General features: G+C 43.0%; 2 non-coding genes across 2 annotated transcripts; both read right to left on the reverse strand.

Moving 5' to 3' along the window:
- Window positions 1-29,295: 29,295 nt before the first annotated feature.
- Window positions 29,296-29,370, reverse strand: Trnas-uga (transfer RNA serine (anticodon UGA)). The gene has a single exon. It is a non-coding gene; the product is annotated as a tRNA-Ser (tRNA).
- Window positions 29,371-30,499: 1,129 nt separating this feature from the next.
- On the reverse strand, window positions 30,500-30,573 carry Trnar-gcg (transfer RNA arginine (anticodon GCG)). Its single transcript has one exon. It is a non-coding gene; the product is annotated as a tRNA-Arg (tRNA).
- Between the last annotated feature and the right edge of the window lie 41,516 nt (window positions 30,574-72,089).

Below are 72,089 nucleotides of genomic sequence, written 5' to 3' on the forward strand. Positions count from 1 at the left end.
ACTTTGGGTTACAACAGTGTTATGTGAAGAGCGTTATCCTGTTGGAAAACACCGCCGGCCTGTGTGACCGAGCGGTTCTAGGCGCTTCAGTCTGGAAGCACACGACAGCTACGGTCGCAGGTTTGACTTCTGCCTCGGGCATGGATGTGTGTGATGTCCTTAGGTTAGTTAGGTTTAAGTATTTCTAAGTTCTAGGGGACTACTCAGAGCCATTTGAACCATTTTTTTTTTCGGAAAACACCCTCTGGAATGCTGCTCATGAATGGCAGCTCAGCAAGTCTAATAACCAGGTTGATGTACAAATTTGCAGTAAGAGTGCGTGGGATAACCACGAGAGAGCTCTTGCTGTCATTCGAAATCGCACCACAGACCATAACTCCATCTGTAGATGCAATGTGTCTAGCACTCAGACAGGTGTTTGCAGGCCCTCAACTGGGTCCTCCTGACCAACACACGGCCATCACTGGTGCCGAGACAAGACACAACTTCATTAGAGAACACATCAAGCCTTCACCCTGATCTTCAATGAGCTCTCGATTGACACTACTGAAGTCGCAAAAGGCGATGGTTTGGGGTCAGTGGAATGCACGCTACAGAGCGACTGTCTCGGAACAGTCCTGGAAGTAACCGATTTGTGACAGTTAGTTGCGTCACTACGGTGCTAGCTGCTGCTCAAATTGCTGCTGCAGGTGCAGAACGATGCTCCAGAGCCATACACCGAACACGATGGTTTTCCCTCTCAATAATTCCAAGTGATCGTCGGGAGCCCGGTCTTCATGCGACAGAACATTCTCGCGACCACCGCTCCTGCAATCACGTATAGTGTTGCGTAAGAACGATACTAAGGATTTAGATACCTATTAGGATGGCAGAATTGTTTCTTGCATACGAAAAACAAGGATAGATGCCAACGCAAATGAGAGTACTGTTTCATCGCACAACTGGCAGCCGCGAGAAGAAATCTAACACTGTTTAACATGGTTCACCACTTTTGCTGATCAGTACTCACAGTCTAATATTCAGCTTCGTGTTTATGGAGGCCAGTGCTTGTCGTCGTGCATTATTATGAAAGCACACACACCTGTGCTTGAATGTGACCAATTTTAATGAACTTAAAGCGCCTGGAAGTGTTTCATGAGTGTTTTTCTAGGAAATGAATTTTGAGCATCTTTTGCATAGTCTGAAGGTTTCAGGGCTTAATTATCACTACCCGTGGGAGTAGTTCCTGCTTTTTCAACACACACACACACACACACACACACACACACACACACACACACACACACACCTACCTTTCAACTGTTTGTGTACAGACAGACATATCGAGTTGGTGATAAATGTATTAAACATGGCTTGCTTATAGATCACAATACAATACTATTACTCCCACTGCACATGAAGATATAACTCATGAAGTGGTCTGTGAAGGCTCTAGACATAAATGATACATGCTTCCACTATATCCGATCGATAAATCCGTCATAAACATACGAAAAGTTGGAAGCTAATATTCTGAGAGCCCTCAGTAACGCTTCTAATGAAAGATAAAAATTTTGTGCGAACCCTGAACATTTTGTGGAAAGATGTTTGATGTGCGTTTGTAATAGTACTGCAAGAAACTTCTTTGGCGTGACAAGGGTAGGTAAGGAGATTCTAACTGAACCTCACTAATAAATCACTATTTGAAATGTCTTGTCTGAAGAAGTTTTAGAAGAGCCCTAAACCATGCTGCGAAAAAAATGACAGAAATAATAATTTTTTATTATTTTGAGAAAAACTGTGATATAATGGACGTTATCTGGCTGCATATATTTGATCAGTGACTTCAAATTGTACAAAATTAGTCATACTGACGAAAAATATTCGTATGTAGTGCAGCGAACAGACACAAGTTGTAAGGAGGAAACAGTTGACAGAAGTGAACTTACGTCGCTACTGAAATGTAGACGCCTTTGATACAGAAATAATTTTCTACGAAATTGAATGGAAACAGAGCTATATAGGAAGATTTTGTTCAAATCCTAATCTTGCGTCTTAGATTCCTCTCAATTCAGAGCTTATTTTTAATATAATCTTTCGTTTAAGCCATTTAAGTCTCGGTAATGGAGTTTTTTGGTAGAAGTAAGTAGCCGCGGGAGGCTGTTCTACGACAACAAATGTAGCTGTTGTTTACAACAAAGACCTTAGACTCTTACACCGTCTGATAGTCTAACGAATGGCAGAACTACAGTTGTGGTATCTGTGGATATCAGCTACCAGTAGTCGATTGTTCCTCCGATTATTTCTAGTACCGAGCTTCCAGGCTGCATTACTTAGAAGAAGAATCATTTCCTTGTAATAACACTGAGTTTAACAGCGAGGCGAACTGTTGCAAACCACTCAATACTCTATCCGAACCCGTTTACATTGAAGGTGCAGCCAACCTGAGGTTTAGAAATATAAATGTTTATGTATATATTTGTCATGGCCAACACAGAAAACAGTAGTTTCATACCGTTCTCGAAGTAATGCATTTAAAACTACATTTGGAGGTATAATTAAATTATTTTACTTGTTGTAGAATATCCACTGCGTTTTCTAGAGTTGAGGCACATAACTGGAGGAACTATTTCTTCCTTTATTCTGGACGTGTTAATTAAATTGAGGGAAATATTGGGTTTTAGGCTGGATGTGTGCCGTGTAACTAAAGATACACGTACTAAATACACTCCTGGAAATTGAAATAAGAACACCGTGAATTCATTGTCCCAGGAAGGGGAAACTTTATTGACACATTCCTGGGGTCAGATACATCACATGATCACACTAACAGAACCACAGGCACATAGACACAGGCAATAGAGCATGCACAATGTCGGCACTAGTACAGTGTATATCCACCTTTCGCAGCAATGCAGGCTGCTATTCTCCCATGGAGACGATCGTAGAGATGCTGGATGTAGTCCTGTGGAACGGCTTGCCATGCCATTTCCACCTGGCGCCTCAGTTGGACCAGCATTCGTGCTGGACGTGCAGACCGCGTGAGACGACGCTTCATCCAGTCCCAAACATGCTCAATGGGGGACAGATCCGGAGATCTTGCTGGCCAGGGTAGTTGACTTACACCTTCTAGAGCACGTTGGTTGGCACGGGATACATGCGGACGTGCATTGTCCTGTTGGAACAGCAAGTTCCCTTGCCGGTCTAGGAATGGTAGAACGATGGGTTCGATGACGGTTTGGATGTACCGTGCACTATTCAGTGTCCCCTCGACGATCACCAGTGGTGTACGGCCAGTGTAGGAGATCGCTCCCCACACCATGATGCCGGGTGTTGGCCCTGTGTGCCTCGGTCGTATGCAGTCCTGATTGTGGCGCTCACCTGCACGGCGCCAAACACGCATACGACCATCATTGGCACCAAGGCAGAAGCGACTCTCATCGCTGAAGACGACACGTCTCCATTCGTCCCTCCATTCACGCCTGTCGCGACACCACTGGATGCGGGCTGCACGATGTTGGAGCGTGAGCGGAAGACGGCCTAACGGTGTGCGGGACCGTAGCCCAGCTTCATGGAGACGGTTGCGAATGGTCCTCGCCGATACCCCAGGAGCAACAGTGTCCCTAATTTGCTGGGAAGTGGCGGTGCGGTCCCCTACGGCACTGCGTAGGATCCTACGGTCTTGGCGTGCATCCGTGCGTCGCTGCGGTCCGGTCCCAAGTCGACGGGCACGTGTACCTTCCGCCGACCACTGGCGACAACATCTATGTACTGTGGAGACCTCACGCTCCACGTATTGAGCAATTCGGCGGTACGTCCACCCGGCCTCCCGCATGCGCACTATACGCCCTCGCTCAAAGTCCGTCAACTGCACATACGGTTCACGTCCACGCTGTCGCGGCATGCTACCAGTGATAAAGACTGCGATGGAGCTCCGTATGCCACGGCAAACTGGCTGACACTGACGGCGGCGGTGCACAAATGCTGCGCAGCTAGCGCCATTCGACGGCCAACACCGCGGTTTCTGGTGTGTCCGCTGTGCCGTGCGTGTGATCATTGCTTGTACAGCCCTCTCGCAGTGTCCGGAGCAAGTATGGTGGGTCTGACACACCGGTGTCAATGTGTTCTTTTTTCCATTTCCAGGAGTGTATTTGTACTATTTCTTCCTTTATTCTGGACGTGTTAATTAAATTGAGGGAAATATTGGGTTTTAGGCTGGATGTGTGCCGTGTAACTAAAGATACACGTACTAAATATTTGTAATGAAAATTCTGTAAAATCATGAGAGGTTAAAACTGCGGCTCGAATCCAGGCACCTGTCTTTCGCAGGCGATGGGGAAGAGCAGTTCTCGCAAAAGACAGTGTTTATAGTAAGAGTCTAGCAGACAGTTTTCGCATGTCTTGGTTGTTAACATACAGTTATGCTTTCTTTTGTTCCCAACATACACACGGTTTCCTAAATGATCTTCAAATTTTGTAATCCCCTCCTCAAATTTCCTTACTACTCTTTATCTTTCGGATATTTAGAAACAAACAATTAAACCACAGAATACTTTTTGAATATGTCTTCTGCCATTTAAACTGTAAAAATTCATAATGTATTGATTACAAGACCTCTACCAGAGCCATTATCAAAATTTCTTCTGATCTGTTTTCATATGAATAGTGAAAGTGCGCAACTGTTTATACCTCACAGATTGTAATACCCCGTCACCGAAGCAAGAACTCTTGGTAAGGTAACTGCGTAATCTGGCAAAAACATGTACATTAATGACAAAGAACAAGCATTTTCACCATCACAAGTGAAATGTAAAAAATAATAGAATGTAAAATCAAATAAACGAGTAATACCCCGTAATGCGAAACTTCAGCGTTACAAGACAGCTGTCTTGCCTGAAGCATCAGAAATTAATTCTTTTGTAGCCATTCAAAAATTGATAAAATTGCATATGAAGAGCATAAAATTGTAAGAAAACTTTGTAGTCCCACTAACGTAAATGACATATGGAGAACCTATGCCAGGCACTTTACTGTAAATAGCAGAGTTATCAAGTAGATGTAGATGAAGATAAATTACGTACGTATGCACAGCACCAGACAGGTTCACTGACGCAGTACGTAGAAAACGCTTGAAGTTCTATGGTCACATCGACAGAGCGGACTCCACTAGATTAAAAAAAACCTAAGTAATAAAATAAATTCGAAAATGGTAAAAATTACTTGGAAAGGAAAAGTTAAGCAGGACTTACGAGAAATGAGTGCCTCATACGATACCATTAGACAATGCAAAGTCTTCTGAATCATAGTTGCAAATTACACATTCACGGAGAAAGCTAAAAAAAATGTCGAAAACAGTGTACAGAAGAACGCAAGAAGTAACACAGCGAATTCATGAAGGGATTTTGGGAAAAGAAGATGAGAATGAAGATGTGAGCCCAAGCTAAACGCGTTCTTTAACGAAAGAAAAAGTGAAAGAAAAAGCAAACTTTGTTCCACCGACTTCGGAAACAATTTTTATACCCCTCCCCAAAAAACAAGTTTTGTTTTTCTGGTCCTTATGTTCTACATTGATGATAGAAACCATTATCACCAATTCCTATCGCGAATTTGAAAACCACCAGTTGATACTGCGGTCATGTGACGCCACAAGGAAAGTATTTATGTGGAGCACAGAAGAATGGGAAATGATTCTAGCGGTGATACGAGCCGCATATGGGTAAATCCAATGACACCAGTGACTTTAATAAAGGACAGATGCTAATGGCCCGGAGCCTGGGAATGAATATCTCGAAACGGCGAAGCTGTCGTATTATGGAAGTTGGTTGGAGAACGGTGGATCTACGAGTAAGTGACAAGGTGTTAGACGTTCACTCCACACCACAGAACTTGGGGGTCGGAGGTTTGACCTCTCCATACAGCAGGATAGGTGGCGATCTGTAAAAAATGTGACGTTAAAGTACAATGCTGATACATGCACAAATGTTTCGGAGCACATAGTTGGTGTTTCACAGTAGGCGACCCAATGCGTTCTCATGTTGAGGCCATGACACCGTCAATTACGATTTCCGTGGGGACCATCGAGACTGAACCGTGTATCAACTTAAGCGTCTCGCCTGATCGGATGAATCACATTTTTCGTTGCACCAGGTGCATGGTCGTGTCCAGATGAGCCATAATGCAAAACGAACGGCAGCCCGAAACATGTTCTGTGCCACGGAAGCATGCCGATGGGGGTTTTATTGTACTGTGGGGGACATTCACCAGTTTCTCAGTGGCAGTAATAGTATAATTGCAGCTGTGGAGTGCGCGAACATTGTTGTGGACCACCTCTGTCCCTTCATGCTTGATGTCTTCCGCGATAGCCATTGCATCTTGCTGCCAGATAACTGTCCCTGTCAACAGGCCAGAATAGTGCTGAGTACTTTGAAGAGCAAATTAGTGTATCACGCTGACCTTCACCACGCAATTCATCAGATCTATACCCTATGAAACACATCTGGGACTCTATCGGCGGCAGCTCCGACCTCACGAACCAGCGGCATGTAATTACAGGAGTTGCGTGACCTTTGTGAAGACACTGGGTACCAAATACCTCCGGAAACATACCAAGTACTTGTCGTATCTATACCAGGCAGACTAACTGCTTTTTCGCGTTCCAGTAGTGGACCCGCAAGCTATTGAGTTGGTTACAATGCTTTGGCTCATTAGTGTATGAGCAAATGGCGCACAGCGTTTAATGCACCATACTTAATATTAACTTCAGAACAATCAGCACTTTAATGACAGTTAAATGCAGTGCTGTGTGCGTTAACTTACTGATTTCTTTGCGCAAAATATGGATGAATGAAAAGGAGAAAAGACTGATTAGAGCGTTCCTTATCTTTGTAATTTACGGCTATGAGGCACATGTATCATTGAGCCGAGACCAAAACTATGTCGTTCCATTTCTCGATAAGCTGTAATGTGTCGCACATTTACTGACAATAAAAACAAATATTTCCGGTGTAATGTGACCACAACGACATGATATCGAATCTGCAGCATGATCTTGAGTTAGCAAAAAGAGAGGGGACGGTAACACAATTAATGGATTACTACAATAGGATGAGATGAGGTTTATCGCATAGTGAATAAATGTTCCCTACAACGAATGTATTTATAATTAAGCACCAGATGATGTACAGTATATATTATGACAAACAAAAACATGGAAGTTAGAACTTATGTGATTAATTGCGACGATGTATACATATAGCTGAATAGCCGAGCACATATGACTTGCGGTATATGCTGGTCTTGGTTTTCTAGATGAAGGTATGCCCTTACCTTCCGCTGATATGAGAATAGGTTACTAAGAAGTTGTCGTAATTCTACAGTTTAATGTGGAGTATTGGTACTTTCCACACAAACTGGAAGAGCTGAATGTCTAGTACTAGTATAGCCGAGCGCAAATGGCTTGCAGTATTTGCTGGGCTTGGTTCTCTTGATGAAGGTATGCCCTTTCCTTCTGCGGAAATGAGAATTTTCTTAAGTAAGAAGTTATGGTAGTTCTACAGTTTAACGTGGAACATCGGTACTTTCCACATGTCGTGGAACAGCTGAAAGTGTAGTGCTACACCAAATCCATTTCTGATCACAACAACTCTCAATTTCCTAAATAAACCCTTTCTCGTGTATTCACCAACCTATATTCGGAAGCAACAAAAAATGAACCAGTTTCTCTAATGTTCGAGTAGACATACATGCTGCAAACCGTTCGTAAAATGAATTATTGTAGAAAAAATGGTATCGGTAAGACGAAAGACGTAAAGCTGTAAAATCCACTAATGTACTGCACTCGTATTACCAGGAATATGCAGTAGTCTTGCAGTTTCTGGCGAGATTAACCCGATATTCCAGTCGCGCATTCCAGACGACTTGGCATTGAACCATTAATAAAAAAAGTTTGCTACAAGAGTCGGGAGTCGGCTTAAGCTTCACAAATCGCAGTAAAAGTGCAATTGATCATGTAGCATGTCACCTAGTACTTAGTGACTGTTGAAAGGCATGATGTCAGGAAGAATTCCACTCACAACTGTAAGCGGAATTCTTCCTGAAATTTTACCATGTTATTTAATATTTCATCTTGACTTGAGGATCAGTCGGCGGAACACAGGGTTTTTACTGCAAATCATAATGAAACTGAAGGTAAACTTACCTAGTTTTCCTTACAAATATTCAGCATGTGTATATGTGTATAAATATATGTGTATCGTTAGTTTTATGGCATATATCCAGCCTAAAAGCCAATACTTCTCACATTTTAACTAACGAGTCATGAGTAATGGAAGCAATTGCCTCTTCAGTTATGTGCCTCAACTCTGGCAAATCATAAAGTAGTCGCGGAACCTATTTATGCAGCCCCATAGGAAAAAAGCAACTCCGACAGATTAAGTAGTAGCGGAATGTAGACACGATCTTTTATAAAACGTCAACGGAAAAAAGCATGCCGTGAGGTCAGCTGAACGTGGAGGCCAGCGGAAAGGAGCTCCGTCGCATTGACCTTACGACCAATGCAATGGTCAAGGACTTCCGACGTTCAATCACTCTTGTACAAAGAGATACCAGTGGAGAGGGGCTCCAGCTTGTTGCCATATAGTTTTCAGGTTCACCATTCAGGTTAGGGAAAGAGTAATTCATGCAACAAATCCATATGAGCCACGCATTTTAAGGCAGCTTCAAACGAAACAAAATGGTCCTTACACTTGACGTCGCTACACAGCACAACTGAAGTTCAAAACTTGCTTTCCGAGCAGACGTCTTACGACTACTAACGTAAGATGCTATTTCGCAGTCAACATACTCTTCAGACACTTTTGCTCGTTCCATGATTTTCGCTTTACACATGCATCTGGATGTTTCGAAACAACTTTGCCATTAGCGAATCTTTTTGCCACGCGGGGGATCATAATTCCAACTTTAAAAGAAACGCATATTGATCTGAAATTACAGATTCACTCCTGGCAAACTGCTGAGGACAAAACGCTTTAGGCTCAGGAGTCGCCATTTTGCATATGTGGCGCGGCGAGCAGGAAAACAACAAAGCAATACTAAACCCGCCGATAAGTTGTCACTCGATGAGTTGACTTATGGGAAGTGGTTGATTCGATACAATTTGAATCCATTCGACCAGCAGAGACAGCTTTCCCTTGCCGGCAACCAAACCTAACATCGCTAGAAGAAAGCGTTATCGAATTAGTGTGTCGTCTGTTTGCTGTAACAGACGTGACAGAGTTAGCGACTGCATCAGCGTAATACATATTACTTGTGTTAGGCATAACAAGGGTTGAAGTAGTCTAACTTATTGACATATCGTACTTACTGAGATATCCATGCTACAAATTACGTACTGTAGTAGCTATGTATAATCCGTATGAAATGTATTTAGGCATATGTGATACATGGAATAGAAGGTTATTAATTATTTTTTACTTACATCCTTTATATATATGCAATATACGATATGAAAATCAAACAAAACAAAAAAGAAACGAACTATGTGATGTATGTGAACAGTCATTAAAAGTTCAGACACTGCCCTAAGACAATCAGCTCTATTTCAACTGGGTTCTGACGATTCACTTGAGTCACCTGTTCCAACAATAAAGTTGATCTCGTCAATGGAAACTTCCGTTACACTGTTGTTCGACTATCACGTCTTCTCCAATTGTTCCACCTTACGACAGTACACTACCTAGTCCTCTCAAGTGACTGACATAAGAGAATATCCACAATTTTGCGGAGATTTTCCGCAAAGATGTCTCCAGTAACACTGTTACCTGAATACTCATTCTACTTCCGCAGCAATCGTATCACTCTTTGACCTTCGCTTGTGGCTAATGTGTCGACAGTATAGCACTTTTCGGCAGGTTTATGTAGCCGAATTAACGAGCAAAGAGCCTCCTTCCTATGATCTCGTCGTACTCTTTTTTTTCCTTTTTTTAGCCACTCGAACATTTCCGCCTTTGAATCGTAATATGTGGGAGGTTTGTCCAGCTGCCTGCTGTACGAGGTGCATTCAAGTTCTAAGGCCTCCGATTTTTTTTCTAATTAACTATTCATCCGAAATCGATGAAACTGGCGTTACTTCTCGACGTAATCTCCCTGCAGACCTACACATTTTTCACAACGCTGACGCGATGATTCCATGGCAGTGGCGAAGGCTTCTTTAGGAGTCTGTTTTGACCACTGGAAAATCGCTGAGACAATAGCAGCACAGCTGGTGAATGTGCGGCCACAGAGAGTGTCTTTCATTGTTAGAAAAAATCAAAAGTCACTAGGAGCCAGGTCAGGTGAGTAGGGAGCATGAGGAATCACTTCAAAGTTGTTATCACGAAGAAACTGTTGCCTAACGTTAGGTCGATGTGCGGGTGCGTTGTCTTGGTGAAACAGCACACGCGCAGCCCTCCCCGGACGTTTTTGTTGCAGTACAGGAAGGAATTTGTTCTTCAAAACATTTTCGTAGGATGCACCTGTTACCGTAGTGCCCTTTGGAACGCAATGGGTAAGGATTACGCCCTCGCTGTCCCAGAACATGGAGACCATCATTTTTTCAGCACTGGCGGTTACCCGAAATTTGTTTGGTGGCAGTGAATCTGTGTGCTTCCATTGAGCTGACTGGCGCTTTGTTTCTGGATTGAAAAATGGCATCCACGTCTCATCCATTGTCACAACCGACGAAAAGAAAGTCCCATTCATGCTGTCGTTGCGCGTCAACATTGCTTGGCTACATGCCACACGGGCAGCCATGTGGTCGTCTGTCAGCATTCGTGGCACCCACCTGGATGACACTTTTCGCATTTTCAGGTCGTCATGCAGGATTGTGTGCACAGAACCCACAGAAATACCAACTCTGGAGGCGATCTGTTCAACAGTCATTCGGCAATCCCCCAAAACAATTCTCTCCACTTTCTCGATCATGTCATCAGACCGGCTTGTGCGAGCCCGAGGTTGTTTCGGTTTGTTGTCACACGATGTTCTGCCTTCATTAAACTGTCGCACCCACGAACACTCTTTCGTCACATCCATAGCTCCATCACCACATGTCTCCTTGAACTGTCCATGAATTTCCATTGGTTTCACACCACGCTAATTCAGAAAACGAATGATTGCACGCTGTTCAAGTAAGCAAAACATCGCCATTTTAAGTATTTAAAACAGTTCTCATTCTCGCCGCTGGCGGTAAAATTCCATCTGCTGTACGGTGCGGCCATCTCTGGGATGTATTGACAATCAACGCGGCCTCATTTTAAAACAATGCGCATGTTTCTATCTCTTTCTAGTCCGGAGAAAAAAAATCGGAGGCCTTAGAACTTGAATGCACCTCGTAATAGGGCGCATTGACTATACAATAAGATTTAGTAATACCATTTCTTGAAACCAATTTTCGAAGTTATTTAAGTTATGACCTCAGAATCGTTCTTTGAATCGACAAATGCTAATACAGCGTTGTCACAAGTTTTCCTAGGTGAAATTCCCTGGTATTTCCCTGATTTCCAGACAAGTTTTAGCATTTTTCCCTGACAAATTTTGAGATCTCAAAGGTAAGTAAAGTCTTAAGTTGACAAAAAATATAAGAACTTCTGCATTTCTAAAACGTATGTGCAAAAATCTTAAGTACTAACATCAACATCTTTTGTAATGAGCGGTTTTTGGATGGAGAAAGCAAGCCAAATGGTATGTATGTTTCATTAAGACTACTGACGTTATTTTATTTCAATAAAGCGAAACACATCTCGTGACAAAAATACGCATTTTGTTGGAGTCGCAATTCACTGCTTTCAGAAATAACTTCAGAAAAAGTAGGCCTCTTGAAAGAAATGTATAATGTGGGGAAGAGTTGTGTAAACCAACACTATAGGTGACCGCCAATAAATTGTTGGTTCTGCTACGTTCATTATTGTCGGTTATTCAGATGGTTCAAATGACTCTCAGCACTATGGGACTTAACACCTGAGGTCATCAGTCCCTTAGAACTTAGAACTATTTAAACCTAACTAACCTAAGGACATCACACACATCCATGCCCGAGGCAGGATTCGAACCTGCGACCGTAGCAGTCACGCGGTTCCGGACAGAAGCGCCTAGAACCGATCGTCCACGGCGGCCAGCTGTCGGTTGCTACAGGTATTTTGTGATTTTTCTTTCAAGAAATACACGATTACATAGGGTACAAACTGCTAGCGACTGCCACAATTTTCTTCTTCTTATCGTCCATACTTTCTAAAATACGAACTCCTTTCGAAGGGCCAAAATGTACTAGAATGATAAAATGTCTATAAAACACCGCACGCAAGTGGTTGTAGCAGCACTGACTGCAACTAAGAGGAGGGGTGCCAAGGGGAGAAGCTTAAACACGATACAAAACTCAACAAACCGAAGGCAACACAGAATGACAACAATAGCGGTATTGCGCAGTACCTGTGTTACACCCGAAACAAATGAATATCGGATCAAAGTAGTACACCTGTTTCGACTCCGGTCGATTCCTCTACAACACCCAAAGCGCCAATGTAAGCTTAGTTTATTCTATTCGTACTCTCACATCCTCTTACCGAAACTATTTGAGTTGCTCTTTATTGTTACCTTGAACCAACACTGTACAACGCTTACAGTTGATAGTATTCAAATTTATAACCGGGATGTTCTTTTATGGACACACTGAATTTTTTGCAGATGTATTATTCATATGGAAATGGAAGAGTGGTTACCACAGACATCAAAACCCTTCTCGTACTTTCTGAAGGTTGTTAACATCTGAAGGTTGTTAACATTTAATGTTCTTGTCGTATCTGTGAATTACCTCGATTATGAATGATTAAGACGTCGTGGCCTGCGTCTCCGTCGTGGCCTGCGTCTCTTGTAAAGAGTAAATTTGTGGCTTGTCAATGAGAGTATCTCACTTGAGATTTTGCTGCAAAAGTGAAACAAATGTTCAAATATGTCTAAATTTCTAAGGGACCAAATTGCTTTGGTCATCGGTCCCGAGACTTACACACTACTTAAACTAACTTTAACTTTTGCTAAGAACAACACACACACCAATGCCCGAGGGAGGACTCGAACCTCCGGCGGGAGGGACAGCGCAAAGTGAAACACTGACACCTTTGAACGTGTAATATTTCGTTCTTGTTGTGAAATCAGTCTTATCAAAAATTCTGTTAATGGACAAACTCTTGCTATCGCAAGGACAGAGGGGGGGAAAATTTGTACACAATTGGTGTAAGTACGAGATGATCAGCTACAGTCGCTGCCATTCCATCTCATCTTCATCGATGTGCAAGTCTCCGAAGTGGCGTCAAATAGAAAGACTTGCACCAGGTGACCAAACAATCCCAGAGAGGGTCTTCTAGCCAATAATGCCATGCAATCATTTTATTTCACAGCAGTTTTTTTTATTTTTTTTCATTTTAGATACAAATGCACAGCGTGGGGCAAATAAAAGTGGCTCGGATGACAGCACACGATTGGACGTAAATGTACGCATACAACCACACCCCGTAACGCACAAACCACGAGTACGCCCACGCAGAGATCTACCCCGGTTCAGAGCGTAGTGCGGGCGTGTCAGTGCGCGTGGAGCAGTCAAACGGGACGATGATAATACAGAGGAGTAGCAGGTGTTCGCTGTGGAAAGTTATGTGACAATAAAGTTGTGAAAATGGTGCTGTCAGTTGTTTGCTGAGTAGTTTAATGGTGAGAACCTGCCAGCAAAGAGTTCCATACAACGCTTATACCGCAGTTGGCGTCACACATGCTCTGTTTAGAACAGGTCGAAAAACATTCCAAAACGTGTCCGTAACCAGAAAATATGGCTGCAGAGTTCAGCGTCCTACCAAATGCTTCAGAGTCCTACCAAGTCAACCCGATGCCTCTTGTAAGAGATCAACATATCACGTCGACCAAGCGGGCGAATACTCCACCTGGACCTGCACTTGCATCCCTACCGAGACTGTATTGTTCACACATTAAAACCAGCACATTCTCCACGGTTCCTTATAAATTACACGTTGTCTTGTTGGAAGTTTAGAAATCAGATCTGAAGCTGGAGAGATCAGTAGAGATCGAATAAGGCTCCCTAACCGTTCTTTCAACCAACCTGTCGTCTTTAAAGTTGTGTCCCCAGCGCAGAAGACAGATCGTCGGTCGTGGGATCTTCTTCAGCGGAGGCTGCTATGCCGTCATCTCGAACTTAAAGCTGTGTTTGTGCTTTTTTTGTGTGGTACCACTTGTCCAGGTTAGTCTCTGTATCTACAGAGGGCAAGATCTGTAGTACTGACAATGATGGTAGACGACATCCGTCATTAATGTATCCAGTTCGATTATATTTCAAAATATCACTTTTTACACTGTGTTCTACAGCACTCAACATAGCTCTCTTAATAGTACGGTGACTATTTTGACAACTTCCGATATATATATAGTCCGACATGTCCGTCCGAAACAGAAATACACGTCCGGCTCTGATGTACACCCGAAACAAAGATTAGCGCTGCCGAAGTGCTTTGTCTCCCAGGAGCGCCAAAGTGACCCAAAGGTGTCCGAGCACTTCAGGTGCAGTATAGTTACTCTTATGTTTCTCATAACTAGTGAAATGTAATAAACAAAAACGGTTGACATTTAGGGTAACCATGAGAGGTGGTCACACTGAAAACTGGGTTAAATACAATGAAAAGTATATAAATGACTAATACGAGAAGTTAGGTGTTTTGGCTCCTAACACCCGAATGTGTCGAACAAACAGAAATTCAGTACAATTGGCGGACTCTTCCACGAAAATAGTACATACTGTAAAATCTGCTTTTTTACTATATGCTACTTCACGTATATCAAGCTGCATCAAGGCGAGCTTAGAGCAATCTAAAATACTGGCGGCCGATTTTCTGAGTGGCGATTCACTGAGATAACAATAAATGACTTGACATGGCTCTGTTCTTTACGTCTGATAAAGCGTGGGCTCACCTGAGTGGTTATATGGACTCTCAGAATTACAGGTTCTGGGCAGCAGAGAATCACGGAACACCACTGCATGTTCAGAAGATTGGGGTTTGGTGAGCAGTGTCTGCACTCTGCGTTATTGATACTGATTTCGGCGCGTTACACTGCCAACATTTTGAAACCATTTGTGCCAGCATTAACGGAGGGGGAAAACGCCTACAGTTAGTTTCAACAGGATGGAGCCGCTCGATACTTGGAGCATATTTACACAATCTTTATACCTGACGGAGCTCTAAGCAGAGGTCAGTCTGGCCACCCAGATCTTCTGATTTGCCAGAGTGCGATTAATTTGTGTGGGGAGCCTCAAGTCTAAACTGTATTGCAAAAACCCTCATAGTCTTCAAGAGCTGCAGCAGAACATTTCGGATGAGACTGCAGCAATTCCAGTGGTCGAGCTTCGATCCGTCTTCAGCAGCTTGCTGACCAGGGTGCCTAGAGATGAACGGTGGTCACTTTCAACGTATGCTACAGGCAGGTTAGTAATGTATTTCCTTTCCTCTGCTGTATTTTGTGTTACCCTGAAAGTCTGTTCACTGGGGCACTTTTATTCGCCGCACCCTGTAGTTTCAAATATTAACGTCGTCTGCAAATTCTGTGACGTAGTGTTTGCCAATATGGTGCCCAGACGTTCTAGCAGGATGTTTCAGAAGCCTATTCCACCAACGCCCTCAGGTAGTCTACAGTCTTGCTTTGAGAACTATGTAGGACAGAAAAACGAAAATCGTGTCGCGAAATACACTGCCAGGAGAAAAATTAGTACTACCTTTTAGAGGTTTCCAATTCTCTCAAGATTTGTTGTTGCAACAATGTATATGGAGTACATGAGATCATTACATTTACAAATCAATACCACAAGCTGTCCTGAAGTGTCACATATCGAGCCATGCTGAAACACCAATATTAGTACGTGAAGTAGCCTCCACAGACGTCAACGTATGCACTGACTCTGGCTTCGAGTCCATTGCACAAATGGTGAATGCTGTCCTGGGATACGTTATGCCACGCCTGCTTGACCTGTTCACATAGTTCTGTAAGAGTTGATGGCTGACAAGTCGCACGTGTCACTTCTGCTCCCATCATATTCCACACGTGCTCGACTGGAGACAAATTTAAACATCGTGCTGTCCAAGGAAGTTGCTGCACATCTAGAAAAGCATGTTGAGTTTCACGAGCAGTGTGTGGGCGAGTATTATCCTGTTGGAAAAACACATGCTGTGGCGTGAGTAGAATACAGGCTAGAGGTGTTCTTACCTTTAGTTCCATTGCTAATAACATGTGGCTACAGTTCGTGTTGACATGTTTGGACTCAGCAGCCCTCTTATCTGTGCTGTGATAGCTGTACGATCTGGCACTGTTGCCCTTCTATACGAAGATTCTGGCTGGCGTCAGTGCTGTGTTGATGTCCAGAACCTCGTCTACGGATGTGGGAATGTTCACGTAACCATTGATACCAGCATTGTTACAAAACTGATGCAGCAAGTCCAACTTATCTGCAGTTCTCCATCCTGTCACTCGGAAGGCCATAATGTGATCCCCTTTAAATTCGCTCAATTGGCTGTAGGAAGCACGAGTGGGTTCTGAGCACTATGGGACTTAACATATGACGTCATCAGTCCCCTAGAACTTAGAACTACTTAAGCCTAAGTAACCTAAGGACATCACACACATCCATGCCCGGGGCAGGATTCGAACCTGGGACCGTAGCAGTCACGCGGTTCCGGACTGAAGCGCCTAGAGCCGCTCGGCCACGGTGGGCGGCTGCACGACTGGGTCTCTGTGGCATGGTTGCCTACTTGCTTCACACGTCTGCACCACACTGAACGTTCTGATCGTGAGCATGTCCTATTAAAGGATAGACACAGAAGGCGCTCTGGTAAATATCCAACTACACTATCCACTGGCGGACGGCGGTGAAACCATTATCTGTGAATCTACTATCCCCAGGTGTCATATGCCATCATCGGATCAAAACAGTAGTCGTCTGTTCAGATTTACTAATTTTTTTCCAGCAGCGTATGTAACAATTCAATGAATACTGAAATACCGAGAGGCTTTTATTCAAAAAACAATTTATAATTAAGTAGTACCAATAGTTAAAACATTACTGTTATCAATCAAAAATATTCCAATAGTCATCGAAAATGTAAGTAGTACGTCAGATCTGTTGCTGATATCATGGTGTGCTGTCGAAATAGTCTACGAGTTCTACATTATACTCAGCTCAAAGACCTTGAGCACATAAAGAGGTGTAATAATGTTTCCATTAACTAAGCTAAAGTAACAGTTTCGTTTTAAGTCACAATTAGTTTCTCCCTGCTTAACATTAATCATAAACAACTATAAAAGTTACAGTAACTCAATACGTTGTGTGTCAGTCATAAAGATCTACGCCGAAATGGCTTATATAATATGCGAAAATTTAAATCCTGACAAATACGTTATCTCTGAACAAATACCGTTTTTGTGATTTTCATAACTCATATATCAGTGTGTTAAGTGTTGCACAACACATGAATTCCTCTAAAGCAGTGTTCGGCAACTGGTGTGCCGTGGCACACTGGTGTGCCATCACAAAGTGAAGGGTATGATATCAACATTTACATATTATTGAGACATAATGCGAAGTTTTATATTTTCAAACAAATTAAATGCAATTTATTTCCTTCTATTTCTGATTTGTTGAAGTTTGTAGCCGCTTCTTAAAATTTAGTGCTCTCATCGTCTGCCACCAAAGCACCAACATATTAAGTGTAAAGTGTGGAAGGTAGGAGACGAGGTACTGCCAGAAGTGATGCTGTGAGGACGGGCCGTGAGTCATGCTTGGGTGGCTCAGATGGTGCAGTCTGCGTTCGGCAGGGCAGCAGTGCGCACCACGCTCGGCCGTCCACGCCGCTACGCGCGCGGAGTGTTTTGTTTACTTCCTCGTCACCGCGCTTCTCAGTCGAACAAGCCCTAATGGCCAACTCTTACAGGAAGAACACTCTTAAGTTCAACTTCTCAAATGAATGTGCACGACCCACAGCACTGGCCGTCGAACGCTTCCTACGCGAAGACGTGAAGATACCCCGTGACGAACTCATCGGCATACACCTATCGATCATTAGCAGCGTTGTTTATGTTAAGATGACTTCCGACGCTGCCTGCAACGAGATTATTCAAAGGACGCGACATGGACTAAAATTTCAGCACTTCGACGGAAACGTCGGGCCTGTGGATGTCGACCATGCCGGACTTGGCCTTCGCACGATCCGTGTATTCGAAGTGCCTTTCGAGGCGAATGAAGATGAAGTCATCGCGGCGCTAAGCCCGTTCGGAGAAGTCCAGAGTCACGTAGCTGAGACATGGGCACAGTTTACGACGTATCCGGTGCTTAATGGTGTGAGACAAGTCCGAATCGATCTCAAACGGCACGTCCCGTCGTACATTTCTATCGGCGGCTGCCGTGCGGTGGTCATTTAGGACGGACAACCTCGAACATGTTCCGGTTGTGGCAAAGAAGGCCATGTCCATAATGAAGGTCTGCAACGCCGCATTACACAACTAAGGCACGGCGATACGAACACCGACAGAACCACAACCACCCTTCCAGTCACCTATGCGGTGACACTGCACGTCCAGCCCCTCACAAGACGCCGTTCATGAGCGTCTCTCTGGACCGATACACCAGGAGGCGTCCAGCACCTTGACACCGGCGATGCCGCCCGTGAACATAACCAACAGCCGGACACGCCCATGCTAGAAGATCACAAGGATACCAATGAGAGCGTTATGGAAAATGAAGACCGCATCACAGCACCCGTGGCTTTTGTACCGGAACGACGTGAATCTCTTCCTTCCTCAGACATCGAAACTCATGCCGGAGGCAAAAGTGGCCCAAACGACGAAAAAAATGCCGCAAGACATCAGAATCGACCATTGAGCCCCCTACGCAGGATGAAGAGATGGCACATCACTCTGACGGAGTACACGATAACTCTTTCTCCTCTGCCACGGAGACGCGTTATCCACAAGACGGTGAGCCATCCATCAGAGATCGTGAGCATGCTCCGCGCCCAGAAGCCATGGAACATAGCACGACTGTCGTCACCGACGCAATTCAGCCCACTCGGCCAGCGCTGCCACATCTCGCCGATGTCAAACCTGTCCGACATTTTTCATGGTCGGATGACACTGATTTCCCACCCCCACCTGATGCGAAAATGAGATCTGTTCCACCGTTAGACCAACACTAAAATGGGGGATGTTTCTACGACGACTCCTGCTACTTCTATGGACTTCCAGAATCCACCACGACAATTTTCACCAGCTACGAACCTATCGACAGCACGGATCCCCCATCAGGCTTACCGAATAGCTACTATCAATACTAATAATATCGGCTCCCACGTTAAACTTCAACTGCTTCGTGACACGCTAAGAGCAGCGGATATCGACTTTGCCCTGTTACAAGAACTGAGGACATCAACTTGGACCGGGTGTTATCGATACGAAACGTACGTCGCCCCTGCAGCTGTGGAACACACAGGCGCAGCCATCCTCCTCCGAGAAGGATTGCAGTTTCCGATATTGCGATAGGGGTGGACATAACAGCTGAAGAAATCAAAATCATAAATCTCTACGCCCCATCGGGCATTGATAAACGGAGGGATCGCTCCCAGTTCTACGGAGAAGATATCACGCCTTTATTCCTCGGCAAATACGATCATCTCATCGTAGGTTGAGATTTCAACTGTGTTCTCGAGCGTACAGACCAATACCCACATTTCACCACATGTCCGGAACTTCGCTTCCTCGTCCGCCGCCTTCGTCTCCTCGGCATTTGGCGAGTGGTACACGGCGACCGCCTGGGGTGTACACACATCACGAGCCACTCCGCCAGCCGACGTCATAGAATATACATGTCTGACGCTCTAAAATCAGTTCTCCTCGACGCGGAACGTTGGCCGTCTGCCTTTTCGGATCATGACATCTACATCTGTACCACGAACCTTCGTAGGCAATCTACATGGCGCAGTGCAGGACCTTGGAAACTCAACGTCACGCTACTGCGGGACCCTGAATGTCGACAACAGGTCACCGACACGTGGCACACCTGTGTTCAACGCATTATGCGTTACGAGACCACACTGTGCGCCAAACCGGCCATCCGACGCACCTTGACACACTATGGCAGAGCCAAAGCCAGGTGGAATCACTAAACAACTGATTTCTACTATAGCGCTCTACGTGAGCTCATGAATCATCCTCCATCCCAGGATCGTCTAAAAGAAGCTCAACACATCAAGGCAAAGATTTTAACCTTGACCAGATGCCGTCTAGAGAGAGCCATTGTACGAGCACGCAGCCAAGATAGGATTAACGGTGAAGAACCTATGCATCATATTGTCCAAAATGTTCGTCGACGCCGACAAGCTTTAATGACAACTTTAGATCTACCTGGTGGACGACGGCTGACTTCGCAAGCTACCATTGCGGATGCCTTCACATCGCACTATAGAATTTTCTATCAAGAAGACCTGTCGGTGCAGAGGCCATTGCTGAGGTTGCCCAGGAGACACTTGGTACTCTAAACGCAGCAGCTGCATCCCTCCTGACTTCTGAAGTGACCACCGACGCCGTCCAAGACGCTGTGGCCAAAGGATCTCTGAATCGATCTCCCGGCCTGGGTGGTTTACCTCTCGAATTTTACAGAACCTTCCAAGATTTGATGTTGCCACGATGGAGCGATATGTACTGGGAACTTTTGTCCGGCGTGGCGAACCCGCTACCAATGTTCATGGAAGGCTTACTCGTACCAGTCCCGAAACCTGCAGGAGGTACACGACTCGACAGTTATCGGCCGATCAATTCCGACTTAAAGATTTTCACACGCCTTCTAGCAGTGCGACTCAAACATGTCTTACGAGACATTGTTTCCCACGAACAAACATCCTTAGGCGGCGATCGTAATATACAGACAACCCTCAGTGAATATCGAGATGTGATCGCTGTGGCAACACACTCGTGACTGCCAGGCGCTTTAATCTCCATCGACTTCAAACAAGCGTTTGACAGTGTCAATAATGCATTCCTCAACGCAGTGATGGACCGAATGGCGATTCCCCCGACGTTCACGCAAGTGATTATGCGGCTCCTTCGTGGGGCAACGTCCTGACTTCTCGTAAACGCAGACTTACAGAACCTGTACGGATTGAACGCTCACTACGGCAGGGTTGCCCTTTGTCGACAGTGCTTTATGCCATTGCGATGGAACCACTTATTTGCGGATTACGGCGACGTTTGATAGGTATTCCACTCCGGGATCATATGTTCCGCTGCCGAGCTTACGCGGACGACTTGGTCCTCTTTTTTTTTTTTTTTTTTTTCAAGGATGGGGCCCCTCCACGCCCACACCAACGTGGTGACCAAACCAAAAGTTCTACTGTCACCTCCGTAAACATGTTAGTTTTTGAATCAGACGTCACAGGATGCGGGCTGTGATGTTATCGATGCGTCTGAGTAAGATTACTCATTAACATGGTCCATCAGGAGATAAAAGTGGTCGAAAACGATTGAAGGGTAGCGGTTGTAAGGGCAGAGGAAAAAAAGTGCCAAGGCCAGAGCCAAGGGAAAAAAACCTCTGCGACAGTAGGACGGGTAGTAAGGGCAGTAGCGGCTTGCTAGCTGCGACAGAGCATGAAGCAATAGGCAACATCCTACTTGTAGCGTGGGTATAGGCTGTGCTGCATGCTGAAAAGCTTCACAAAGAATAATTTGACAGGGAAGTGATGATGGATATACGCCTTGAACCTATAATCGTAAATTTACAATGAGATTGTTCAGAAATATATTCAAATAGAAGTGACTGTGGTATTGCGGTGTAGACTTTGGAATAAAGTAATAATATTTCTTCGTTTTGAGGAATTGCGGTTTAAAAAAATGTGTTTGTCAACATATCAGTTGCGTACATAATATTGAGAACGTCCTTGCCTTTTTGTTAGGACGTAGTAACCTTTGAATTATGTAGACGATAATGTTCAACATATTACCCAAGCGGAAGTTAAGCTTCTTTCACCATGTTGTATGCTCTAGTGACGCGCGAGATAGTAGCTCGATAGATTCGTCGAAAGTCCGATTTTTCCGCATGTAAACACCTGTCATTTTCAAGGCACGAACGGGATAACAGTAAGATGATGGTTAATTGTTTCCTTGTTGAATGGACTATAAATGTGGTTTCTCATTGCAATGTCGAACGACTTAGTTTACACTCATAATGCCTGTTAACAGCGAAAAACATGACAACTTACTAACCATTTTTACGAGAGAGTCGGCTGCTGTGGCCGAGCGGTTTGAGGCGCTTCAATGCGAAACCGCGCTGCTGCTACGGGCGCAGGTTCAAATCCTGCCTCAGGCATGGATGTGTATGATGTCCATGTTGTTATTGTTGTGGTCTTGAGTCCTGAGACTGCTTTGATGCAGCTCTCCATGCTACCCTACCCTGTGCAAGCTTCTTCATCTCCCAGTACTTACTGCAACCCACATCCTTCTGAATCTGCTTAGTGTATTCATCTCTTGGTCTCCCTCTACGATTTGTACCCTCCACGCTGCCCTCCAATACAAAATTGGTAATTTCTTGATGCCTCAGAACATGTCCTACCAATCGATCCCTTCTTCTAGTCAAGTTGTGCCACAAGCTCCTCTTCACCCCAATTCTATTCAATACCTCCTCATTAGTTATGTGATCTACCCATCTAATCTTCAGCATTCTTCTGTAGCACCACATTTCAAAAGCTTGTATTCTCTTCTTGTCAAAACTATTTATCGTCCATGTTTCACTTCCATACATGGCTACACTCCATACAAATACTTTCAGAAACGACTTCCTGACACTTAAATCTATATTCGATGTTAATAAACTTCTCTTCTTCAGAAACGCTTTGCATGCCATTGCCAGTCTACATTTTATATCTTCTCTACTTCGACCATCATCAGTTCATTTGCTCCCAAAATAGCAAAACTCCATTACTACTTTAAGTGTCTGATTTCCTAATCTAATTCCCTCAGCATCACCCGACTTAATTCGACTACATTCCATTATCCTCGTTTTGCTTTTGTTGATGTTCATCTTACAATGTTACAGATTGAATAACATCGGGGAGAGACTCCAACCCTGTCTCACTCCCTTCCCAACCACTGCTTCCCTTTCATGTCCCTCGAATCTTATAACTGCCATCTTGTTTCTGTACAAATTGTAAATAGCCTTTCGCTCCCTGTATTTTACCCCTGCCACCTTTAGAATTTGAAAGAGAGTATTCCAGTCAACATTGTCAAAAGCTTTCTCTAAGTCTACAAATGCTAGAAACGTAGGTTTGCCTTTCCTTAATCTTTCTTCTAAGATAAGTCGTAAGGTCAGTATTGCCTCACGTGTTCCAGTATTTCGACGGAATCCAAACTGATCTTCCCCGAGGTCGGCTTCTACCAGTTTTTCCATTCGTCTGTAAAGAATTCGTGTTAGTATTTTTGAAGCTATGACTTATTAAACTGATAGTTCGGTAATTTTCACATCTGTCAACACCTGCTTTCTTTGGGATTGGAATTATTATATTCTTCTTGAAGTCTTAGGGTACTTCACCTGTCTCATACACCTTGCTCACCAGATGGTAGAGTTTTGTCAGGACTGGCTCTCCCAAGGTCATCAGTAGTTCTAATGGAATTTTGTCTACTCCCGGGGCCTTGTTTCGACTCAGGTCTTTCAGTGCTCTGTCAAACTCTTCACGCAGTATCGTATCTCCCATTTCATCTTCATCTACATCCTCTCCCATTTCCATAATATTGTCGTCAAGTACATCGCCCTTGTATAGACCCTCTATATACTCCTTCCACCTTTCTGCTTTCCCCTCTTTGCTTAGAACTGGGTTTCCATCTGAGCTCTTGATATTCATACATGTGGTTCTCTTTTCTCCAAAGGTCTCTTTAATTTTCCTGTAGGCAGTATCAATCTTACCCCTAGTGAGATAAGCCTCTACATCCTCACATTTGTCCTCTAGCCATCCCTGCTTAGCCATTTTGCACTTCCTGTCAATCTCATTTTTGAGACGTCTGTATTCCTTTTTGCCTGCTTCATTTGCGGCATTTTTATATTTTCTCCTTTCATCAATTAAATTCAATATTTCTTCTGTTACCCAGGGATCTCTACTAGCCCTCGTCTTTTTACCTACTTGAGCCTTTGCTGCCTTCACTACTTCATCCCTCAGAGCTACCCATTCTTCTTCTACTGTACTTCTTTCCCCCATTCCTGTCAATTGTTCCCTTATGCTCTCCCTGAAACTCTTTACAACCTCTGGTTTAGTCAGTTTATCCAGGTCCCATCTCCTTAAATTCCCACCTTTTTGCAGTTTCTTCAGTTTTAATCTACAGTTCATAACCAATAGATTGTGGTCAGAGTCCACATCTGCCCCTGGAAATGTCTTACAATTTAAAACCTGGTTCCTAAATCTCTGTCTTATCATTATATAGATACCTTCTAGTATCTCCAGGATTCTTCCATGTATACAACCTTCTTTCATGATTCTTGAACCGAGTGTTAGCTATGATTAAGTTATGCTCTGTGCAAAATTCTACCTGGCGGCTTCCTCTTTCATTTCTTAGCCCCAATCCATATTCACCTACTATGTTTCCTTCTCTCCCTTTTCCTACTCTCGAATTCCAGTCACCCATGACTATTAAATTTTCATCTCCTTTCACTACCTGAATAATTGCTCTTATCTCATCATACATTTCATCAATTTCTTCATCATCTGCAGAGCTAGTTGGCATATAAACCTGTACTACTGTAGTAGGCGCGGGGTTCGTGTCTATCTTGGCCACAATAATGCGTTCACTGTGTTGTTTGTAGTAGCTTTCCCGTACTCCTATTTTTTTATTCATTATTAAACCTACTCCTGCATTACCCCTATTTGATTTTGTATTTATAACCCTGTATTCACCTGGCCAAAAGTTTTGTTCCTCCTGCCACCGAACTTCACTAATTCCTACTATATCTAACTTTACGCTATCCATTTCCCTTTTTAAATTTTCTAATCTACCTGCCCGGTTAAGGGATCTGACATTCCACGCTCCGATATGTAGAACGCCAGTTTTCTTTCTCCTGGTAACGACATCCTCTTGAGTAGTCCCCGCCCGGAGATCCGAATGGGGGACTATTTTACCTCCGTAATATTTTACCCAACAGGACGCCATCATCATTAACCATACAGTAAAGCTGCATGCCCTCGGGAAAAATAACGGCAGTAGTTTCCCCTTGTTTTCAGCCGTTCGCAGTACCAGCACAGCAAGGCCGTTTTGGTTGATGTTGCAAGGCCAGGTCAGTCAATCATCCAGTCTGTTGCCCCTGCAACTACTGAAAAGGCTGCTGCCCCTCTTCAGGAACCACACGTTTGTCTGGCCTCTCAACAGATACCCCTCCGTTGTGGTTGCACCTACGTTACGGCCATCTGTATTGCTGAGGCACGCAAGCCTCCCCACCAACGTCAAGGTCCATGGTTCATGTGGAAGGATGATGTCCATAGGTTGGTTAAGTTTAAGTAGTTCTAAGTCTAGAGTGCTGATGACCTCAGATGTTAAGTACCATAGTGTTCAGAGCCATTTTACGATAGTCTTTTCATTAGTCTTTTCTACCACTAATTCTTATTTATGCGCAGTGATTACACACCTTATACACATTTTAAAAATCCTATTGACTAGAATCAGTTATCAAGCAAATATAATGATTTCGGTTTGTGGTTGAAGTTAATTTTGTTGTTTGTTAAAATTTTACTTATAAAACTGCTGAAATCGCAATAAATGATAGTTATTGCAAGCAGTTTCAATTATCTTGTCGTTAGAAATTTGTCATTTTGAGAAAAATTGTACATTCACGTCTTCACAAAGCTATGTCAGCTGTTCTCGCCTCCCGACGTTACGCAGAGTAAATCTGTGGAGCAATGGACGCAAAGTCGTCAAGACGTGAATTAATATTTCTCTCATGCGAACTGTTCGAAATTGGTTTTAATATTTCCCTCATAGATTTGAACGTATAATAGGCAAAAGAAAATAGATCTGACTGTAGTCCGCAGCAACGCAGTTCGGTAATGTGGACTTACTTTGCCTGCTCTCTGCTGCCGCGCAAGCGCATTTCTCATCCCTTCACTGTGTCGCCTCTATGCGCAGAAGCGCCGCCTTACGTGACGCAAGCTAGCTAGCGACAATGTAGCCGAACTTATCATAAAAGCCAAAAAACCACGCGCAATAGCGGAAACGTTGTTAATGCTTGCATGTAGGGAAATGGTAAAAATAATTCTTGGTTCAGAAGCTGTTACTGAAATTTCAGAAATTATTGTCTCTGCAAACATAATAAGCCACCTTTATAGTGACATGTCTAGTGACATCGAAGTCTTTTCGAGGGAGAAAAAGAGGGGCACTCGTAAGTTATCACTTCAGAGGGACAACTCCATCATTATTTGCGATCACGCACAACTCCTATCCTAGATAAGGTATGCTGATGGTTCAAATGGGTCTGAGCACTATGGGACTTAACTTCTGAGGTCATCAGTCCCCTAGAACTTAGAACTACTTAAACCTAACTAACCTAAGGACATCACACACATCCATGCCTGAGGCAGGATTCGAACCTGCGACCGTAGCGGTCGCGCGGTTCCAGACTGTAGCGCGTAGAACCGCTCGGCCAATCCGGCCGGCAGGAATGCTGATGGCGATGTAATTGTAAGCATTGTTTTTTCAAAGAACTAACCAAACGAGAAAACGGAGAGCAATTATTTCGTGCGATTAATGCTAATGTAGTCAAGAACGAATTAATGTGGTAGGACTGCATTATTGTGTTTGCACAGATGGATCCGCTTCTATGACAGGCCGAATGCAAGGATTCGGCAGAGCACGCGAAGTAAATCCTAACTTATGAACAGACAATCGTCTCATTTACAGTGAAGCCACTGTTGCTAAGGCTTTGCCATCTCCACTGAAAACTGTTATGGATGATATAGTAAATCCCGTGAATTTCATCTAAGCGCGGCACCGAAATACGCAACTTTTTAACGTCTTGCGTCAAGAAATGGGATCAGTGCACACCACACTTCTGATACATACGAGGGAGTGCACAAAAAAATCGGAATAACAATTCCGAGGGCGGAACTTGTATAGTACGCATTTTTTTCCGCTCGGCGTAAACAGCGCAACTCATTGCAATTGTCTAAGGCGCTGCAGTCATGGGTCCCAGCGGAGGTTCGCGTCCTCCCTCGGGCATGGGTGTGTGTGTTTGTCCTTAGGATAATTTAGGTTAAGTAGTGTGTAAGCTTAGGGACTGACGACCTCAGCAGTTAAGTCCCATAAGATTTCACACACATTTGAACATTTCTCATTGCAAGCTCAGTGCCGGCTGTGTTGTCGACCTGGCTTGTTCTGTTCATCTGCAGTGATTGTTTTTGATAGCGCTGTTTCCTTCTTGTCTCATTTTTATTATAGCAAATTTAAATGAACAACGTGCAGCTGTGAAATTTTGTCTTCTACTCGGTAAAAATACTGCTGAAACTGTTTCAATGTTGAAAAGAGCCGGCCGGAGTGGCCTTGCGTTTCTAGGCGCTACAGTCTCGAACCGCGAGGCCGCTACGGTCGCAGGTACGAATCCTGCCTCGGGCATTGATGTGTGTGATGTCCTTAGGTTAGTTAGGTTTAAGTAGAATGAGACTTTCACTCTGCAGTGGAGTGTGCGCTGATATGGAACTTCCTGGCAGATTAAAACTGTGTGCCCGACCGAGACTCGAACTCGGGACCTTTGCCTTTCGCGGGCAAGTGCTCTGCCAACTGAGCTACCGAAGCACGACTCACGCTCGGTCCTCACAGCTTTACTTCTGCCAGTACCTCGTCTCCTACCTTCCAAACTTTACAGAAGCTCTCCTGCGAACCTTGCAGAACTAGCACTCCTGAAAGAAAGGATATTGCGGAGACATGGCTTAGCCACAGCCTGGGGGATGTTTCCAGAATGAGACTTTCACTCTGCAGCGGAGTGTGCGCTGATATGAAACTTCCTGGCAGATTAAAACTGTGTGCCCGACCGAGACTCGAACTCGGGACCTTTGCCATTCGCGGGCAAGTGCTCTACCAACTGAGCTACCGAAGCACGACTCACGCCCGGTCCTCACAGCTTTACTTCTGCCAGTACCTCGTCTCCTACCTTCCAAACTTTACAGAAGCTCTCCTGCGAACCTTGCAGAACTAGCACTCCCGAAAGAAAGGATATTGCGGAGACATGGCTTAGCCACAGCCTGGGGGATGTTTCCAGAATGAGACTTTCACTCTGCAGCGGAGTGTGCACTGATATGAAACTTCCTGGCATATTAAAACTGTGTGCCCGACCGAGACTCGAAGTCGGGACCTTTGCCTTTCGCGGGCAAGTGCTCTACAAACTGAGCTACCGAAGCACGACTCACGCCCAGTCCTCACAGCTTTACTTCAGCCAGTACCTCGTCTCCTACCTTCCAAACTTTACAGAAGCTCTCCTGCAAACCTTGCAGAACTAGCACTCCTGAAAGAAAGGATATTGCGGAGACATGGCTTAGCCACAGCCTGGGGGATGTTTCCAGAATGAGACTTTCACTCTGCAGCGGAGTGTGCGCTGATATGAAACTTCCTGACAGATTAAAACTGTGTGCCCGACCGAAACTCGAACTCGGGACCTTTGCCGTGCGCGGGCAAGTGCTCTACCAACTGAGCTACCGAAGCACGACTCACGCCCGGTCCTCACAGCTTTACTTCTGCCAGTACCTGGTCTCCTACCTTCCAAACTTTACAGAAGCTCTCCTGCGAACCTTGCAGAACTAGCACTCCTGAAAGAAAGGATATTGCGGAGACGTGGCTTAGCCACAGCCTGGGGGATGTTTCCAGAATGAGACTTTCACTCTGCAGCGGAGTGTGCGCTGATATGATACTTCGTGGCAGATTAAAACTGTGTGCCCGACCGAGACTCGAACTCGGGACCTTTGCCTTTCACGAACAATTGCTCTACCAACTGAGCTACCGAAGCACGACTCACGCCCGGTCCTCACAGCTTTACTTCTGCCAGTACCTCGTCTCCTACCTTCCAAACTTTACAGAAGCTCTCCTGCGAACCTTGCAGAACTAGCACTCCTGAAAGAAGGGATATTGCGGAGACGTGGCTTAGCCACAGACTGGGGGATGTTTCCAGAATGAGACTTTCACTCTGTAGCGGAGTGTGCGCTGATATGAAACTTCCTGGCAGATTAAAACTGTGTGCCCGACCGAGACTCGAACTCGGGACCTTTGCCTTTCATGGGCAATTGCTCTACCAACTGAGCTACCGAAGCACGACTCACGCCCGGTCCTCACAGCTTTACTTCTGCCAGTACCTCGTCTCCTACCTTCCAAACTTTACAGAAGCTCTCCTGCGAATCTTGCAGAACTAGCACTCCTGAAAGAAAGGATATTGCGGAGACATGGCTTAGCCACAGCCTGGGGGATGTTTCCAGAATGAGACTTTCACTCTGCAGCGGAGTGTGCGCTGATATGAAACTTCCTGGCAGATTAAAACGGTGTGCCCGACCGAGACTCGAAGTCGGGATCTTTGCCATTCGCGGGCAAGTGCTCTAACAACTGAGCTACCGAAGCACGACTCACGCCCGGTCCTCACAGCTTTACTTCAGCCAGTACCTCGTCTCCTACCTTCCAAACTTTACAGAAGCTCTCCTGCAAACCTTGCAGAACTAGCACACCTGAAAGAAAGGATATTGCGGAGACATGGCTTAGCCACAGCCTGGGGGATGTTTCCAGAATGAGACTTTCACTCTGCAGCAGAGTGTGCGCTGATATGAAACTTCCTGGCAGATTAAAACTGTGTGCCCGACCGAGACTCGAAGTCGGGACCTTTGCCTATCGCGGGCAAGTGCTCTACCAACTGAGCTACCGAAGCACGACTCACGCCCGGTCCTCACAGCTTTACTTCTGCCAGTACCTCGTCTCCTACCTTCCAAACTTTACAGAAGCTCTCCTGCGAACCTTGCAGAACTAGCACTCCTGAAAGAAAGGATATTGCGGAGACATGGCTTAGCCACAGCCTGGGGGATGTTTCCAGAATGAGACTTTCACTCTGCAGCGGAGTGTGCGCTGATATGAAACTTCCTGGCAGATTAAAACTGTGTGCCCGACCGAGACTCGAACTCGGGACCTTTGCCTTTCACCTGCAATTGCCCTACCAACTGAGCTACCGAAGCACGACTCACGCCCGGTCCTCACAGCTTTACTTCTGCCAGTACCTCGTCTCCTACCTTCCAAACTTTACAGAAGCTCTCCTGCGAACCTTGCAGAACTAGCACTCCTGAAAGAAAGGATATTGCGGAGACGTGGCTTAGCCACAGCCTGGGGGATGTTTCCAGAATGAGACTTTCACTCTGCAGCGGAGTGTGCGCTGATATGAAACAACCTGGCAGATTAAAACTGTGTGCCCGACCGAGACTCGAACTCGGGACCTTTGCCTTCGCGGGCAAATGCTCTACCAACTGAGCTACCGAAGCACGACTCACGCCCGGTCCTCACAGCTTTACCTCTGCCAGTACCTCGTCTCCTACCTTCCAAACTTTACAGAAGCTCTCCTGCGAACCTTGCAGAACTAGCACTCCTGAAAGAAAGGATATTGCGGAGACGTGGCTTAGCCACAGCCTGGGGGATGTTTCCAGAATGAGACTTTCACTTTGCAGCGGAGTGTGCGCTGATATAAAACTTCCTGGCAGATTAAAACTGTGTGCCCGACCGAGACTCGAACTCGGGACCTTTGCCTTTCACGAGCAATTGCTCTACCAACTGAGCTACCGAAGCACGACTCACGCCCGGTCCTCACAGCTTTACTTCTGCCAGTACCTTGTCTCCTACCTTCCAAACTATACAGAAGCTCTCCTGCGAACCTTGCAGAACTAGCACTCCTGAAAGAAAGGATATTGCGGAGACATGGCTTAGCCACAGCCTGGGGGATGTTTCCAGAATGAGACTTTCACTCTGCAGCGGAGTGTGCGCTGATATGAAACTTCCTGGCAGATTAAAACTGTGTGCCCGACCGAGACTCGAACTCGGGACCTTTGCCTTTCGCGGGCAAGTGCTCTACCAACTGAGCTACCGAAGCACGACTCACGGCCGGTCCTCACAGCTTTACTTCAGCCAGTACCTCGTCTCCTACCTTCCAAACTTTACAGAAGCTCTCCTGCAAACCTTGCAGAACTAGCACTCCTGAAAGAAAGGATATTGCGGAGACATGGCTTAGCCACAGCCTGGGGGATGTTTCCAGAATGAGACTTTCACTCTGCAGCGGAGTGTGCGCTGATATGAAACTTCCTGGCAGATTAAAACTGTGTGCCCGACCGAGACTCGAACTCGGGACCTTTGCCTTTCGCGGGCAAGTGCTCTACCAACTGAGCTACCGAAGCACGACTCACGCCTGGTCCTCACAGCTTTACTTCTGCCAGTACCTCGTCTCCTACCTTCCAAACTTTACAGAAGCTCTCCTGCGAACCTTGCAGAACTAGCACTCCTGAAAGAAAGGATATTGCGGAGACATGGCTTAGCCACTGCCTGGGGGATGTTTCCAGAGGCAAAGGTCCCGAGTTCGAGTCTCGGTCGGGCACACAGTTTTAATCTGCCAGGAAGTTTCATTTAGGTTTAAGTAGTTGTAATTTCTAGGGGACTGATGACCTCAGATGTTGAGTCCCATAGTGCTCAGAGCCATTTGAACCATTTGTTGAAAAGAACTTGTCAAGATGATGCTATGGGAAAAACTCAACTGCACCAGTGGTTTACACGGTGTAAAAATGGCGACATGTCGATTGATGACAAATCTTTTTCTGGGCGGTCATCAACTGCCTGAATCGACGAAAGTATTGAAAAACCGCTAGAGCTTGCACTCACAGACCATTGAAGAGAACTTGAAAGGTCTCTGTTGGATTCCTTTCATGTTTAATTTCTTAAATCTGTTGCCATTTATGGAATAAATTCCTCTTCTAAATGTACTGTGGCGTTTCTGACTATCTGGGAGGAGACTGAGCAGTGGAACGTGTTACTTTTACACATAAACAAGAACGATCTGTCACACTACTACACTTTAAAGCACAGTTTATATGTAATTCTTATATGTAATTCATGTCACACAGTCTCATACGGAACATACATCCGCTTTCTTTTATATACTGTATATGATAAGATACTGTCATCCCCCTTCCCTGTTGTGTGAGAGGATGAATGAGCATATGTATTTCTAGTTGCATGCTTGAGGGTAGCAGACAAGGCTGTCTGCTAGAGAACAGTAGGACCAACGTCGGAACAGGTAGCTACGCTTCCTAAAAGCAAAGAGGTTTCTATTCTTAGTATGGTCCTGTCCGTCCGTTGTCATGTTGGTATAGGAAGCTGCCCCTCTGGCCACTTCCGTTGGTCTTTGTGAGCCACCCCTCAGGAAGCACGCTCGGAAGTAAGGCAGTTGCAGTGTGGCCGTGGCGAGCGTCTGAAGTGGTAAGATCTCCGGCTAAGCGCGTGTCTGTTAAGTCCGTAGGACAATGGATTTCTTAAGTTCAGCCTAACTGAAAATTTAATCACCTTGATTTCAGGTTTAGCTGTAAAATATCTAATGCTATCTTAAAGTGCAGCGGAGTGTAATTCTCGTGTTAAATTCAGATTATTTTGCGGTAGTTGCTTTGTTACTACTTTGTGAGTAAAGTGGAACCACGTGTTGATCAGTAACTCTAACTAAGTTCATCAATCTTAAATGCGAATGTTTGTGTGATTATAGCGTCTCGTCTTGACTATATTTTCAATATAGCAACTTTTCTTTATGTTCAGCTCACGTGGGGTGTACTTTGCGAGACCACTACCACGTGCTTATATAACTGTTTGACCCATCAGGTTAATAGTAAGACGTTAGTAACCAGTTCAAGGTTTTTCTTTTGTCAATTGCTTTTCGATCTAATGTATTTTAATTATCAAAATTATTGTGGAGTTGTACGCTTTGTGTAAACAAAGTTGACCACGTGAAGCATGTGGTGTAATTATCAAAGTAGCCCTCAGCTATTCTTTTTGCGAAGACTTCACAAAGAGTTAATATGAATTTAGTATACCAGTGTGTGGTAATTACATGATGGACAGGATTGTGGTATGAACGTAATTTCTTTGGGTAAAAACTGAATCTGTTAGTTGTGGTTAATTTCTTCTTGCTTATGTTTCAATGTTCTTCGTGTGTTATTTTATGAATGGAGTGTTGTATGCAGTTTCCCAAATCTTGGCTCCATATTTTATGTGTTCCGTAAGATTACAATCTCACATTCTTTTCAATCGTAAATAAGGCACCAGCTCAGTTATAACTCACGTATAATATGCTGAAATTTCAATGAACAATCTTAAAATAAATTTCCAAGTATAAACTGATTTCTTTCTTTTTATTTAAATTCTCCTTTATATATATATATTTTACCGGTTTTGTATGACTATTAAAAGATTATCATTAATGTTAGTCTGCTAAATATCTGATGAAACAGTTGCCCAGTAATCCACGGTTAACGTCCCCAGACAGATCACGGCTTTTAACCCACTTTCATTGTCAATTAGTTCCGATTTCAGCATACCAAAATTAAAGTAACAATATTACAATTCCAGCATACAAAATTAAAGTAGCAATATTACAAACTGATCGACTGTAAGAGATTGGTGGGTTATCTTGGAGCTTGGTTTTGCGGAAAGGACCCAATTTGTGGCAGACAGAAGATTGGTTTTTTCCACCGTTACAACGCAGCTGCACACACTGCCATCTCTGTTAGACAGTCTTTGACGACTAGAAACGGCATGGTTCCGCAGAAGCCACCCCACCACTTCCCCCCTCCCCGCGCACCCTACTTAACTGACCTCCGTGCCATTTTTTCTTATTTCCCTGCATGAAAAGAGACATGTAAGCATTGTTGCAATGGAGATTATTTTGAAATGGATAAGATTGTTTTGTAAACAATTTGAAAATATATAGTTTTTAAAAAATATGTCTGGTTTTTTTCTGGATACCTCTCGTACAAAAGTACGAGCTTGAGGTAAGGTAGTAATTCAAATGTTTGAACTTGGATATGAGGTACCTGCATTTTTGACTGTCGAGGGACATGAGCATGCGGATTTATTTCTGGATGATGAATAGGCATATTCAACCTCCTATTTATGTGAACTGGGCTTCTCGACGTGGAATGAAGTTAAAACATCAAACAGGGGGAGAATCAAATTCATCGGTCAAGAAATGAGGCTTGCTTTGTCAATGATTCCGCGACAAATCAGCCGTCTTTGTGTAGCTAAGCAGGCTCAAATATCAAATTGAAGCTATGGGTAGAGTTGTCTGAAGTCCGTTTTAGAAATATCTGGTGTCTTGGCCTAGAAAATATTTGAGAAAAACAACGAAAATGTAGCTGTTAATATTGTGATATTTAGTGACCTGAGCATGTAATAGGAAGAAAAAAAGAAGATTGTAATTTAGTTCCAACGACTGTCAAGAAATATAATCGTGAGAAGCATGTGAGTCTATTAACACTGCCAGTCGAAAGCACAGAATTTCATACAATCATTGTTAAACAGAAGAATTTTTTCAGGCTATCACATAATGGCACTAATCGTTCTCATTCTTAAATCCTAGCGTGTGTGACCTGTTAGTGCTATTTTCAGTCCAAAGCCAGCTGGTTTTACGTATAGTTGATTGTTCGTAATTCAAACAAGTCAACAGTGTCATGCCCAGAACAGAGAAACTGTAGATAAAATTTGAGAAGTATAGTGAGTGATTAAAGCTGCATTTGTCATATATGCTGATACTGAATGTTTGTTGCGTACTTACTGTAACGAATATCAGAGTTTCAGCTGCATGGAGATGCTGACTGTGTGGAAAGATTTAACAAAGAGCTGTGTCTGAGTGCTGAATGCATAAAAAACTACTTGTTGCAAAACAAGCAGATGATTATTGACCTTGATAAGGAAGGAACATTTTGAACAGCAGAAATTTGCCACATCTGCATGGAACACTTCAAGGAAACTGATCTCAAACACTGGGGTCATTGTCATTTTACTGACAGATTTCAAGGAGCTGCATATACCACTTGTAATTTAAACTATCGACCTAATTTCACAGTGCCAGCAGTGTACTGTATTCTGATAAACTATAATGCTTGTTTCATAATAATAAACCTATGGGAACAAATGGAAGAAACTGAGCATAACTATATGGTGAAAATAAATCCAGTCTGTGATTGTGACAAACCTGGAAAAATATAAAACATTTATTGCAACTGTCACAGTGGGACACGACAACGACGCAAAAGTTTGAACCCTTCAACTCCCTGGTATACTCAGCAGAAAAATGTGTCTTCTTATTTCAAACCTGATCAGTTGAAAATAATACGTAAGTATTTCCCTGAAGTGGGCAGTTTAATTTGTTTCATTAGAAAGAATTGTCTGTATGTGACGAACCTGTTTCATTGGATGAACAGTAGTCACCAATTGTAGCATTCTAGATCTTGCTGACTAATAAAATAACTATCAAAGAGCTTGAATATCACAGAGTACGCAGTGTGTGGCGTTTATTAAAATGCTAGACGTTTGTGGATTATTCTGATTTACATTTGAAAACTGAAGCCTTGCTATTTGCTGAAATCCTTGAAAATTTCCGCGCAATCTGTCGCAAAATATACGAACTAGATCCAGTTCATTGGGTGACTTCACATGATTTAGTGTATGGTGCTTTGCTCAAAACCACAAATTTTAAATTGAAACTTATTCTTGTATTGTATACCTCAGTCTTAATAGTCTCTTCGACTGAACCAAGAAGCAATGCCTACCACTCTCTAATTTTAGATGGCTGTCTATCGACAGTTTTGATGGATAAATGAACCAAATGATTCAGGCATAGACTATATCTTAGAAGATCTTGAATGTCCACAAGACAGCCATGAACTTCACTTCAAACTACCATTATTCCCAGAGAAAATGGTACCACCAGCAACATCAACAAGATGGGAGCTCCAAAGCAGCTCATTACCATATTATACGATTAAAAATAATGTTATTCACCACAGAAATTTAAAGTAGTTGTTAAACAATATTCACATTCTAATAAAAAATCACCAGATATGTTTCTGTCAAGCTTGCTGGAAGTAACTGTATATAGATATTAATGTTGTAAAACGTATGAATGCAAAGAATTAATTTGATAAGAGTTTTTTTTAAATATGAATAACAGTGATTTTGGCAAAGCTACACAGAATGTATGAACAGTAAGTGATATGAAGCTAGTAGCAATTTGGAAAGGCAGATATTAAGTTTCTCCTCTGCAAGACCACATTTAAAGTGCAATGCTGTATTTAAGGAGAATCTGATTGCTCTTCTATTAAGTAAACTCATCATATTTTTGATGAAAAAGTTGTATAAACTGATATTTGAGATATTTCCAAGACGCGTCTTGCAGATTTCCATTATAGGTATATGTTGAAGAAATTTGCTACAAAAAAGGTTTAAAATACATTGATAGCTTTACATATAGCATAACTTCCTTAAATACTTATGATGATATGGAAAGCATGTGCATAGATACTTTGGCACTTTAGGTTATTTTGATAATTTTATAGCATCCCATCCATCAGTAAAAAGAAAATAGGTTTAACGAAGGTGAACTATTCGTAGCAGTTGAGAGCAAAAATATGCACGCTTGAAACTGAATCGCAGTGCATAATGCAATAGAGGAACGTCTAAAATGTCCATCAGTAAGGAACTAAGTATGGACAATTACCAAAATTTTGCATTAAGTGATAAATGTTAATAAATGTTGATAAATGAGCTGTCCAGTATGTAATTCAATTCTAGTTACATATTGTTTCCACTATAAAGCAATGTAAATTGGCACTGCCGGCAAAAGACGATAAACGTTCCTTACTTGATGATTAAGTGAGCATTGTTGCATGGGGTCATTTTCGAACAGTCAGGGATAATGAGTGATGGTCTGTGCAATATGGGGCAATTTCAAACTGATTTACTGGTAACCTACTAGTTGTAATCGTAAATTTCTGAAATTATAACCTATTTGATGTAGACACAGCACTGAAATCTTGTATGTTAGAGATGTATTATAATAATGAAACTGAGTTTCACGGATTATAGATGCATTACAAAAATAAAACTTAAGACTTCCACAATGTATTAGGACCCCCATATCTCAAGTGTTTTAATTCTGATCTGCACCTATCACCCTGCCCGGCAGATGGAATATACCATATACGTCACACATGTAACATTTGACTGGATTATAAAATCATATATCTTTCAGAGAGTGCATGTTCAAGGTGTTGGCTGCGAGCAGACAAGCAAAGTCTATGCATTGTAGACAATCATGTGCAGACATTATGCAACTGCAATCTTCACTGGACATGAGTGATATCATGCCCACCTCCCCTCCCCCCCCCCCTTTCTGTGACCATCCTTGATGTAGGAAACTCTCTCTGATTGTTTCATTCTTTATGGCAGTAAAGCACTGGGCTATGGAGGAGAGATCTAAATGTATGTGTGTTGTCATGAAAGCTCTCTGATTGGGCTATTTTCAGAAAAGGGGTATGGCTGAGAAGAGGGGAGAGGAGGGAAGGTGTAGAGAAAAAATGGTGGGGGAATGGGTGAGGAGAGGGGAGAGGAGGAGGGGAACAGCATATCTTACGAGATGGGGGGGGGAGGTGATATCATGTTTTGCCCTGCAGCTGCGTGTAAGCAACCAAAACGTCGTAGGTCGAATTCTACCCAGAATGTCTGTAGGCCTCCTACTATCCTACTGTCGAGTTTTCAACTTCAAAAAGGAATAACGGCCTATCTCTTGAGATTGTTGTTCCATGTTAAAACTGCAACCCACAATGGACGTAGAAACGTTGCAATGATGCATCTGAAAACTGTAGTGAAGAGGACTGGACGAGTTATTAACCAGATAGCGATCCATGATACTTGCTGTTGGTTAGGAATGTCGGACTCCTGCTCTTCAAGACATTGTTTGGCTCTAGCGATCTTTTTGTTGACAGTTTTAAAACTCGCCACACATGCCATGCTGTCAGTCCCAAATCTTCAACGGTTTATCACCAACTGCATTTTGAAGTGCCTTACCAGATAAATTTCTGGTGTGAATTTTTGAAGGCTCATTGAATATCAGTTATTATTTCTGCAGTTTTAAACTGCTGGTAGTGTCAAAATCGACGACTATACCACAGAATCTATTCATCGCTTTTCAGATACATTAATAAGAGACGGAAGTGACCACCCGAGGTATAGAAAACAGAATAACACTGTCGCAGAAGCAACGAAAAAAGCTTGTAAAAGGAACGGAGAACGCCATGATTGGCGAAGTTTTACGGAAGCTCGAAATTTAGCACGAACTTCGGCATGAAACGCTTTTAATAGATTCCACAACGAAACTGTGTCCCAAAATCAGGCAGGAAATCAGAAGAGATTTTGGTCGTATGTGAAGTACACCAATGATAAGGCGTAATAAATACGTCCACTGGGTGATAGGGACGATAATGTTACAATGGCATTGCCACTAAAGAGGAGTTACTAAATATGGTTTTCCGAAATTCCTTCACCAAAGAACGCAAATAAATATTCCAGAATTCGAATCAAGAATATCTGTCAATCTGAGTAACTTAGAAGCGAATATCTTCTTTGTAGCGAAGCAGCATTAATAATTTAATAAAGACAAATCTTCCGGTCTAGGTAGTATAACAGTTAGTGGGTGTTCTTCAACGTAGTCCACATATTAAGGAAAACCGTACTTCTCCCTCCATCCATTGATTCGCAGGTGGGAAGGGTAACTGCGACAGGCCTCCCGGCTTCCTCTTTTTGCGATCAGAATTTTTTATTATGTTAATTAAGCTAGGATCCCACCCCTCTTCCCACTGCGACTTCGTATGATTTTACTTTGATTCATGTTATGAGCTGTGTGGCGTACCGATAAGAATACTAACACCTTCTTTGACTAATTTCGTTCTTTATTCCTACTTATTCGATATATCACAACCTCCTTTCACATTCCTATCCTAGCACCTTCGTCGCCTATATTGGCATCATCAGCGGCCATCTCAGCAAACGCAGCTGCGCGAGTGCCTTGCGGGGCTCAGGGCCGTAAAACGCGCAATAAAAGATGGGACGGCTGCTTAGCATTGTGCCTGCAGTCAGTCGACCAGAACTCTCTTACTTTTTTACGGAGTCAAACACTTCACCTCTGCTCCTGTTATCTTTCGACATGCAACTTCCTACGTACGGAACATCCGCTTCTCACTCTCAGCAATAACGCTATGCTCAACTGGGAAGACAGCAACGCTGAAGTACCAATCTTGACCTCACAGACTCAGTCAAGCCCAAGTTATACACGAAGAACCAAAACTACTGATAGCTTCTTCTGGCTTTGATATTATTGTTAATGCTAAGAAAAAGATTAACACACGTACGAACAGCTCCAGCAGTAAGCCACACCAGAATTGTAAGCATCCAAGTGAAAGAACATAATTACAGCTATGGTAAGGCTAACGTTCACTTGCTTTTCATTGGATTGAGGATGCAGCTCTCGGTGCAACGACGTCAGGCTGTGTCCTACTTGCTCCTATCTCGTGCCCAAACAAAGTTCTACAAGAAAGTATTCAAGTTTGGTGTTAGGAGTGTTTAAGGCTTCAGTGAAATATGAGGGTTGGAACTTTAATAGTGACAACTATTTATTTACAGCTCGTACAAAATAGATACGTGCTTCAAAGTGTTACTGACCTTCAAAGTAGTCACCAGCATTGTGTACAATCTGTTGCCAGCGATGTGGAAGTCGTAGGATGCTCTTAGCAGTGCCAGTTGTGTTGACAGTTCCAGAGGCGCGGTCTATTGTCCGACTAATTTGTAGCAGCTCTGAAGCGAATGCCGTAAAGTGTTTCCTTCAGTTTCGAAATCGAGTTGAACTCACGAGGGCCTAACTCATGGGAGTGCAGTAGGTGGTATAGCACTTAGCAGCCCCATCAGTCAAACAAATCAGTAACAAACGTCCTGGCAGATTAAAACTGTGTGCCAGACCGAGACTCGAACTCGGGACCTTTGCTTTTCACGGGCAAGTGCTCTACAAACTGAGCTACTCAAGCACGACTCACGCCCCGTCCTCACAGCTTTTATACCGCCAGTACCTCGTCTCCTACCTTCCAAACTTTACAGAAGCTCTCCTGCGAACTTTGCAGAACTAGCACTCCTGGAAGAAAGAATATTGCGGAGACATGGCTTAGCCACAGCCTGGGGCTTGTTTCTAGAATGAAATTTTCACTCGACAGCGGAGTGTGGGCTGATATGAAACTTCCTGACAGATTAAAACTGTGTGCCGGACCGAGACTCGAACTCGGGAACTTTGCCTTTCGCGGGCAAGTGCTCTACCAAGTGAAGTTTGGAAGGTGGGAGACGAGGTACTGACAGAAGTAAAGCTGTGAGGACGGTGCGTGAGTCGTGCTTGGGTAGCTTAATTGGTAGAGCACTTGCCCGCGAAAGGCAAAGGTCCCGAGTTCGAGTCTCGGTCCGGCACACAGTTTTAATCTGCCAGAAAGTTTCATATCAGCGCACACTCCGCTGTAGAGTGAAAATTTCATTCTATAAACCGGTAACAGCTTGCACTGCACGTGCTTGAGCATTGTCCTGCAAAATAGTGGTCAGGGTAAATTGACTGCGGAAATAGCAGGAAAGTTAAAGGGGGGAGGCACTGTCATGAGTGGTAAAATACCAGTGGTTATAGGGTTCAGAAAAGACCCTTTTATAGGGTAGGGAGGACAGAAAGAAAGCAAATTTTAAGAGAGGTCAGAACTGAGACAAACCTTCAATTTGAGAAAGAAATCAAAAAAACATAATTCTAGCTTATTACATCAGCATAAACAGCCATTGGTTAAGAATTTTCAACAGTCCGCAGATGTTTTAACTCCACCCAATTTTAACTCAGTCAATGTGAAATGTCAGCTATCTTTATTGCATCAAAATATTCGAGGACTGAGAAATAAAATTAATGAAATAACTATCTGCATAGATGAATTAGAGTCTTCAAACCCAGTTGACATAATCTGCCTCTCTGAACATCATGTGACCACTGGTATAGAACTTTTAAGTGTTACAGGGTTTAGGTTAGCATCTCACTTTTGTAGATCAGAGTTGGAGAAAGGAGGAGTTGCCACATTCATCAGGAACTGTCATAAATTTAAGAACATAGACATTCATAAATTTTGCCTAGAGCAGCATATGGAAGCATGTGCAACAGAATTAGAATTTCACAAAAAATCCTTCATAATATTAAGTGTATATCGAGCACCTACAGGTAACTTTAATCTGTTTGTAAACCACCTTGAAGCTGTACTGGCCCATTTAATAACCAAAAACAAATAAATAGTGGTTGCTAGTAATTTCAATGTAGATTTCCTTAAAGACTCTCCCAATAAGAACTTATTTGAGTTAGTAACACTATCATTCAACTTAATTCCCACTGTAAAGTTCCCCACTAGGATAGCCACTTGCTCACAAACAGCCATTGATAATATCTTTATAGAAAAGGCCAATGAACAAAATTATATTACAAAACCAATAGTCAATGGCCTCTCAGATCATGACATGCAGTTCCTTCTGTTAATGTTAATGTTAATGTTAATACTGAACAGGATATAAAATCTGTTAAATCTGAGCTCAAGAGGATAATCAGTAGGCCAAAAATTGATTATTTTAGGACACTCCTCAGAGACATTCACTGGACTGATGTTTACAGTGCTCATGGCATGTGTGGTGTCTCCGCCAGACACCACACTTGCTAGGTGGTAGCCTTTAAATCGGCCGCAGTCCGTTAGTATACGTCGGACCCGCGTGTCGCCACTATCAGTGATTGCAGACCGAGCGCCTCCACACGGCAGGTCTAGAGAGACTTCCGAGCACTCGCCCCAGTTGTACAACCGACTTTGCTAGCGATGGTTCACTGACAAAATACGCTCTCATTTGCCGAGACGATAGTTAGCATAGCCTTCAGCTACGTCATTTGCTACGACCTAGCAAGGCGCCAGTTACTATTGATACTATAATCATGTACCGTCAAGAGCGACGCTCATCATTAATGGATTAAAATTAAGTATTCCACCAGCTACGTCCGTTTTTCTAAAGTCTAAATTCCTTGTCCTGTTCCAGACCTCACGCCAGCCTGCGTGAGCTAAAACGCGTGCCTTTCGGCTTCCTCTAATAATACGGTGTTGGCTCTCCTGCCAACCCACAACAGCATGAATGAAAAATATAACACTTTTGCTGATAAAGTGCTTACCTTATTCGAGCACTGCTTTCCCCCAAAACTTACCAAGGTTACAGCAAAGTCTACAAAGAAGCCATGGATTACTCGAAGAATAGGGGTACCTTGTAAAACAAAAAGAAAACTGTATCTGTCAATCCGAAACATTTCCAATGTTGATGCTCTAGCACATTATAAGAAATACTGCAAAATATTAAAGACTGTAATACGCATGTCAAAGCAAATATATTACAAGGAAAAAATAGTCATATTAGATAACAAAATAAAGACAATATGGGATATAGTGAAGGAGGAGACCGGTAGAACCAGACATGAAGAGGAACAAATAGCATTAAGAGTAAATGATACATTGGTGACAGATGTGTATAACGTTGCAGAACTTTTTAACAAACATTTTATAACTATTACTGAAAAGATGGGGTTGTCCGGTTTGGTAGATGCTGCTATGGAATACCTCAGATCAGATATTTCAAGTAATTTCCATAATATGAATTTGACCCTCACTACCCCAACAGCAATAATGTCCATCATAAAATCTTTAAAATCAAAAACATCTAGTGGTTATGATGAAATATAAACAAAGTTAATTAAAGAATGTGATTCTGAGCTAAGTAACATATTAAGCTATCTGTGTAACCAGTCGTTTATCAGTGGAATATTTCCTGAATGGCTGAAATATGCTGAAGTGCCACTGTTTAAGAAGGGAGATAAAGAAATAGCATCAAATTTCCGTCCAATTTCACTGTTGCCAGTATTCTCAAAAATTTTCGAAAAAGTAATGTACTGTCGGCTTTATAACCATCTTATCTCAAATAACATACTGTCAAAGTCACAGTTTGGATTTCTAAAAGGTTCTGATATTGAGAAGGCTATCTACACTTACAGTGAAAATGTGCTTAATTCATTAGACAAAAAATTGCGGGCAACTGGTATATTCTGTGATCTGTCAAAGGCATTGGACTGGGTAAATCACAATATCCTTTTAAGTAAATTAGAATATTATAGTGTAACAGGAAATGCTGCAAAATGGTCAATAAAATATTTGTGGACATTAATCACTGGTTCCTAGCCAATTCTTTGTCACTAAACTTTGAAAAAACACACTATATGCAGTTCAGAACTTGTAAGGGGTGTCCCATGAGTATATGTCTAACATACAATGACAAGAAGATAGAAGAAGTGGACAGTGTTAAATTCTTGGGATTACAGCTTGATAATAAATTCAACTGGGAGGAGCACACCAGAGAACTGCCGAAGCGTCTTAACAAATCTCTGTTTGCAATGCGAATTTTGTCAGACATAGGGAATATAAAAATGAAAAAGCTGGCATACTATGCTTACTTTCATTCCATGTCATACGGGATTATTTTTTGGGGTAATTCATCAAGCCAAGCTAAAGTTTTCCGGGCACAAAAATGTGCAGTAAGAGTTATACATGGTGTGAACTCAAGAACATCCTGCAGAAGCCTGTTTAGGGAACTAGGGATACTAACTACTGCTTCCCAATATATTTATTCCTTAATGAAATTTGTCATTAAAAATATATCACTTTTTCAAACCAACAGCTCAATTCATGGAATCAATACTAGAAATAAGAATAATGTTCACAAGGATTTAAAGTCACTTAGTCTTGTACAAAAAGGTGTGCATTATTCAGGAACACACATTTTCAATAACTTGACAGCAGCCAGAAAAGGCTTAACAACCAATGAAATTCAGTTTAAGAGAAGCCTAAGGGATTTATTGGTGGCCAACTCCTTCTACTCCATTGATGAATTTCTCAGTAAAACCAACTGATTTGTATATAAGTACAATATAACTTCTGCACAATTTCAGTACAGTAATGTGTTCATTGAAAATTTGAGTGTGTGTGTGTGTGTGTTTGTAAGTACAATCTAACTTCTGCACCATTTCAGTGCAGTAATGTGTTCATTGTAAATAAGTATTATAGTAGTTGTATTACATGTTTATTACCTTATAAAAAATAAAAAAAATTATTTTAAATTCAGTGCATTAGTATATGTAAAATGACTCTTTCATACAGTGTTCATTAAAAAATGACGATCATTCCGCTTGGGACCTGTGGAATGGTACATTAGCTTATTTGTTTTAGTTGTAAATATGTGTCATGTATTGTTGTTTTTCTGACATGTTCCACATCCTGGAGGACCTCCTCACTACGTATCAATTGGAATGAAAGTAAATCTAATGTAAATCTAAAAGGTCCTGCAGAAAGTGTCATTACTTCACTCTCTGTGCTGCTCATTTTTGGATCACATCCTACGACCAACTTAGAGACAGTAGTGAAGACACTTTCTGCAGGACCTGACCATCATTTTGCAGGACAATGCTCAAGCACGTACAGTGCAAGCTGTTACTGATTTGTTTCACTGATGGGGCTGCTAAGTGCTATACCACCTACTGCACTCCCATGACTTAAGACCTCGTGAGTTCAACTCGGTTTCTAAACTGAAGGAAACACTTTACAGCATTCGCTTCAGAGCTGCTACAAATTAGTCGGGCAATAGACCGCGCCGCTCGAATTGTCAACACAACTGGCACTGCTACGACCTCCACATCGCTGGCAACGGATTATACACAGTGCTGGTGACTACTTTGAAGGCCAGTAAGACTTTGAAACACATATCTATTTTGTACGAGCTGTAAATAAATAGTTGCCACTATTAAAGTTCCAACCCTCGTAAAACTCAGCAGCTCAAGAAACCAATTCTGAAAGCTCTATTCGTCATTAAATGACAGACCAGTTTTGAACCAATTAGTAACAGCGTTAGTGGCCGCTGTCAGATGATGTTCCATGATTCCTCTGAAGTTACTCCCCTTTTCCCACTCGCAGGAAGTTTCGTTGCTGAAACTGCTGACAGCTTTATCAGTGAGACTCTTCTTTACACAGCCTGTATGCCACGGGCCGATTCCTCCCGCGTTTCTGGCCGGAGGCTCCACCCCCAATGCGATAACTAGCGTTTCGATGTGGTGAAGGTTGATGATGGCGTGCTGGACGGCTTTGTCAGAGGCCTATAAAAAGCTCGCTGTCGCTGCAGATCGCTTGCCTCGTAATGTACGACTCTCGCTGTCAGTAGGCTGCCTTCGTCTCCCCAGTGGCTCTTTCATTAGCGTACACCGTAGTGTCGCTTCCTCCAAGCCTGTTCCCACCAAAGGAAGCTCCCATTGGTTATTTTTTTGTATTATTTTTCTTTAATATATTCGATCTTCAATTCGTTCATAAAATAATGTGCAGTCCATATTTACAATTTTAGATTTGTCTCCACCCTTCCCCTCTTTGCCAATATTAAATTTAACATTATAAGTACTTCTTAGTTACTTTAAAAATATATCAGTTGACATTCCTTCGTTACCCTTCCACCAATAGCAGGCTTGTTGCTGGGGCTGCTCACCCTTTCCGCCCTCGGTTCAAGACTCCAGAGCAACGGTTGACACCACAAATTAGTCGCACCTCCTCTGCGAGGTACAAGGGCTCGGCCTATTTCAGCTGTAGGCAACTATCTCCCACTGTCATTTTTGTAGCTAAATCATAGCCATTCATTTTTAGTAGTGCACTTGCACCTAAGTTTCGTGATTTGCTAGCTGACACCAAGTTGTGGTCAGTAAGGTAGCAGAGATCCTACCACAAATCATGCACATATTAATGATAAGTAATAGTGTCTGAAACTCCTGTCCCGTGTTCTTAAGTCGTCGGTTGTCGCGAGGATTCTTGTAATAAAGCCTCCTCCCGTTTTATCAAGCAACCAACGGCCGCCTCTGCATCAGTTAATTCCCTAGGGTGATGCATTTCTTGTCTCTTCCTGCGCTGATGCTTCCTTGCCAGATCTCAGGGTTCTTGGAAATCACGTATTATGTGCTTTCTATTGTCGATGTGTTTTATCACTAAGTAATAATGTCGTGTGACTAGGGCCTCCCGTCGGGTAGACCGTTCGCCTGGTGCAAGTCTTTCGATTTGACGCCACTGCGGCGACTTGCGCGTCGATGGGGGATGAAATGATGATGATTAGGACAACACAACACCCAGTCCCTGGGCGGAGAATATCTCCGACCCAGCCGGGAATCGAACTCGGGCCCTTAGGATTGACATTCTGTCGCGCTGACCAATCAGCTACCGGGGGCGGACTATCACTAAGTTACAGACTAGTATTGCGTTTCATATAAATGTGTCTTCTGATTCGTACGGAAGGGAGTCTGCGTTTCAAGTATCAAATTGTTCCCACCTTTGTCTCTATATAAACGCCCCAGCTCTCTCAAACAAAAATTCACTACTCTCATCATTTGTAGAATCTAATAGCAATTCTGTCTACTACTTTCTGTTTGTGATAGTTAGCCTTAATGTGCCTAGATGTAAAGAGATGTGTCCGTAGACCAACTACGGCACAAATTTTGATGTGTCACAGACAACTGATGTCAACGTACAGTTGCGAAATGTGAAACTACACTGCTCAAAATAATTAGGGGAACTTGATTTTGGCTGTTTGCCACACTCCGTTAAGCTAGAATTGAGGACTTGATAATCTACCAAATTATACCTATGTCATTCAAAAAATAAGTACGCAACAAAACATGATTACATCCCCGATAGTTTACATAAAAAGTCTGAAATGTTCGACAGGTAACCAAAAACAAAGTGGAAACAATAATTCATATCGTAATGCTTGGTGCTTTTCATTGGACTTTGACAACTTCAGTAACATGTACACCTTCATTGAGCGCTTATCACTGCTCGACACCTACTTGGCACGCTCTGTATTAATCTACAGAGGTCATCCTGTGGTATTCGTTCTCATTCTTCAGTGAGAGCCCATGAGAGTTCTTGGAGAATCTACGGTGGAAAAGAACGACCACGAACACGTCTGTCAAGCATTTCTCACATTTGCGAGATGGGGCTTGGGTCTGTACTCACCGCTTGTCATTCCATTACTTGAATGTCAAGGCTTCGCAAGAGATCCATACTGACGTCCACTTCATATGTCCTGAGGTTAGAAGAAATTCAGAGCTACCATCGTATGCAGCACCCGCCACTTGGTCAAGCAAGATACATTCGATGTGCTGCCTGGCTGTAAGGCGACCATGGACAACGACCAGATCCGTATGGCCTCCCTGCAACATCACAGAACACTGGAAATCTCTCGATTTCCCGTACAACTTCTGGCAAGTACCGCCCACTACGGGTCTCCGCACACGAACACGGCTGTCACCTTGAGCCAGAGGATGTCTGGACTCGTCTGTGAATAACATGTTTCGCCAGTGGCGAAGTTGCCAGGTGACACGGAAACGGCAGAACTGAAGGCCAGTTGCAAGATGTTGTCGTATCAAGTGGGTTACTCGAACAGAACGTCTGGCTCGTAAGGCCCTCTCTCATAACCTGATCGTTAAATTCTAATTGGACGCAGCTGCTCCAGTGACCGTTCTAAGATCGTCCTGCAGTGTTCTGGCGGTATCCAAAAAACGCAGCAACACAGAGGTAGTCAGATATCGGTCATCACGTGTGGTTGTTATGCGTCGGCGACCGTGTCCAGCCCGCCTTGTGTATTGGTCTGTCTCCTTGTAGCGAGTCCGAAACAAATGGATGACTCAAGCAGAGGTATTGACATCTACAGCAACACAACTGGAAGCCCATCCTTTTTTCATGAAATAAACAGGATTGCAACTTGCACTGCATTAAGACGTCGCACTGCATCTGCTTGGTTGAGTACAACGTCCACAAACGACTACTGCAACCAGTGTACCTCACTAGAAAATACTGAAACACCGGTACCCATTTCCTTCTGAGGGGTCACCTGATACTGTAATGCGTAGCGCAGCCAACAGATGTCGAATGCTTTTTAATTGTTGCCTACAATGAAAGCGAGCATCTCAGGCTATGCAATAAGACCACAGATACCGCCTGTATCAAAGTAGATTTAACACAATTCTTTTGAATAGCGCATTTCGTAATGTTTACCACAACAGTAATCGTCAGTAACAGTGTCTGCTATTTCCGACATGCATGCGTCTCTAAATGACTTTCTACTGTGAGGATACAGACAATTTACAAACACAGAGATCGTAACTGTCAATGATACAACTACATCCGTGAGTAAGCAATGAACTGTGATGCCTTAATGTCTCTAGAGGTAATGAGATACCAAATGTATCCGAAGAGTAACTACATCTGCCAATACGAAATAAACCGTGACGCCTCATCGATTAGAATTGCACAGTCAGGACTTATTTCTCTACACAGACAGCTTAACTAGAGGTCACCCACAGTGATAACTTCTCAAAAGTAAGTCTGCCGTCCAATAGGCACTACCTCCTAGTCGTACGTCTCAAGCAGCTGCAGTTTTCCTGAGTGAAGTGTATATGTGAGGTGATGTTCTTTTCTGGGTCTAGCGACGCTGTCAAGTACTGGGCGCCCACAAGTCTTCAGTCCGCAAGGACGCACAAGTCCCTCGCGTAGAAAACCGCAGAGTCCGTGGTGCCGCCACCCACGCACAAATGATACTTATTGCCGACCCGATAGGCAGATCACAATCACTTAAGGTCTCTATATTGTATGCTAATAATATCCCGCAAGGCGTATCAGCACTTGCGGAGAGTAGCAATTTGTTTACTGTCAGAAACACAAGTTCAGCTGTCATCGCTTTATAATTGTTTATAGCGGATAGGCGCCCGTTTTCTCTCAGAGGAAATACCGACATTGTTTGCGACGGAAGAACGCCTGCCACATTCTGTCGAAATATCTGCCTACGTTCGATAGTGGAGAGCGGCCAAGTCCGCACGTCAGTCGTCCAGTGGGCAAATGTGCTGTTTCATCTGAGGCGAAGGCTGAATGGCTGTACACAATAGGCACGTCCCACTGCACAATAGGTCGCCAAATAGCGACTCTGCGCGGAGATCGGATCAGGGTGCGGAGCCGAATTACGAAAGGTCTCCCTGTATAGCCGTACTTCACAGTAGCTGTCTCCAGCTAAACTGTGACATTTTTGTACCCGAAGTGCTAACGGGAAGCTTTCTACTATTTCTCTACGGCTGTCAAAATTTTTTGGAATGACTGAAAACAAAAAAGGTGTGTTTAATTGCTGTGGAAATGAAGGAATTGTGTTCACATAATTCTGACAATGGAAACCTCCGGTGCATAACTAAAAACAAGCCCTCGACATTACTCACAGAGTGATCACCGCAGCAAAGCATCTCTGGCGTAGAGCTATAGAGTCGATACAATGCAATGCAGTGCGACGTATCTGGGCAGGGACGTTGTTGTAGACTATAGACACAGTGTACTATATTTTTTGAAATATTTGTGCGCAGTATTGTTCTCAGAAGTGAAGTCGTTATAGAAGCAGTATCTACAATACGTAGCTTTCTAATATTGGTAACCCGTGGTACATACTATAATCCTTTAAAAGTTATCGTTTCATATATATATATATATATATATATATATATATATATATATATATATGGTAGTACTTCCATTTGCTCTCTTTCACTTTTCATTACCAGACGTTATGTTGGATGAACGGCTGTCGAACACCAGAGAGAGTCCGTGATGCTGCCACCCACACGCAAGTGGTACTTATTCCGACCCGATAGGGAGATGACAATCACTTAAGGTCTCTATATTGTCATTTCCCGAGATGGCTGGCTCTGAGCACTATGGGACTTAACTGCTGAGGTCCACAGTCCGCTAGAACTTAGAACTACTTAAACCTAACTAACCTAAGGACGTCACACACATCCATGCCCGAGGCAGGATTCGAACCTGCGACCGCAGCGATCGCGCGGTTCCAGACTGTAGCGCCTAGAATCGCTTGGCCACTCCGACTGGCATTTCCCGAGATGTATAGACTGTTCGTGGAACTGTGGTTGTTAAGCGAACCCATGACGAAACGCATCGCTCTCCTTTGCCTTGTCTCCACCTATTCTATTAATCCCACCCGATAAGGATCCCAGATTTGACGAGTAATTTTCAGTAATTCGTTGAACGCGTGTTTTGTAAGACACTTCTTTCGTAATGTATTAAATTTTCTTAGATGTCCGTTTGTAAAACTATACTGTCATTTTTCCTTTTTTAGTAATTTTTTTTCGTCAGAGACAGCAGACGAACAGTTTCACTAAACAGTGGGGTCTCCAGATTTCTAACGAATTAGCCCCAACACAATCTCGTTTCAGTCCACAGAAGTCAAGTGTATTGTTTCACAACAACATTACACGTAGTAATCACGGTGCATAAATTTCAATGAGACGATATACTACATGCTTCCAGACACAAGATGTCTGTCCACCAAATGCCTGATGTGATTAGTTAGGTATGGGGACATTTAACGGTGTTTGCAATAGGTGCCTAGATGGTTGTACAGAAGCGTTCATATCTGATTGAGCCTGTTTACTGTTTAAATTTATATTTTAGGTGAATGATGAGACAGTAAATGGTCTTCTCAGCATGTATATGTGATTGATACATTCATTGGCTATGAGCAATGCCATGTGGCGATCTGAACGGCCTAAACGCTTTCTGAAGTACACTACCAGCAAAAAAAATTTCGATCTCCCATAAAGAACGTAATCTTTTTTAAGTACACAGACACATTCTACAAACTAAATGTGCCAACAAAATAAATATTTTCGCTCTCTATCATTAACTACAGACAATGGTTTAGTTTTTAGTCTCTTCAGAGTACTCATTTTTGCCGTCAGAAGAGCGTGGCATTCTAGAGATAAGACTTTGTAGTGCTTTTGCAGATATTGCAGTCCAACACGTCCGTAAATTATCCTACAAATCTTCAGCATTAGATGACCTCGGTTTTCTGACCTCCCCGTAAAGTTCGTTCCATAAGAGCTCACTGTGATTTAAGCGAGATGACTGACTTGGACAAATCATATTCTTCAGTTTGCTACATTTCTCTCTTCTATTGACATACCCTCTGCACAGTTTAGATGCAAGTCTGGGATCACTGTTCTGCAGCAGAACAAATCCGCGACCAGTAAGTCTCTTGCCACATGGAACTGCATCGTTGGTCAGTATCCCGTGATATCCTTCCTTCTTTAATGTTGTATTCATTCCCACTAAATCACCAACTTTAACACCTGTGAAACGTCCCTATGTCACACCGGACTCTCGATTATGCTTCACCTCTGGTGTCACACACTGACTCTTAATAAGTTCTCCACGAACTCGACGAACAAATACTTGACAGTGGCTCCCAAATACTTCAAACTTAGTTTCGGCCGAGAATAACACCTTGGACCATTGCTGCACGTTCTGGTCCTTTTTCCTATCTCTTCACCTTATTCTGTTCTCGTAATAAAGGTTTTATGGCCGCTAAGAACCCATTTAAACCTTGTTCACGTTGACGGCATTGCGGTGTTAAGACAGAAATTGGAGCTGCTCGCTTACTATTTACTTCCTCGCGAAATTCATGTGCAGTACTAGTTCTTTGACGTTTACTTTGCACGCATATGAACTGATCTTCTCTGTATGATTTTACTCGAGGTCGTCCACGTCGCGAAAGTTTTGCATTGGCACCGCTTTTAGCTTGAACCGCTAAATGCGGACACCACTGCATATTGGGTTACGCGATTGTCCTACTAGGATAGTCTTCCTTATGGAGATTTACAATTACAACATGTTTTTCAGTTCCAATCTTGTGCTTCCATCCTGTTAGGAGATAATATCGCATGACCCCGATAAGATATACGAGCACACTGCTAGATACAAACAGTGTATTGTAAACTAATGTGTACTGATTACTACGCAGACAGCTGCAGGAACGAGGGCTGTTCGAACGAAACCGTCTTTCGTAATGGCACGTCATCGAGTTTTGGATACTCATCAACACCCTCTGTGCTAGCAGTCAGTCAGATACACAACAGAGCCGTTTAATCCTTACATGTTTGCACTTATTTTACTATGGGAACGGGGATATGATAGAATATTCGAAACGAATTCCCTGTTTTAGCAACAAATCCATACTCGTGATAGGTGATCGAAAACTTTTCACCGGTAATGTAAACGCTATATGATCAGCCAGTTTTAAACATATCAGTATTACGTCCCAGTTACGTGAATGACCGCTGGTTGGTGGCATTGCTAAGGCCCATCTCATGTTTGCCGCGTACAGGACTGGACACTCCTGCCTAAGTCAACAAATAGTTACGTTTTTCGTGGTTACTATTCTTTACAGCAAATCGCTGTCTCTCGTGTGATTTTCAGGATTATGTCTAGGCGGGAGTGATTGTTATATGGAAACTGGGGGTGGGGGGGGGGAGAAATGGCCTTCATATGTCGCGTAGTTACATTTAGGTTTTTGAATAACTGGAAGGCGTGTACGGAAGTGCCAGGTCCTATTGGGTACGTTATTGAAGAATACAGAAACAAATAAATCTAAGAACTACCACTAACACATTAGTTGAACATATAGGAACTCAACGTGGCATAGTTGGGGCTAGAAATAATAATAAAAGCGATAACTTTGTGGCGAGGCAAAGAATGGAATATGTAAGTCAGGTTATGGGAGATGTAGGATATTGTATGAAGCTAAAAGAGTTTGAGGAGGGAGTGAAACACTTACGATTATGAAATGCTTGGCACGTACAACTGATGCAGTCAGAAGTAATTGAATTAGAGAGAGAGCTGAACTCTTGGATTGGGAACACTGCTGTCAGCACGAAGGATGAAGTCAGTAGTGCAGAGTATCGTGTGGCAGTGATATCGCCAGGCCGTGTAGTCAGCGTCGGCGTGATACTTGAGAGATTGATGAGCATGGCGTAACCCCAGCGTATGGAATCCTCTATGTCCAAGGCCGAGCAAGCACTGGGCGTGTCGCCTGCCACCGTCTCAAGGATGCACCTTAAGGGCCTCAGTTCGGAGAAAAGTGCAGTCACCAGAATCAGTTGCTACAGGTATTAATGTAATGACAGCAGGAGGCGCTGTTGGTATTAGGAGATTTTACAGTGGAGAGATGAATCACAATGAAGCGATTATCCGACAGTTCAACATCGAACAGCAACAGACGATGTGCAGACATGCCATCCAGAGAAGAGGCACGGAGAACAAAAGCTTCCGCCTGGCTTTTGTACCACTGTGCTCTGCACGAAGATCATACTGGGTGCACGATCAGAACATTTCTATCATGAGCCGCAGTTCACACTGGTACAAGCCGACAGCAAACAGAATGTAGCAAAACAACATTATTGGCAACGGGCACTATACATCCAGATGGTGGAGGTATTCTCGTGTTCATGCGGGACTAGCTGATTACCCAGGACTGCCAGATATTTGTTTATCCCAACATTAGTGGTCGTGTGGTAGCGTTCTCGCTTCCCGCGCCCGGGTTCCCGGGTTCGATTCCCGGCGGGGTCAGGGATTTTCTCTGCTTCGTGATCACTGGGTGTTGTGTGATGTCCTTAGGTTAGTTAGGTTTAAGTAGTTCTAAGTTCTAGGGGACTGATTACCATAGATGTTTAGTCCCATAGTGCTCAGAGGCATTTGAGCCAATGTAATCAGTCTGTAGTGAAAGAAAGAACATAGTTTATTTCATCTAATCTGCACAGTGTATAGTCCTTGGTAGTAATCGCCGGCCGGTGTGACCGAGCGGTTCTAGGCGCTTTAGTCTGGAACCGCGCGACCGCTACGGTCGCAGGTTCGAATCCTGCCTCGGGCATGGATGTGTGTGACGTACTTAGGTTAATTAGGTTTAAGTAGTTCTAAGTTCTAGGGGACTGATGACCTCAGATGTTAAGTCCCATAGTGCTCAGAGCCATTTGAGCCATTTTGGTAGCAATCCATATTGGAAAATGTGATTGCTGTTCATCACCGGGGGCTCATCATCTTGGTTACTGTGGACGCCAGAGCTGGTTTACGGTGTCTGGTAAAGGGTGCTCCGTCCAGTTGGGAGATAATGACCCATTCTTTACGTAACGCCTTTAAATGGTTTCTGCTTGGCGCGTTCCATGGCGGCTTAACGGTAAGTAATTGCCCCATTTTGGCAATAGTTTTCCAGCACTTATTGAAAACAAACTGTAGGAAAGCCCTGGCGGGAAGTAGGACTTTGCACAGAAGTATTACTAACGTGAGCGATAAATGGTAAGTGACATTGTCGGCATTCTCCTCCTCAACGTGACTAGCTGAAAGATCTGGATGTAAAAAAATCACGAAGTTGCTTGAAGCTCTTGAAATCAGGGAGGCAGTTGGCAGCCCTTGACTAAGTAGGTATGAAATCGGAAGCCTTGAGGGAGGAGGAGGTGGGGAGAAGTTGGCATTAAAGTATTGTATGTGTAGGAAATTTGAAGTGAGTGATCCTCAGTGATCGTCGAAGTTGTTTTACTGGTGCGGAAGGCTACAGGAATTGGAAAACTCATTGCCGTGCATTGGCAATGATTTCGTCTTAGTCATTTTCTGATTCTACAAGCATGCGTTGCGATTTAGTGAGCAATCACGTGCTCAGTGGGCAGAGTTCTCATACCAGAACGTGCGACCACTATATAACTCGAAATAGTGTTTGATAAAAGTGACAGATTAGGCGAGGCTTAATTGAGCCGCTAAATTACGTATGTTGGTGTTCTTGCTTTGCGATACTTGTTTCCTTCTGAACTGTTATCCCGGTTTTTTTTATTATGAGAGACTATTGGCGGGATTGCTGGAAACCGGTTGGATGCGGTGTAGTGACTTTCCGGAGTAGGTTTTCCAATCTACAAGCTTCCGTAGTTGAATTCGCCAACGCACATCTACGAGTTGGCGTTCGATTCGAAAGTACGATGTTTTGAATCCTGGTGGTGGATGAATTTTCATTGCCAATATTTAGTAACGACGGGAGGAGGGGTGGTGGTGTGAAGTTCCTGATCACCAGTATTTGCGCCAGTGTCTAGCATTAACTTCCAAGTCTCTCGTGAAATGAAGGCATGAGACACAGTTAACGCAGATCCGACCGGCGGGTGGGGACGTTAAGCTCTGCTGCCCTTGGTGCCATTCTAGAGGAATAAGGCTACGCACTAGCACTGGATTTTAGCCTCGCAATTCTCTCCTTATCGTCCTACAACACAAACGTGACACTGCTCTACACACGCATCCATTGCACTCGCTTACACTCTAAAAATACATATACGACACGCCTCTCACATACCCACAAAGAAAAGAGGACAATGTGCGAGGAGGAAGAATACCCTTTCCCAACTGTCAGTGGCTGATCACACCCCTTGGGATTTCCCAACCATTTACATTCACATTTTTCAGTCTAGCTGTTAGATCTAAGAGACTTTCTGAAAGCAATTAGAAACATGCCACTTATCAGTAAGTACGTATTCCTGATATTTGTTATTGGTATGGGATTAGCCGTAATGTTTGCTCTGTCTCGAGGATCAAAGCGATGTTGACGACTCTTTTTTTCAGACAAATTTATTAATGTTAAAGTGCAAAGGATTAATCCAAGCTCGCCAACAAACATCTCTGAGCAGGTATTGTGACCAATGCTTCGAGTAATTTGTCTCGCACGTCACACGTCGCAATGAGCGTGTCGATTCCGGTAGCGGCTAGGAATGGTACATAGGCTCCGAGGACAAGAAGGAAAGAAAGTTTCAGTAGGTATGATAAATCAAGATGAAATTGCTCCACGGGTTCCAGAGTCATGTTAATCATCACCCCATTTCTAGAAGTGCTAGAGGTCCCACTTTTTTTGTGGTAAATAATGTGTGTGTACCAATGAAGCTAAAATCTTCTGGGTTATTAGGCCGCGTCATATTTCTCCTAAAATGATCGACGTTTCGACCCCTCTGCTGGGATCTTCCTCAGGATCTTCTGGTGTCTATACTGCTAGAACTGCTGTTCTAGCAGTAGTGGATACCAGAAGATCCTGAGGAAGATCCCAGCAGCGGGGTCGAAACGTCGATCATTTTAGAAGAAATATGACGCGGCATAATAACCCAGAAGATTTTAACTTCAGTGATAACGACCACGAAAGACTGCAGACTTACATATGTGTACCAAGTTTGGTTGAATTTTCTCCGGTTGAACCAGAGCTTTACTTTGACACGCGCACACACACACACACACACACACATGCACATACACAGCAACCTGAATACTGTCTGAGCTTCCAGAAGTACAATGCACTTCCTTAGTATTCCTGAATGATTTCAGAATGCTTCGAAAACACCGACGACGTGACACTACATTGTGGTCGCCCAGGTCACTTGATGTTGGACATGTTAAGCTAATTTGATACCCCAACGAGCGAGATGTACGTTCCTGCGACCGCACTCCATCTTGAGTTGTAGTGCTGGCACCAGTTGCGTGTTCATAGAACAGTAAAGCTTCTCCATTTGGCATTAGGTCTCTGGTGGGGACCAAGCCACGGCCCGTCGTCGCCATTTTCAGGGCGACAGTACATGCTACAAACCATTAGATAGATGAAACTTCCTGGCAGATTAAAACTGCGTGCCAGCCCAGGAATGAGTCCCAAGTTCGATTCTCGGTGCTGCACAGAGTTTTAATGTGTCAGGAAGTTTCAAATCAACCCATACTCCGCTGCAGAATGAAAATTCATTATGGATACTAGGTAGACGTCTTATATCCAAATAACCATGAGTTTAACCAATAGCAACGAACAATGTTCATTTTTATCCGCATCTGTACCATCTGATTTGTCTTCTGCCAACAGGTCCACCTATTCAGCATTTACAAAAAAAGAAAGTGATTAATACACCTATATATTAATCACTTTCTTTTTTTGTAAATGCTGAATAGGTGGAGCTTAGCAATTGTGCCATAGTGGTTGAGGACGCTAATCGTTCGGCCTGTCATGCAAGCGACGTCATCGCCCGTCGCCGTCCTAGAGCTGTAAAATTTGATTACCTTGTTAGCATATGCTTGTGATATTCTTACTAACAGTTCGCAAGCTAGATAAATTTTTGCCGAACGTTTCTGTATTATTTTTCCCTAGTACAAGGCTGAAGAACGCTACAAAAAAACCACATAATTTCCTCAGTCCACTAGTTACATACGGAAACTCTCCATGATTTTATTCTCCAGTTTCACCCTACTCTTTGTGTTACTGAGACACATTGTAATTAGAGTAGTAAGGTTTTAACTATACCAAACTAAGTCATAGGTAAATACATCAGTACATCAATTGAAACTGTGCAAAAGTCACATTCATCTTGTTTATAGAGCTTCTTGATGAGCTATGAATGCTGCCGGCACGGTAACTCAGCGTGTTCGGTCAGAAGCTTAGTTGCCCTCTGTAACAAAAAAACTGAGTTAATGGATCAACGACGAATTGAAACGGGTGTCTTGCGACGTCCGCACCGAGCAGATACAACGAACGAAAACGTACAAAGTGAGTCTACCAAAAAAAAATTATATGTGCCATATATTTGAATACTATCGTTTAAAAGATAAGGACTAAAAGAATTCCACTAATTTCACTAAGGATGATTTCGGGTTCTTTTTTGAACATTCTTTTTGGAATGAGATTTTCACTCGACAGCGGAGTGTGCGCTGATATGAAACCTCCTGGCAGATTAAAACTGTGTGCCGGACCGAGACTCGAACAAGTGCTCTACCAACTTTTTTTTTTACCGCACAGTCTATAACTGCAGCGCCTTTTTTTATTTTTTTTACTCAGTTTTTTATTACAGAGGGCAGTTAGCCCTCTGACCGAACACGCTTTTTTTTCCAGTGTCAGGCTTACCACCTTTGCTGACATACATGTTGTTGTACTACCGCATAAATTGTGTCTGCAATGTCCATATGTTGACAAATAGTGGCTAATTAGAAAATTAATTAATTAAGGAAATGAAGAAAACTGAAAATGCCCAAATGAAAGACAGGAAGACATTGCGGATGGTACAGATACAAAAGAAACATGCTCCTGTAGCAATGAAATGAAATTCGTGTCGGGGGCGACACCTGCTCGCGAACCGACGTTCGATAGAGCAAGAGAGCCATCTATCGACTCGTTCCCCAGACGTTGGTGTAAACCAACTGAGCTACCCAAGCACGACTCACGCCCCCTCGTCACAGCTTTACTTCTGCCAGTACCTCATATCCTACTTTCCAAACTTTACAGAAGCTCTCCTACGAACCTTGCAGAACTAGCACTCCTGAAAGAAAGGATATTGCGGAGACATGGCTTAGCCACAGCCTGGGGGATGTTTCCAGAACGAGATTTTCAGTCTGCAGCGAAGTGTGCGCTGATATGAAACTTCCTGGCAGATAAAAAGTGTGTGCCGGACTGAGAGCATTTGCCCGCGAAAGGCAAAGGTCCCGAGTTCGAGTGTCGGTCAGGCACACAGTGTTAATCTGCCAGAAAATTTCATTCTTTTTGGAATTCGCATTGTTCACGGTTGACGAGAGTACTGAAGTACTTTATGACAGTGCTGCAATCACTGATCAGGATTCCCTCACTGTTATCCCTGACATGCTTTTATATTCACTGGGATCCAGTTATGAAGAGGTTTACCTTTCATTATGTCTGTCTGTCAACATTCATCTACAGTATTTGATACAGACTGCCACTGTAGACATTCTGACGGCCAGCATAACTCTCACAGGCGCTAAGACTCCGTAATTGGAACCAATTACATATCTCACCTTGATTCGATTGTCTTCTAAGTTGCATGTCGCCTTTGTGGACTTGCAGTTATGATAAACAGTAGCATGAATTAGAGAGTGATTACTTGCTTGTATAATTAACTGTGCATAGCTCGATGTGATAGCATGTACTACCGGCAAAGCCGCGTTTCTTGACTTTCGCAAGGCGTTCGTTACAGTTTCCCACAGTCGTTTAATGTACAAAATGGCTCTGAGCACTATGCGACTTAACTTCTGAGGTCATCAGTCGCCTAGAACTTAGAACTAATTGAACCTAACTAACCTAAGGACATCACACACATCCATGCCCGAGGCAGGATTCGAACCTGCGACCGTAGCGGTCGCTCGGCTCCAGACTGTAGCGCCTAGAACCGCACGGCCACTCCGGCCGGCTTAATGTACAAAGTAAGAGCATATGGACTATCAGCCCAATTGTGTGATTGGATTGAAGAGTTCCTAGATAACAGAACGCAGCATGTCATTCTCAATGGAGAGAAGTCTTCCGAAGTAAGAGTGATTTCAGGTGTGCCACAGGGGAGTGTCGTAGGACCGTTGCTATTCACGATGTACATAAATGACCTTGTGGATAACATCGGAAGTTCACTGAGACTTCTTGCGAATGGAGCTGTAGTATATCGAGAGGTTGTAACAATGGAAAATTGGACTGAAATGCAGAAGGATCTGCAACGAATTGACGCATGATGCAGGGAATGGCAATATAGACAAGTGTAATGTGCTGCGAATACATAGAAAGAAAGATCCCATATCACTTAGCTACAATACAGAAGGTCAGCAACTGGAAGCAGTTAATTCCATAAATTATCTGGGAGTAGGCATTAGGAGTGATTTAAAATGGAATGATCATATAAAGATGATCGTCGGTAAAGCAGATGCCAGACTGAGATTCATTGGAACAATCCTAAGGAAATGTAATCCGAAAACAAAGGAAGTAGATTACAGTACACTTGTTCGCCCACTGCTTGAATATTACTCACCAGTGTGGGATCCGTAGCAGATAGGGTTGATAGAAGAGATAGAGAAGATCCAACAGAGAGTAGCGCGCTTCGTTACAGGGTCATTTAGTAATCGCGAAAGCGTTACAGAGATTATAGATAAACTGCAGTGGAAGACTCTGCAGGAGAGACGATCAGTGGCTTTTGTTGAAGTTTCGAGAACATACCTTCACCGAGGAGTCGAGCAGTATATTGCTCCCTCCTATGTACCGGATGATCAAAAAGTCAGTATAAATTTGAAAACTTAATAAACCACGTAATAATGTAGATAGAGAGGTAAAAATTGACACACATGCTTGGAATGACATGGGGTTTTATTACAACCAAAAAGAAAAAACAAAGTTCACAAAATGTCCGACAGATGCGCGTCGTTTTGTGATGACCGTGTGCTCAGCCGCCACTTTCGTCATGCTTGGCCTCCCAGGTCCCCAGACCTCAGTCCGTGCGATTATTGGCTTTGGGGTTACCTAAAGTCGCAAGTGTATCGTGATCGACCGACATCTCTAGGGACGCTGAAAGACAACATCCGACGCCAATGCCTCACCATAGCTCCAGACATGCTTTATAGTGCTGTTCACAACATCATTCCTCGACTACAGCTATTGTTGAGGAATGATGGTGGACATATTGAGCATTTCCTGTAAGGAACATCATCTTTGCTTTGTCTTACTTTGTTATGCTAATTATTGCTATTCTGATCAGATGAAGCGCCATCTGTTGGAAATTTTTTGAACTTTTGTATTTTTTTGGTTCTAATAAAACCCCATGTCATTCCAAGCACGTGCCAATTTGTACCTCTCTATTCACATTATTTCGTGATTTATTCAGTTTTCAAATTTATACTGACTTTTTGATCAGCTGGTATATCTCGCGAAGAGACCATGAGGATAAAATCAGAGAGATTAGAGCCCACACAGAGGCATACCGACAATCTTTTTTTCCACGAACAATACGAGACAGGAATAGGAGAACCGATAGAGGTACTCAAAGTACCCTCCGCCACACACCGTCAGGTGGTTTGCGGAGCATGGATGCAGATGTAGATGTAGAAAGCGACTGTTTCTATGGTACCTTCAGTCGCACCGCAGGACGAAGGATACTCTTGGGCAGCGTCCATTCTCTCGGGCTCACCTGAGGTCGCAACAAGGTGAGCCGAGCGCTGTGGGCTGGAACACCGCCGCGGGCATGGGCGTGTGCCGGCGGTCACTTTTTACTGTTCATTGCTCTCGTCCTTGTGCTGCGCTTCGACAATAGTCAGCTACAAACGCAGCATTTCGATAAGGGCCGCCGTAATAGTCCGCTTCATCAAGGTCGTATTACTAAAAGGGACCTACTGGACGCTACTTTTCATTAATTTTTCACGTGCTTCGAGGCTGCGCGGTTTCTCAAATGTCACACAAGGCCGTCGGCAGAGCTTCGAATGTAGCCAGTGCTACTGCGCTTCGTAAACACTAATGTTGTGTAACACACGGAAAGTTGGGTTCTTATAGTGTATAGGTGCAGATGGTCAGAAAACGGCCGGATTGAGAAAAGTGGCCACTCCATAATTTTTTTTCCCTGAATTGTGCTGCTGCCTGTCGAAGAGCGGTCAGACAACTTCTAACACACACACTCACTGCTGTCAGTGAGTTTGATAGAGGAAGATTGTTCCGTTATTTTTTTTAGTAAAAACTAAAGTTTATAGCTGGAAGGTCCCGAAAAGAACCACGTGATTCTATGTCTTGAGACAAATTAATTTTAGCCAGGAGATCTCTGAGATTGCCTGGATGCTCCTTGGCTTGCCTTGAAGTGACTGTGAAACATCCCCTAAGAAAAATTAATCAATTACTGTGCTGATAAACCTCTTACGTTATTTGCTTTTCAAACAGCTGAGCAAAACTGAACGTACTCAGACATTACTCTCTTTACTTATTCTGATCGTCACTAAACTGACACACAATATTTTTAGCGCAACGCAATCTGACTTATAATAATCTCTACAAAAGAATGGCCCTGACTAACAATAACCTATCCCTTTCATGAATCACTTACCTCACAAAAATCTTCGTTACTCGAACTACTGCAAAACAGCGAGCGCCACTACTGTCAGCTAAATAAAAGATTGTAACTACTGAAGTCACTAACTACTGATAAGCATAGTTAGCAAATGAAAGATTTTGATACAGAACAAACAATGTATTTACCTTAATAGTGTTCAAAAGTCATAATATATATATATATATATATATATATATATATATATATATATATATATATCAGTTCATGACATCCAGTCTTACAAATTTACTGTCTCTGATTGACACACGTCCAGATCATTCGCTCTCAAAACTCCGCCATTTCTCTCCCCACATCCACCACTGCTGGCGGCTCACCTCCAACTGCGCAACGCTACGCGCTGTTAACAGCCAACTGCCGAACACTACAATAGCGACTATTTCAACAATGCCCACCAGCCACAGACTGCACACAGCACAGCCAGTGAGTTTCATACAGAGCGCTAGGTGACGTTACCAACATAAAAACCTAAACAACCTACTTAAAACTGATCTTTAGTGCTACCCAGAGGACCCGTGTGACTTACGGTATGTCATGGATGCGAACAGTCGTTAACGAGGCCATGCGCATTGTTAGTGGGTCAATACGATCTAGTCCCACATACTGGCTACCTGAGCCACATTTAACCTCCTAATATCAGACGGAAGAGCGCGCTACTGCGTGATTATCAGAAGATTGCCAATAATAGTTGACGACGTATTCCCTGCTGAGCGAAAAAGACTGAGATCAAGACATCACACTGTCATCACAGGAAGCACTCTCATGGAAACTGAATTCAGTCCCATCGATGAATGCAAACGCTGCTGGCAACAAAGCTGTTCTCCACTTTGCCTGAAGCTGTGTTGCAAGCAGAAGAAACCCCCTCGATTCGACCAGCCTCGGGCAATTTGGACTGTCTTGAACCGCATCCGAACGGGCTATGAACTACGTGCAGACACTCTCTACAAGTGGGGCAAATCTTGCATCACCGTCCTGTGACTGTGGTGTGGAACGACAGATTTTGTGTCAAAATGTCGCGCACGTGCCTGCAAGAACCCTTTCAAAGATTTCCTCACAGCAGGGAATGATATTATAAAATACGTGTAAAACCCAGATATCCAACTATAGTTGTTGTTATTTGTGTAATTTTATGCTGGAGGGCTGTGCTTAAATGTTGACGTGTAGTAGTTTTGTAGTCTTTGTATGTGTATTGCCGTAAAATAAATAAATTAGTAAAAACGTTTCTGATTTTCAGTTGGATGATGAGTCATTTAAACTGCTCTAATTACTACACTTATACGTAGAGCTACTTTCGTACAAAATTAATGTCCAAGCAAAATCTTGCTTTACAAATGTAGTTCCTTGTTGTTTCTTTGCGTTTGATAGTTTTGTCTGTGAACCATTAACGCCGAGATGGCGTCCGGTTGCGAAAGGTGACCAATCCATTCATCAGGAAAAGTGACCAAAGTGCTCACTTTTCGCAACGGTTTATTATTAATCTGTTTACCCAAATTAAAGTAAGTTACTTCCATGCATCGAACATAATACTGTTGCCTGACTTCAGCTCCTATTACCAAGGTCGACACGTGCCGATATCTAGCTTCTCTACCACTGAATGACAATTATGTGAACGAGGATGGATGAGCAACAATCGAAGCGACCTGAATTCGATTCAGAGACGTCATTGATGTTCTTCGTGATAAGAAGATACCTATACATCTCTAATCAAAGATATTCCGCACAGTGGCGGGGCCAGCTGCATTTTATACGGTGTTTCCGCGAGAGCGTGCAAAAATGTAACAGGACGTAGAGGATGCTTCACTGAACAGTTTGAGGTAGGGAACATGGGGTCGGAGAGGCCAACTTAAGGAGCTAGTAGGAATGAAATCACAATACTGTGCACTTTTTTATTTACATTAGTTACAGTTAACTGAAAATACTGCCATTTACACAATAAACGTACCATTTGTACTGTATCTTACAAAATGTGCTGAAACTGACGACCATTTACCTCAAAACAAGCATGACATCAGCGAACAAATTATGATACACCCTGACAAATATCCCTGATGTGTTTCGAATCACATCGAAGGCAGCTACAAGTCTGGCAACTAATTCCATGTCCGTATTCACCGGGACCTCATCCACAGGTGACTATAGATATAGCCATAGGAAATAACCAAGGGGACTCATGTCAAGGGAACACGCAGGCCATGGAATAGGACCTCTCCTTCCAATCCAGCTACAGAAGATATAGCACTGAGATGGCTGCAGACACCCACATTGAAGTCAGGAGGTGCACCGTCTTGTTGTATGCACATCTTTTCAGAAACACCCAACACGACACAACAGAGCCACCTTATGGACAAGTAAAGTAAACAAAACCTGCATCGTAACTTCCCTGTAATCAGGCTTGTCCTCCTTGTTTCCTGCCAGGAAATAAAGAAGGTACATGTAAATAAATAGCACAGTACGTGTAAACTTACACGCATTTCAACTGTAAATAAACTGGAAAACAGTAATGCTAGACAAAGCGGTAGACAAGTTTAGTTCCTTATCTCCTTAAGCCGGTTTCCCGACCTCAATTTTTTCAGTGGAGAATTCTCTATGTGCTGTTACATTTTTGTTCGTTCTTACGGAAACATCCTGTCTGGTACAGGGTGCTGGTCACCAACTACGTGTCGTAGAAATGACGATACAGAGGAGATAATTAAGTACCTACCTGCTCGACTATATCAACAATACAATTATCTTACTACTAGATGGGGTGGCTCCAGTCAATAAAAGGATGCAAGAATGGCAACTAATGTGGTATGGACACATCATGGGGGCACCACCTACTTCAGTTATCAGCTCAACCTAACATATTATCGTCAAAGGCCACAAGATCTAAATTACGGTAGCTAGACACAATAAAAGCAGATAGATCAAGATGCCTAAATCCACAGGGAGCGTTAGACCGTAACTCTTGTGAGCAGTTAGCCAAAAAACGGACAGCGCTCCAACGGGACAGCGCTAAGAAGAAGAAGAAGAAGAAGAAGAAGAAGAAGAAGAAGAAGAGGAAGAAGAAGACTACAGACTGACTTCTGAATCGTTTTATATATCATCCGTTATTCTATCCTTTGTGACGGTTTTGAACTAAATTACTAATGATATTTAGGACTATTTGTGTCCTGTGATATTTGTCATAGCGCAAAAATCCGATTGGAAACAGTCTCCTACCGCCACTCCTCGTTCTTTTATACATTAGAGAATCGAGACACCTTGAAAATATGTCCAGAAATCAGAGCAACAACGATCAGATCCTGCTGCGATGGAACAAAGCGAGAGAGGGGATGAAGAATGATAAGATGCCTTTTTCTACAGCAAAAAAGCTATTTAATATTTCACGTAACATGCTAAAAAGAAGAGCTATAGGAAAAAATAGAGATGCAGTGGGAAGTAAGAAGTTTACATGAAGCTTAAGGAGAGTGTTAAATGAAGAACGAGCACAGGAAATCCTTATTTATATTTTTGAAATGGATAAGAGGTTTTAAGGATAACGGAGATTAGCATTCCAGTTTGCAGAGCTGAACAAACTACCCCATGATTTTCATACTAAATACCTATTCGAATAGTGGCCAGGCACTGCCCACGTTAATCCCTTAGGTAGGGAAAAATGGCCACCATGCAAGACTTCAGAAAAATGCATATAGTACCTATATATTATTATCCTTTCCACTCCAGATAATTCATGTGATGTATAGGCTAATAATATGTACTTTCGAAAGGTGTAAGAGGCAACTTCCCTCATTAATTGTGGTTTGGTCGAATTTCAGTTTCCCTTACAGTGGCTACTTTACCCCACGTTCCTCTACCTAATTTATTTGCAGTAGAGACCAACCTAATAAGTTTTATCCATCGTTTTCTGCTTCTAATTAGCCACCTTTACACCAGTGTTCATATTCGTGACACATGCAGCGAGTTAGAACATTTATTTGCGTGCGTCCTCTCAAAAGAAACCTTAGAATTTTAATGAAGCAACAAGTTTACTGTTACCTGTCACAGTTTAATTATTTACACAACGTGTTTCGGATGTGTAAACCTCCATTACCTTGTGGTTTCACATGTAATAATATGACATACATGCGTGGTAGTAGCAGATCACAAAAACAAGAACCTTGTACTGAACTAGTATTTTGTTCTCTTTTCTTGCCACCTTCTACTAGGCTGTGTCACATATTATCACAAAGCTGCAGCACAATGCAACATAACACACACATTTCGTATCAATCGACGTACATCAACCAGACGATTCAGGTCTAAAACTCAGAAACGCGTCGTGAAAATAAATTGTGACTGGTAATAAGAATGAACACGTTATTTCATTCGATATCAGTAACAGTCACGGCGAACACTAACGGAAAGTGGTCGTATTTAAACTTAGATTTTCAATTTGGAATTTAGAGGTAAGTAATTAACAGCCGAACCTCGTTGACCAAAACTTGTTGCCACGATCAAGGCCGAATAAATTCAGCAACAATAACTGTGATTCTCTCTCTCATATCTGAGACAATATAGATCTTTAAGACGCTTATTAAGCCCGAACCAAAAGCTCCCTTCAGAAATTCTTCATTCTTCATCGATAAAGTGGCGTCGTAACAATTCTAGATCTACTTCTAGAGGAGGCCGAACGGATGTACAACACACACAAAATATAACATCACTTTATTAAAACTCGAACAAGACAGACTACTTATCTTGGAAACAGTTCAGGTCCACAGGAATGTCACTATGCATGGCTCGACTGGAAACCTTGTCACTTGGATCGATACAAAATAAGTCATATCTCAGTGTACAATTAACTATTGACAGACCTCGCTTGCAATACAGCTCGTACTGCTGGATCTCCAGATCGTAAGCTATGATTAACGAATGGGTGAGTAACGCTACACCCAACAGCGGCGGCGTATGGAACCTATTGAGAGCGTGTATATGTCGACGTCTCCCTTTCGTCCTTACTTGTGTTTCCGCCATGAGGTGCCAGCTTCCACATGGGACTTCAATCTTCTGACGACACCACAGCTGACATACATAGTCGTCAGTTGATGAGAGCTGTGTCCTGGATAAATTCCACAAACTATTTCTGTAAGGAGGTTTTATTTTATGCGCGTTTCTGGATGATGTTTCTTAGACGGTTATTTTAGGCCGTATTAAGGGGGTCTGTTACGTCGCTTCCATAATTTCCTGAGAACGCTTCAGAATTGGAACGGTCGTAAATATTGCTACTGATGTAGAAAGATAGGGAAGTGGAATAGTCCGGAAAGAACATATGGTTTACGCATGAGCTGACATCTTGGCAGATGTTTTGTATGACGACTAATGTCTAGTAGAATGAGACTGTAGGACAACACAAAACAAAGTACACTCTTTAACTCGAACCTACAAACGTCTACACAAAGATATCATCACATCAAGTAGCATGACTAGGCACAACCTCCCACTGTTTTATATCATGCACCTTGTGGCATTGGCTTACTGTTATGGTTACTACTCATTTATCTGTGCTGATCGTATAATTCTTAGTAAATATGAAACAATAGTTCCATAACTGTGACGGAATAAATTATACTTACTTCTTCCTTTCCAGTGGGTCTGCAGTTTACATGAGGTCGAAGAACGACATATTTCATTTAAGTTCTAGTTTATTTGCTGTATTGTTTATTTATTTACTCGTAGTTCAAATGGCTCTGAGTACTATGGGACTTAACATCTGAGGTCATCAGTCCCCTGGAACTTAGAACTACTTAAACCTAACTAACCTAAGGACATCACACACATCCATGCCCGAGGCAGGATTCGAACCTGCGATCGTAGCGGTCACGCGATTCCAGACTGAAGCGCCTATAACCGCACGGCATTACTCGTAGTAATATAAGTTACCCGACGAGCTCGTTTCGGTGTTTTGTCATTATCAAATGTACTTGTGAAATTGCTATAATATGTATAACATTGTATACGTTAGTCTATGTCTACATGTGGCACCTTATACTTACGTGTTAGCTGGTATGACTTGATCCGTATAGCATCTTGGGGGGCAAATGTCTGTTGTCTTTTTGGTATAATATGATCATGTTATTTATGTGTTTACTTTTTATTTGCATGGTCTTGGAAGGTTATTTTTGGCGGGTTTTTGTGAAAGCTTCGACTCCAGCGATGCTATATGTTTACAATGGATTACGTTTCAGAAACAGTGATTACGTTTCAGAGACAATATTTTGTGGTTTCTGCGTAAATGTTAAGTGTTCTATTGTTTTGTGTTTATCGAGATAATAATCCCTTTTCTTTTATACTGTCGATAAAATTTTTCGAGGAAATGGAAATTTATGCTCATTTAGAAAAATACCCAGAAGAGATTCACAACGAACAAACAAACAGGGAAAAATAATGTTGGGCGATCATTTCATGTCATTTTGAGTCTCTTACTGATTAGTGTCCACCTGTCACCTCCATATGTTAACGTGTTTCAATCCTGGCGCTGACATTACATCATTCTTTACTGTAGTGATGAGATCAAGAAATCGCTTGGCGTTCTAGTTGTGTATCGTGTAAGACTATTGTTCACATTCAATTTACACTGTATGTTTGTTATGTGTATATGAAGCGGAAAAGATTTAAGACTTTAGTCTGAAAAATGATTGTGCTGTCAACTATAGTTTACATCTCCATCTCTTTTTACGTTACAAACTCTTCAAACCATTATGAAGAGCAAGTAAATGGGCACTTGTACCATACGTTTCGGTTTCTTCCCCTCCAAATCGAATATGGAGCACGGGAAGATGGACGGCTTAAGTGCTTTTGTGAGAACTACAAAATCTTCGCGACCTGTACGGGAGTGAAACTTAGGGACCTGTTGTGGTATATGTAAGTATTTCCAGAATGCATACTTCTGAACCAGGATAATGAGGCTCTCGTGGGACACTTCATATATACATTCAAGCTGCTGTCATTTCAATGTTTGAAACATTTCCGTGTCGCTCTTGAGCGAGTCAAACAAGCCTACGATCTTCTATGCATACGTTCAGTATCCACTGTCAGTCTTATGTGTTATGGGCGAGACACGTTTGGCCAGTGTTCTAAGTTTGACGGCACGAGTATTTAGTAAACAGGTAGGTCAATTACACCTTCCCTGTATGCTGCCAAAGAAGTGAGGAGTGATACCCACCATACTCCTCACCTACAACGGAATCTGTATGGTCGTTTCATTTCGTATGCCTGGGAATTGTCACAAGCAGGTATTTATATGACAGATTCCAGTTTTAAGTTCCTGATGTCATCGCATACAACTTTTCTGTGTCTTGTGGTGTACACTATTTAGTGTTTGTATTCTTCTAAAGGTAGCTGCCAGTCTTTGCGCGACTTCTTATCAACATCTGAGTGGATATTTGTGCTGTTATTTTCAGATAGTACCCCATTATAGATAACTACATCAGCTCCAAAAGAAATGTAGGTGACTTTTAATACTGACTGCTAGGTTATTAACACTGAGGATCCCAACACATTTCCCTGGACAATGCCTAACGTTTATAAGTCCCTAGGAAGACATCCAGTCAAAAATTTCGATACCACCTGTAACCATACTTTAGTATGTGAAATTAGTGGGGTGCCGACTAAACGCTTTTTGGATGTCAATAAGTACTACATCCATCTGATTGCCTTCATCAGGGGTTCAGGATGTCATACGAGAAACGCTAAAGTAGGATTTCGCTAATCGTTTTCTTTTTTTCTTTTTTCGGAATACTTGCGGGTTGGATGGAGGTGATCATTCTAATTTACCATTATGTTTGACCTCATAATATGTTCTAGAAATGTACAGCAGATGGATGTACTGAGACTGGATGGTAATTTTGCAGATAATTTCTGCTATACTTTTTGGAGATGGGTGTGCCCTATGCTTCCTTCCAACAAATGTACATGGTTTTTTTCTTTCAATTGATCTGTTTTATAGTAGAGTAAAAATGTGTACTCAGCTGCAAATTGTCTGTAGAATCAGGGTGCACGAGGGTGATTTGATAAGTCTGAAAATAGCCATGAAAGAATGCAACATTTTTGTTGCACTTTATGGTTAGTAAGCTTGATTATTCCAAGGATCATATAAGGAATTTCAAAACGGTATTGTTTACGGTTCACTGTTGATAGCCTTCTAAATTCCTCAATGAGTCAACTGCGACTGAAAATAGAGAAAACCGATTTTCATGCTGTTATGAAACATCTTCATTGAAGAGTTGGGCTGCCGCACAAATCAAAACAGAACTGGATTTCAAGCGGACTCTGAACCATCATTAAAGACACCTTTACTTTTGAATTAAAAAATTTAAATGTGGTCGAACAAACACCGAAGACGAATCATTGAAACATCCATGATAAGATAATGCAAGACCACCGAATAAAAACTGGTGAGACTGCTGAATCTGTAGGTATCTCAACTGAGCGAGTGCATTATATCCTGCACAGAGAAGCTGCAAGGTGCTTACAGCGATTGCTCACAGTCGACCAAATGCGAATCCGGCACAGCATTTCAACACAATGTCTGGAGATGTTTAATCGTAGCCCGCAAGACGTCTTGCTCCGATTTGTTACAATTGATGAAATCTGGATCTATCATCACACCCTACAGTCAAAACGACAGTCAAAACATGCAGGCTGGTGAGAATGCACTGTAGAAGGCAAAGACCATTTTGTCAGCTGGTAAGGTGATGGACTCTGATTTTTGGGATTACAGTGAATAATACTCATACATTATTTGGGAAAAGGGAGAACCATAACTGGACGGTTTTATGCACAATCGTTGGATTGTTTGAAACTTGTGTTCAGTGCATCATCCCACACATTAGTGATAACTAACGTGCTTGAGTTGGGCTTTGAACAGGTTCCTGATTAACCATATTTACCAGACGTAGTCTCAAGTGACTTCTTCCTCTTCCCTAACTTGAAACTTTATCTCACTGGAAGAAATTTTCATCAAACTAGGAAGTGACAGTTGCAGTCAAAAAATATTTTGCAGAGTCTGACAGACTCTATTTTTCCGATGGGATGAAAAACCTACAGAATCGCTGGACAAATTATATATCCCTCAAGCAAGACTATGTCGAGAAGTAAGGTGAGATGTTTACTAAACAAATATATTTTCTTGCTTTTTCACCAGACTTCCCTAACATGAAACTTTGCCTCACTGGAAGAAATTTTCATCAAACTAGGAAGAGACAGTTGCAGTCAAAAAATATTTTGCAGAGTCTGACAGACTCTATTTTCCCGATGGGATGAGACTGGACAAATTATATTACGCTCAAGGGAGACTATGTCGAGAAGTAAGGTGAGATGAAACTTCCTGGCAGATTAAAACTGTGTGCTTGACCGATACTGGAACTCGGGAGCTTTGCCTTTCCCGGGCAAGTGCTCTGCCATCTGAGATACCCAAGCACGACTCACGACCCGCCCCCACAGCTTCAATTCTGCCAGTACCTCGTCTACCTACCTTCCAAACTTCGCAGAAGCTCCCTACGAACCTGGAAGAAAGGAGTCGTGCGGTAGCGTTCTCGCTTCCCACGCCCGGGTTCCCGGGTTCGATTCCCGGCGGGGTCAGGGATTTTCTCTGCCTCGTGATGGCTGGGTGTTGTGTGCTGTCCTTAGGTTAGTTAGGTTTAAGTAGTTCTAAGTTCTAGGGGACTGATGACCATAGATGTTAAGTCCCATAGTGCTCAGAGCCATTTGAACCATTTTTTTTTGGAAGAAAGGATATTTCGATGACATGGCTTAGGCACAGCCTGGGGGATGTTTCCAGAATGAGATTTTCAGTCTGCAGCGGAGTGTGCGCTGATATGAAACTTCCTGGCAGATTAAATCTCATTCAGTAAGGTGAGATGTTTACTAAACAAACATATTTTCTTGCTTTTTTTACCAGACTTATCAAACTATCCTCGTACTTCGGGCCCTGGAAGCATGGTTAATTTTAGCGAGGGGTACAAGTAGATTAATTCACGTTCCAGACACCTGCAGCCAGGCCAGGGAGCGAATACGACCCACGAGTGACTCACCGGCCAGG

The sequence above is a fragment of the Schistocerca cancellata genome, chromosome 3 (assembly GCF_023864275.1).
Source record: "Schistocerca cancellata isolate TAMUIC-IGC-003103 chromosome 3, iqSchCanc2.1, whole genome shotgun sequence".
NCBI lineage: Eukaryota > Metazoa > Arthropoda > Insecta > Orthoptera > Acrididae > Schistocerca > Schistocerca cancellata.